A 72,089-nucleotide genomic window follows, 5' to 3' on the forward strand; every position below is an offset into this window, starting at 1 on the left:
AGGTGCAAAAGATCCAGTTAGAGCCTTTGACAAAGTAATTTCTGATGTTATCAACGTTGCGCGGATGCTGGGTAAGCTGTAGGCAGCTCGAAAGCACATTTTCTCCTCTGCAAGAGAGAAACTGAAGAAACTGAGGGAGAAAGATGACTTGGAGTAACAGGACATTAGGGAGATGCAACGGTGTGAAGACGTGCTTAGACAGCTCGAATTCCACAAAGCAGAGGGGGCTAGAATTTACTCATCCGCCAGATGGATTGCACAAGGAGATGCTCCCTCCGCATTCTTCTTCAGGACAATAAGGTCAGATAAGGCTCGCGACAATATTTGTAGAGTCCGTGACTCTCTAGGCATCTAGATCACTGAGCAGGACAGCATCAGCCAACACTTTACCTCGTCTCTAGAGGCAATTCTGGGAGCCAAGGAAGAGCAATCAGATGCAAAGATGGAGGCCCGGCAGCTCCTACTGGAGTGTGTGGACAAAAGAATAGGGGAAAGTGATCTATCTACGCTGTGCAAGCCTTTCACCCTCGAGGAAGCAGATGCAATGATTCTGCACATGAAGAGAAACAAATCCCCAGATCCTAATGGACTAACAGTCGAATTTTATCAGGTGTTATGGGGCACTCTTAGAGATGACTTTGTGAGGATGGCTAACGAGATATAAGTTAGGGAATCCCTCTCTCCAAACGTCAATAAGGGACTCATCAGACTCATTCCCAAGAGATTTCCAGCGGAAAGATTTGGTGACTGGAGGCCTCTGTCACTTCTAAATGTCTCCTGCAAAATCATTGCCAAAATGTTTGCTATAAGAATCACACATTTGATACCCGAAGTGGTCTCTAATCAACAATATGGTTTTGTCAAGGGAAGGCACATCCATGATAATGTACTGAATGTCATTGCTGCTCTGGAACACGCTTGGACACAGAAAGAAGAGATTATTCTGCTTAACATCGATTTCGATAAAGCATATGACCGGGTGGAATGGGGCTACATCTCGGCAGTCATGCAGACAATGGGATTTGGAGACAAGTTTCTCGCGCTAGTAAAGGCACTTCTAGCCAATGCTTCAGCCTCCATCTGCATCAATAGAACTGAGGTAGGGTCGTTTGAGCTCAGGAGGTCTATCAGACAGGGATGCCCCTTGGCACCATTGCTGTTTGCTGTGATTACAAAACCGTTGCTCGCTTTGTTCCACAAGCTCATTGCAAGGGGTTCCCTAGATCCCATGAGACTTCCAGGATCCAACACTCCTCTCTTCGCTCAGCTGTTTGCTAACGACTCCAACACGATCTGCAAGGCTGACCCTGACCAACTGAACTTAGTCCTAGGTCTGTTAGGTCTGTTTGAAATGCATTGCTCTGCCTCAGGCTCAAGAATCCAATGGGACAAATCCCAAGCTCTGTTTGTCTCAAGGAGTGACCCAACTGAATGGATACAGGCCTGAAATGGATCCCTAGGAGATAGGTTATTCGACATCTGGGAGTCCCTATAGGGGCTAGAATCGCAATCATACAACGATTCTTGTGGTGGTGGCCCAAATTTAAGGCCAAAATAGACGCATGGGCAAAGGTCCCACTAAGTCTGTTGGGCAGATGCACGATGGTCAAGCATATTCTGGCACCTGCCTCATTCTACATTCTTTCTATTTGTGCATTCTATAAAAGCCACATCCTCCTAATCGAAAAAAGCTTGAGAGCCTTCATATGGAAGAGAACCAAATGGAAATGGATCTCCTAGTCAATTCTGTGCGCGCCAAAAAGATTTGGTGGCTATGTTGTCATCTTTGCCTCGGAGTCACCCAGCCAAGTGGGAAGGTTCAAAATTTCAATCCATATAGGGCAGTCATGGTAAAGGAACTTGTCCATGCTAAAGGTGGGGCTCCATGGCATGACCAAAATAGATGTTCTCAAAAATAAAAATGAGCTCACCACGAGCTCATCATGGTGGCTGCCTCAAAAATCCACCGGAACAAGAAGAAGCCCTTTCCCATGAATGAGTTTGTGAAGCTATTGGTAGGCAGATGCATTCTATGCCATAAATTGTGTGAGTTCATCCATTGATGCGACTTGACCTATCATCCATCTACATCTCACACATTGAGAAGGAGTACTTCCTACTGTCTCAAACCAATCTTTATCTCATCTTTATGCTTAGTTTCTTTCACTCATCAAGATATTTTTCCACACAAAATCTTTTGAGATTCCTCATCGGGGAGTGGGGAGAAGCCACCAAGCATCTTTTCTGTGAGGATATCAGCATATGACAAGGCACCTTTGCTCTTGGTATCATCCTCATCGGAAGATTCCATTGTAGTTCACTCTACCTCCTTGGAGGTGCTCCCATCCTCCCCTGTCTCTCCACTCATAGTCTTTTGAATGTGGTTAATAAGACATACAAACCATGGATGATTTTTTAGTGCTAGTTTCGTTAAGAAGCAAAACTTTTATATTGGTGTCGAAAGTTTGTATGTCCTAATAAAAATAAATGTTTGGAACATTAGCCATGATTTGAAACTTTTATATAAAAAAATATGAAGTTTCGCCAAGATTTGCATCTTCTACTTCAAAATTGAAAAGAAAATATATAAAAGCATACTATGTTATATTAATATTGTGAAACTTGAAAAATTACCTCAATAAACTTTCGCCCAGATTTTATATTAAGATATTAGTATAGCTTCGATAAAAACATCCCTAATACAGACTCTAAGTGGGGTCGGTTTGCACTCCCCCTGCTCTCCCCTCCATACATCGGCTACACCATAAGCATGCACAAGTGCTCACTCCTAGCATCTATAGCAGCAAGAGTTAATATGAGTGTTTCTTTAAAGAACATAATGTTTAATGTATGAAGAATTTAATAAATGTCTAAGTAGTTGTACTAAAGGAATCATCATTTCATAACGTAGAGTTCTTCAAAATAGTTAATAAGAGTGTTTCTTTAAAGAACATAACATTTAGTGTATAAAGAATTTAATACATGTCCAAGTAGTTGTACTAAAGAAATTATAAATTCAGAATGTAGAGTGAGATTTTGGTGCATTTCATGCCCGTCCACCTGCAAATTAACAGACAAGGTTTCTGCCAATGAAAATTCAACCACATCTGGATACCCACAACAATTCTTAGACTAAAAATTCTACTTGAGCTAGGGTTCTCAATCTCAAAAATGCTAGCATGTACCGGGCACCATAGCAGATGAAAGTGATGCTTGTCCCTAGACTATTCCCTTTCCCTCTCTCCATCCCTACTCCTCCCTCTCTCCCTAGGTCCTTCCTAACCTGTGTGTGTTGCTTGTTTTGATGTGCTAAGTTTGTTGCATTCATTCTTCTCTTCTTGCTACATTAAAGTCCCAAACAAGGATATAAGACTGCTTATTCGAACTCTCTTTTCTTCCATCTTGCACGCTCTTACCCACAACAAAGGCTGGTCAACGAAGCCATTTTGTGGTGGTAGCATGTACCAACTATGGCAAAAGGAGGAGGAGGAGAAGGAGGAGCTAAAGCAATGGGTGGTCAGCATGAGGGATGTGGAAATGAGGAGAATCACTTTCCAGGATGTGAATCCACCTGCATATGTTGATAGGCAGCAAGCTGTCCATGCACCAAATGTGCAAGAAATGGTACCACCAAGTACTCCCACAGGTATACAATCAAGGGTGATGATGGATCATCTATTGGTGGAAATGATGAGCCAAATGTGGCTGATATGCAAATGGGACAGCAAGCTGAAATGCCCTTGAGAAGATCATCTAGAGTGTCTAGACTGCCTGATAAGTTTGTTCCAGGGGTAGACTATGTGATGCTTACTGATTGCGGGGAGCCTTCTTGCTACAGAGAGGCTATGATGCATGAGGATCAACGCAAGTGGGAGTATGCTATGCAATCAGAGATGAGTTCACTTATGAAGAATAAGACTTGGGACTTGGTTTCTTTGCCATATGGAAAGAAAGCATTGCCATGTAAATGGGTCTACAAGATGAAGGTCACAGGTGATGATGTGCCTAGGTACAAGGCCCGTTTGGTTGCTAAAGGGTTCAAGCAAGAGAAGGGTGTGGACTTTGATGAGATATTCTCTCCGGTTGTGAAGATGACCACACTTAGATGCATGCTTGGACTAGTGGCAGCAGAGGATATGGAGCTTATGCAGATGGATGTCAAGACAGCTTTCTTGCATGGGGATTTGCATGAGGAAATTTACATGGTGCAGCCGAAAGGCTTTGAAGAAAAGGGCAAAGAGCATTTAGTTTGCAAGCTGAAGAAGAGTCTCTATGGTCTTAAGCAAGCGCCTAGAGAATGGTATCAGAAGTTTGATGCTTTCATTCAGTCCCAGGGTTTTAGAAGGAGTGAAATTGATCACTGCCTCTACACTAAAATGGCTAAGGATAGTAGCCTGATAATCCTGGCACTATATGTGGATGATATGCTATTGGCTAGCAAGAATACTTATGAGCTAGATGCATTAAAGGCCAAGTTGCATGAGGCCTTTGATATGAAGGATTTGGGATTTGCAGGTCATATTCTTGGTATGTGCATCACGCGTGATCGGAGTAGGAAACTCCTTTGGCTTTCACAAAAAGAGTATGTTACAAAAGTATTGCAGCGTTTCAATATGGAGGGGGGGAAGGCAGTGAGTACTCCATTGCCTCCATATGTGAAACTGAGTCATACAGATAGTCCCAAATCAGATGAGGAGAGGGCCATGATGGCCAAGGTTCCTTATGCATCAGCGGTTGGGAGTCTTATGTATGCTATGATAGCTACTAGACCAGACATTGCATTTGCAGTGGGAGTTGTTAGCCGCTATATGGCTAATCCAGGAAAGAGGCATTGGGAGGCAGTTAAGTGCATCATGAGGTACATGAAGGGTACCAAGGAGATGTGCATCTGCTTTGGTAAAGGAGACATGCGTGTACTTGGGTACACAGATTCAGACTATGCAGGGCATGTGGATAGTAGGAGATCCACTTCTGGTTATGTGTTCACCTTTGCAGGTGGTGCAGTGTCGTGGATGTCTCGCGCACAGAAGTGCGTTGCTTTGTCTACCACAGAGGCTGAGTATGTTGCAGCCACAGAGGGTTGCAAGGAGGCTATATGGTTTGATCGGGGCTAGTGGGAGATTTGGGGATTCATACAGGTGTACCGACATTGCATAGTGATTCCATGAGTGCTATTCAGCTAGCACGGAATCCGGTCTTTCATGCAAAGACCAAACACATTGAGGTCAGGTACCATTTCATCAGGGAGGTACTTGAGGACAAGCGCATAGAGCTTGTCAAGGTTCATACAGATGATAACCCTGCAGATATGCTGACGAAGAGTCTACCTAGTCAGCGGTTTGAGTATTGTCGTGTATTGATGGGCATTGGATAGTATGCTCACTGGTTGTTCTCCCTTAAAGGCACATTGTCCTTTAAGTGGGAGGTTGTGGGGGTTAAAGTTCATTGTGCCTTTACCCCGGTTATGTATAATACTCAAACACATATATAAATGAATGAAAAAGAAGATTAGGGTGGTTCTGCACCCACCAAAACTTGTGTGGCTCTCTGTTTCTCTCTCTCTCCTTCTTCCATTCTTACTTCCGTTGAGAGCACTCTCAGCATGTTGTCATCGCACAATAAATCTAATGATGCTAGTACTACCAGTGTCGTAAAGGAGTCTGCAATGAGATGGTGGCTGGTAAAAATTTTGTTGTGAGAATCAAGGCTATCCCACTCACATTTCTACAAAAAGATGACAAGCATGTGGGCTATTCCCCGTCATTGTGACCTATTGCAACCAGTTTTGTAATCTCCCCACCAGTGCACATCGCATCATGCCCCAAAAGTAGTTTTGTGATGATTGTCTACATCCAATCGTGCATTGATCCTACAAAGTTCAAGGGGAAGACATTACCGCTACACAAGTAATTTGTATCTAGATGATGTGGTTATGATAGGATCCCAGTTAGCATCATCAAGCTCAAACAAGATTGATTTATAGAGTTTGACATGAAGGATCTAGACTTAAGCATCAAATTTGTCTTGGTATTGAGTTTGGAGAGACTTAGAAAGTTACTTTCTTGAGCAAACAAAATTATGTAGATTGTCTCCTAAAGAACTTTCATATGACAAACTACAAGATTGTAGCCACCCCCATGGAGTAGCATTGGAAACTTATAAAGATTCATACATAAGTTTCATAGCATTGTTCTTGGTAAATCCAGAATAGTCTCATTAGAATATAGCCAAGAGAGTCTTAAGGTACATTAGAGGTACAAGACTGTTTGAAATATAATACAGAAGAAGTCATCCAAGGTCGCATTCAGATATTGCGATAGTGACTATGTAGGAGATCATGAAGTCAAGAGACAGACTACACAAGGATATGCATTTTTTCTAAGCTATGTCAAACAAATATCCAAAGTTATTTCTTTATCCTCAACAAGAATGGAATATAGAGCACTCACAATAGGTGCATGTGAGTCTATATGGCCTAGAAGACTATTTTTAGAAACAAATTACTCTGATGAGACAAAGCCAACAACAATATACTATGATAATCAATCGGCTCTACTTTTACGCCTTAGCCAAGAATGTAGTATATTCTCAGGGGGGTCACTATGTATAAACCCTCTATATCACGTGCGTTCAAGGCCTATATTTAAAATCCCTTAACTGTAAATTTTTTCATTAATAAAATGTACCCCTTTTCTATACAAATCTGTAAATTTTTTCCAAAACTATTTTATATAGTCCCTTATGTATATTTATTTCTGTAAATTTTAGAAATAAAAAATATCCTTCTGTTGAACTCACGTGATAGGGTTACATATGATGAGTGACGCCCCCGAGAGTATATTGCTCAAGAAAAAGCACAAATTGATCTCAAAGAGCACTTCATCAATGAAAGAGTGTTACTTGGTGACACCACACTATAATGTTGTGACAAAGAGAATGTTGCAAATCTCTTTACCAAACCACTTGGAGAAGAGATTTTTGAGAAACACCAATAAGCTCTTGGCTTGACTCACAGAAAGGACATTTCCATTAAAGGGGTGTGATGGAATGTAGTGTAATTCACTATGCTTGTCATTTCACTAACTTGAGGCAATCCTTAGGGGGTTTACCTCATAGAATGTTTGTGCAACACGTGCATTCAAAAAGAATGGTTTCTAAACTCAATTTTAGTGAAAATTTTAACAAGATTACAATAACTAGGTCAATTTTTAACTCAACTTTAGAAAAACATATGTCAGCTCATAAGTAACGAGGGGCGATTTTATTGGGGGGGGGGGGGATTTCAGCTAAATGAATTTCAAAATACCCCTTGAATGCATCTGATGCATAGGATTTCTTAGTAGTGCACCCCTCAAGAGGGAATCCATATTATCAAAATATTTTGGGAATGCTCACATGTTTCAAGATGCTCGTAGATAATTCATCATGACAACTAGTATGGTGGTCCACATCCTCCATCATAGTGGCTCCTCCAATAAGCTAGACCAAGTCCTCTAGTGGATGCTTAAATACCTCAATCGAGGTATTGGCTTGTGAAGTGCGCTAGTTCACATAGGTATTTTATAATATCTCAACCAAAGTTTGTTCCCATCCATTTATGTTTTTCCATGTAGGATGCCTTAATACGTCCTCAATTAAGGTAAATAATTACCCTTTTGGATGCATGAAGCCATGTTATATATTGCCACATGGTCTATCATAATAGAAATCATACATTGATTTAGGTATGGTCACATTGCCACATGCCTTACCCGATCAAGGTGTTAGTTTCATGTATATTGCCACATGGGCATTTTAAGCCTAGAGGATGTGCCATGTGTCACTTTAGTAATTGATTGAAATACCCTTGAGGTGGCTGCCCATTGCCCATTGCCCATTATTCCGCTTCCTTGTATTTCAAGTGTCCGATTTTACTCAAGGCCAACCAAAAGTGGGCACCCATGGGCACCTAATTTATCTTGCAATCACCCACATCAAGGATCTTAGCCATAATTCTTAGATACAACTCTTTCATCAAGGATTTCAACCATAAATCTTAGGTACAACTCTGCCAGCTCATCCAACCCAAATTACATGCCTTCATGAACCCAACAACCTTAATGTTTCAAACATTAAATTGGTTTGGCAAATGTTGTCTCCCAATGATTAGAGCTAAAATGATGGTTATAATCAGCCTGGTGGGTGTCCTTAACTAGTCCAAAGCTTGGCCTAAACCAAGCCAATGGCTAAGAACTAGCATGATGGTTGTAACCAACCTACTGGTTATCCTAAACTAGCCCAATGGTTGGCCTAAAGTAGCCCAGTGGTCAGATGGACAATAAGCTAGCTTGCCATTCCAACCATCGGGCTTGTCACTTGTAAAAGAATAGAATTGGAGGTCTGCGACTATGTACTAACCGTACATTGTATCAAGCTTGTGAATGATGCACTCGTTGTACACTTCTTATGTCCCATCCATAACCTACAAACATCATTCTGGAGAAACTCTGATGTTATTGTGCTAATTTTCCAAAACAGTGTCACTATAGCGATGATTTTACACATCAAGTTGTATCACTTCTACTAACACTCAATTATCGTTTGGATATTGTACATCTATTTCCCCTTCTTTCAACCTCTTCCTTTTACCTTGCCTAGGCTTTTCAACCTCTTCCTTGTACCTTGACTGGGTTTTGGACCTTTTCTATCTTGCAGTCTCTGTCTACTTCTCTTGTAACTCTCATGGATATAAAGGAAATTGAACCAATAATATAGACCAGCTAGTTTGTGAAGAGAGCAAACATGGAAAGATGAAGACTCACCTAGAGAAATGATCAAAGCATCCTTCATGGCTATGCCAAATCTAAATGGGAACTGCACACTGAGGGGGAAAAGCAATGCCAAGTCAAAAGTGCATGAAGAGTGGAAAGGAAATCTGAACAGGAAAACAACAAGAGCACAAAGTCTAGCAAAACGAGGGCAAAAAGGACTTTTGAAGAGGGAATAGGAAAGTAGAACCAAATCAAAGTGCATGCTAATCTAGTGGAATGTTGAGAAAAAAGACTTTTGAAAAAGAAGCAATATGGTTATAATGTATTTAGGATTGAAGTCGTGAAATTTTGAAAGCCAATGTGGGAGATGTGAAGTTTTGGATAAACCTATCGACCGTGGTTCGGCTCCACTAACCATACACATCACCAAAATAGTATTCCCAATGACCCTTGAGCAATTGCCCTGAGGCCTAAAATGCTTAAAAAAACAAAAGGTACAATGGCACACTAGCAGGTTTGCTGCTATGGATACATCTGTGGCATGTTCTATGGACCACATTGCAATGAAATGACACCTAATTTTGGATTTATAGAGATAGTATTGCATATGTTTTACTTGACTATTATCCATTACATCCATTATCCATTACAAATAGCATTGTATATGTATTGATTGACTGTTATCTATTACATCCATTCTAGGGTGAAGTAAGCTAGGATATCACCAAAAATCAATGTCTTAAGACCACCACACCATAAATGTAAGCTAGGATATCACCAAAAATCAATGTCTTAAGACCACCACACCATAAATGTAGAGTCCATTTCTTCAAATCTTCTAATTGCCCACAAATCTAGAAAAGGCCATGAAGCGTGCCCTTGTATGTGCACTTGTAATTCTAGTGCAACATTGTGCACAACGTAAACCATATCAAATGTTGTCGATTGGATGTCTCTTGTAGTTGTGATAAAGCTCTAGTAATGATTTTTTGATTGAGAACTTGCTTGCATGCACATGTAGAACAAGTTTTTGATAGTTTTGAAGAAATTCATATATCCTATATATAGAGAACACATACTTCACATGCAAAATAGCATTTGTCATGGTTTAATTATCGCATTCAAGAAGGCAATTCTGGAATGTTTTACACTCATTTTAAAGTTTGGGATGTGTAGATTAGTTTAAATACCAATCTTGTTAAAGTTCATTGAGCAACGTATAAATTGTGGATCGAGCAAGTTACCCATATGTAATATATTCTTTGAACCTAATGAAAATAGTTTACACCTAGTTATGCTTTGATTATGCAACTACTTTCCACCTCCACATATCCATATTTAATAGTTGTGCGTGTGTGCGTGCTTGCGTGCGTGCGTGCATGTGTGTGCGTGTGTATGTGTGTGTGTGTGTGTGTGTGTGAGAGAGAGAGAGAGAGAGAGAGAGAGAGAGAGAGAGAGAGAGAGATTAATCTCCACATATAAATATCGACATTGATATGAATCTTTTGGAGAATCAATGAGCTATGTGTCACTAATTCTTTATAATATAGGTTTTATTTAGCTGATCTAAATGCCAGCACATTGGATGGCATTATGAGTGACATGAAGGGCTCATACGACAAGCTTGATCGTTTGATCTTGAGAAGAACTTATGACATGATTCTCAGACCATTCTCATCATATGTGCCAGAAATACCAAAAGGCAAAGGTATGATCCTTTAATCTACAATATAAAAGTTGAAGACCACATATGATTACCTCCTCAACCTTTGGATTGATGCGTTGATGTGGAAATAAAGCATTTGAAAAAGGCCAATCCCTTGGAGATAACTTGGTTCCAAACGCGTTTTTTTGGCATTGATCTATGCTCCGTGATGTATGAAGTTGGGGCTACCTTGTTTTGATAGAGGGAGGGCTAACGAAACTCAGGATGTATGCAGTTGGGCTAGAGGAGCGAACGAAGGAGGTAGTTCAAATCATTGATGGCATGCCAAATTCTCACGTACGTTATGTCATTTTGCATGGACTCGGAGGAGTTGGCAAGACCACGCTGCTGGAAGCTGTACATGCAGATCTGTTGAGTTCACCACACCACTATGCGCACTGCTTTGTTGGGATGGCAAAAAAGGACACGGAGATTCAAAGTTTGCAGGCGCAAATTTACGAGTGTCTAACTGGGAAGACAATCAAAATTCCCGATTTTCGTGTAGGACGACAAAAGCTTGCGGTAAAAATGGAAAAACGGAAAAAGCGTTCCGAGATTTGGGCTCCAAACTTGATGCTCCTGGTAAAAAAGGAGAAACGACAAAAGCGTTGAAGTCCAAAATTGATATTGAGGATCTGAACTTCGAAGATCCTGGCAGGATGGCTGCTCCACCACTGTTGCTCTCCATCGATAATGTCTGGAACACCAAGGATCTAGAAGACTATTCGTGTTTGCCCAAGGGAAGTGTATTCTTGATCACCTCAAGAGATGCAAATAGTGGTCATGCCTTGAAAAGAAAAGGCGTAAATAACGAATCCATCAAGCGCTACCACGTGAAAGTTCTCTCTCCTGAGAAATCCAAGCAGTTACTTGTTGACAAGATTGCCCATGGTCTTGACGCTGATATGGTCGACAAGGTGGCTAAGGCCTGTGCGGGGCTCCCCTTGGCTTTGAGGCTAGCAGGCGAATTCATACGTAATGCTATAGAAGATGAGACGCTTAGCGTAAAAGACGCCTGCAATACTGTCATCGATTCTATGAAGAAGATGCGTGCGTTGGACGGTAACAGTGAGAACGAGCTTGTCCAAAGTTTGGGCTTTAGTATTGACCCGCTGGACGATCACCTCCGGCGAGCATTCTTTGATATTGTGACTTTTTTCAACTCGTCGGAGGACTTTCTGTGGACGGAAGTCGATGAGATTTATGATCATTCTGCTCTGTTGCTTGAGCGGCGTTCTCTCGTAGAGCGCAGTGAAGATAGTTCTTCCTCCGAACGAGTTCGCGTTCATGACCTCCTCGTAAGTTTGGGCCGACAGCGCATGCCAGAGGACACCAGAGTCACAAGCTGGGAACAACTCCGACCCCTTCTCGGTGATAAAAAGGTAAAGCATTTGCAGCACAGCATCCTCGCCTCACTCTCACCCCTAGTTGTCTTCTGAAGCTCAGCAAGGTCTTGCATTGCCCATCATCGCTGAATTCTAACGATCTTTATAATCTTTCAGAAGCTCGGCAAGATTGAGGGGTTGGATCTCAGGAAAGAAAGCAACGAGTTAATTCGTAGAGAGCTTTCCTCCGAAGCATTTGGACAAATGAAGAGTCTGCGGTTGCTGTTCCTGCCTAGACAGTCCCAAGATGACATGCTAGTCGACGAGGATTATAACTGCAACATAGCACAAGAAGCACCCCTGCGGATACTGTCAGCTTACCGTTTTAAGACACAGTGCCAACTTGACAGCAGAGCTCAGCTAGTCTTCTTGCAACTGGACTCACCCCTAATGGACCTCACAAACGTATTGGTAATCTCTCTTCTGAATTAAATTGTGGTGCGTGGTTGAATTCCAAGCAAATTCATGTTTCTATTCTGTAACTTCATGCATTTCTGCAGGGAACCAACAAATTCAAATCCTTAAAGATCCTCAAGTTATCCAAATGCGAGATCTCCGAAAAAGCAATCCAACAAATATGCCATATTGAATCCCTTAAGAGTCTCGTATTGATGAGGTGTACCTCTTTCGTCACGCTTCCCCGAGACGTCATGAACTTGAAAGGACTAGAAAACTTAGATATGTTGGGTTGTGAGAGCTTGAAAACCCTTCCGGAAGAGATCACGTTCATGACGGCTCTGAAAAAGCTAATGCTAAAGGATTGTCGGGGCTTGGATTCACTTCCCATGGGGATTGGCAACTTGAAAGCACTAGAAAATTTGGATCTCTCAGGCTGTGAGAACTTGAAGGTTCTTCCAGACGAGATTAGGTCCATGGCAGCTCTAAAAGTGTTACGCATGAAGAATTGTCGAGGCTTGAAATCATTGCCGATGGGGATCGCTAACTTGAAAAAAGTAGAAATTTTGGATGTGTCCAATTGTGAGAACTTGAAGACCCTTCCAGAGGAGATGGGGTCCCTAACAGCTCTAAAGGAGCTAAGGATAGAGAATTGTAAGGGTTTGGATTCACTACCTACGTCGATCGGCAACTTGCGAGGGTTGGAGAAGTTAGATCTGAGCGGCTTAGAGAACTTGAAGGCCCTTCCGGAGGGGATGGGGTCGCTGACAGCTCTGAAGATTCTATTGATGGACAATTGTCGGGGCTTGGATTCAGTGCCTACGTGGATCGGCAACTTGCAAGGGCTGGAGACGTTAGATCTGACGGGCTTAGAGAACTTGAAGGCCCTTCCGGAGGGGATGGGGTCGCTGACAGCTCTGAAGAACCTATCGATGGAGAATTGTCGGGGCTTGGATTCAGTGCCTACGTGGATCGGCAACTTGCAAGGGCTGGAGTTGTTAGATATGAGGGGCTTAGAGAACTTGAAGACCCTTCCGGAGGGGATGGGGTCGCTGACAGCTCTGAAGAACCTATGGATGGAGAATTGTCGGGGCTTGGATTCAGTGCCTACGTGGATCGGCAACTTGCAAGGGCTGGAGACGTTAAATCTGAGGGGCTTAGAGAACTTGAAGGCCCTTCCGGAGGGGATGGGGTCGCTGACAGCTCTGAAGAACCTATGGATGGATAATTGTCGGGGCTTGGATTCAGTGCCTACGTGGATCGGCAACTTGCAAGGGCTGGAGACGTTAGATCTGAGGGGCTTAGAGAACTTGAAGGCCCTTCCGGAGGGGATGGGGTCCTTGACAGCTCTGAAGGACCTATGGATGAAGAATTGTCGGGGCTTGGATTCAGTGCCTACGTGGATCGGCAACTTGCAAGGGCTGGAGAAGTTAGAGCTGAGCGGCCTAGAGAACTTGAAGGCCCTTCCGGAGGGGATGGGGTCGCTGACAGCTCTGAAGAACCTATGGATGGAGAATTGTCGGGGCTTGGATTCAGTGCCTACGTGGATCGGCAACTTGCAAGGGCTGGAGTTGTTAGATCTGAGGGGCTTAGAGAACTTGAAGACCCTTCCGGAGGGGATGGGGTCGCTGACAGCTCTGAAGAACCTATGGATGGAGAATTGTCGTGGCTTGGATTCAGTGCCTACGTGGATCGGCAACTTGCAAGGGCTGGAGACGTTAAATCTGAGGGGCTTAGAGAACTTGAAGGCCCTTCCGGAGGGGATGGGGTCGCTGACAGCTCTGAAGAACCTATGGATGGATAATTGTCGGGGCTTGGATTCAGTGCCTACGTGGATCGGCAACTTGCAAGGGCTGGAGACGTTAGATCTGAGGGGCTTAGAGAACTTGAAGGCCCTTCCGGAGGGGATGGGGTCCTTGACAGCTCTGAAGGACCTATGGATGAAGAATTGTCGGGGCTTGGATTCAGTGCCTACGTGGATCGGCAACTTGCAAGGGCTGGAGAAGTTAGAGCTGAGCGGCTTAGAGAACTTGAAGGCCCTTCCGGAGGGGATGGGGTCACTGACAGCTCTGAAGAACCTATGGATGGAGAATTGTCGGGGCTTGGATTCAGTGCCTACGTGGATCGGCAACTTGCAAGGGCTGGAGTTGTTAGATCTGAGGGGCTTAGAGAACTTGAAGACCCTTCCGGAGGGGATGGGGTCGCTGACAGCTCTGAAGAACCTATGGATGGAGAATTGTCGTGGCTTGGATTCAGTGCCTACGTGGATCGGCAACTTGCAAGGGCTGGAGACGTTAAATCTGAGGGGCTTAGAGAACTTGAAGGCCCTTCCGGAGGGGATGGGGTCGCTGACAGCTCTGAAGAACCTATGGATGGATAATTGTCGGGGCTTGGATTCAGTGCCTACGTGGATCGGCAACTTGCAAGGGCTGGAGACGTTAGATCTGAGGGGCTTAGAGAACTTGAAGGCCCTTCCGGAGGGGATGGGGTCCTTGACAGCTCTGAAGGACCTATGGATGAAGAATTGTCGGGGCTTGGATTCAGTGCCTACGTGGATCGGCAACTTGCAAGGGCTGGAGAAGTTAGAGCTGAGCGGCTTAGAGAACTTGAAGGCCCTTCCGGAGGGGATGGGGTCGCTGACAGCTCTGAAGAACCTATGGATGGAGAATTGTCGGGGCTTGGATTCAGTGCCTACGTGGATCGGCAACTTGCAAGGGCTGGAGTTGTTAGATCTGAGGGGCTTAGAGAACTTGAAGACCCTTCCGGAGGGGATGGGGTCGCTGACAGCTCTGAAGAACCTATGGATGGAGAATTGTCGTGGCTTGGATTCAGTGCCTACGTGGATCGACAACTTGCAAGGGCTGGAGACGTTAAATCTGAGGGGCTTAGAGAACTTGAAGGCCCTTCCGGAGGGGATGGGGTCGCTGACAGCTCTGAAGAACCTATGGATGGATAATTGTCGGGGCTTGGATTCAGTGCCTACGTGGATCGGCAACTTGCAAGGGCTGGAGACGTTAGATCTGAGGGGCTTAGAGAACTTGAAGGCCCTTCCGGAGGGGATGGGGTCCTTGACAGCTCTGAAGGACCTATGGATGAAGAATTGTCGGGGCTTGGATTCAGTGCCTACGTGGATCGGCAACTTGCAAGGGCTGGAGAAGTTAGAGCTGAGCGGCTTAGAGAACTTGAAGGCCCTTCCGGAGGGGATGGGGTCCCTCACAGCTCTGAAGGACCTATGGATGGAGAATTGTCGGGGCTTGGATTCAGTGCCTACGTGGATCGGCAACTTGCAAGGGCTGGAGTTGTTAGATCTGAGGGGCTTAGAGAACTTGAAGACCCTTCCGGAGGGGATGGGGTCGCTGACAGCTCTGAAGAACCTATGGATGGAGAATTGTCGGGGCTTGGATTCAGTGCCTACGTGGATCGGCAACTTGCAAGGGCTGGAGACATTAGATCTGAGGGGCTTAGAGAACTTGAAGGCCCTTCCGGAGGGGATGGGGTCGCTGACAGCTCTGAAGAACCTATCGATGGAGAATTGTCGGGGCTTGGATTCAGTGCCTACGTGGATCGGCAACTTGCAAGGGCTGGAGTTGTTAGATCTGAGGGGCTTAGAGAACTTGAAGACCCTTCCGGAGGGGATGGGGTCGCTGACAGCTCTGAAGAACCTATGGATGGATAATTGTCGGGGCTTGGATTCAGTGCCTACGTGGATCGGCAACTTGCAAGGGCTGGAGACGTTAGATCTGAGGGGCTTAGAGAACTTGAAGGCCCTTCCGGAGGGGATGGGGTCCTTGACAGCTCTGAAGGACCTATGGATGAAGAATTGTCGGGGCTTGGATTCAGTGCCTACGTGGATCGGCAACTTGCAAGGGCTGGAGAAGTTAGAGCTGAGGGGCTTAGAGAACTTGAAGGCCCTTCCGGAGGGGATGGGGTCGCTGACAGCTCTGAAGAACCTATGGATGGAGAATTGTCGGGGCTTGGATTCAGTGCCTACGTGGATCGGCAACTTGCAAGGGCTGGAGTTGTTAGATCTGAGGGGCTTAGAGAACTTGAAGACCCTTCCGGAGGGGATGGGGTCGCTGACAGCTCTGAAGAACCTATGGATGGAGAATTGTCGGGGCTTGGATTCAGTGCCTACGTGGATCGGCAACTTGCAAGGGCTGGAGACGTTAAATCTGAGGGGCTTAGAGAACTTGAAGGCCCTTCCGGAGGGGATGGGGTCGCTGACAGCTCTGAAGAACCTATGGATGGATAATTGTCGGGGCTTGGATTCAGTGCCTACGTGGATCGGCAACTTGCAAGGGCTGGAGACGTTAGATCTGAGGGGCTTAGAGAACTTGAAGGCCCTTCCGGAGGGGATGGGGTCCTTGACAGCTCTGAAGGACCTATGGATGAAGAATTGTCGGGGCTTGGATTCAGTGCCTACGTGGATCGGCAACTTGCAAGGGCTGGAGAAGTTAGAGCTGAGGGGCTTAGAGAACTTGAAGGCCCTTCCGGAGGGGATGGGGTCGCTGACAGCTCTGAAGAACCTATGGATGGAGAATTGTCGGGGCTTGGATTCAGTGCCTACGTGGATCGGCAACTTGCAAGGGCTGGAGTTGTTAGATCTGAGGGGCTTAGAGAACTTGAAGACCCTTCCGGAGGGGATGGGGTCGCTGACAGCTCTGAAGAACCTATGGATGGAGAATTGTCGGGGCTTGGATTCAGTGCCTACGTGGATCGGCAACTTGCAAGGGCTGGAGACGTTAAATCTGAGGGGCTTAGAGAACTTGAAGGCCCTTCCGGAGGGGATGGGGTCGCTGACAGCTCTGAAGAACCTATGGATGGATAATTGTCGGGGCTTGGATTCAGTGCCTACGTGGATCGGCAACTTGCAAGGGCTGGAGACGTTAGATCTGAGGGGCTTAGAGAACTTGAAGGCCCTTCCGGAGGGGATGGGGTCCTTGACAGCTCTGAAGGACCTATGGATGAAGAATTGTCGGGGCTTGGATTCAGTGCCTACGTGGATCGGCAACTTGCAAGGGCTGGAGAAGTTAGAGCTGAGCGGCTTAGAGAACTTGAAGGCCCTTCCGGAGGGGATGGGGTCGCTGACAGCTCTGAAGAACCTATGGATGGAGAATTGTCGGGGCTTGGATTCAGTGCCTACGTGGATCGGCAACTTGCAAGGGCTGGAGACGTTAGATCTGAGCGGCCTAGAGAACTTGAAGGCCCTTCCGGAGGGGATTGGCTCCCTGACAGCTCTGAAGGAACTAGTCCTGCCTTCCCGAGTTGATATTGGTACCGGAGTTGGGCATTTGCAAGCGAACGGATTAAAAATCTTGAGGCGTTGAGTACATTTCTCAATCTGGTGAATCCAGCGCTCATGTCTCCGTTCCTTCAGATCGTAAACAGGTAATCTTGCTCCCAATTCTGTGTTTTCCCGCATGATCCTTGTGTTTTTATGGCCATTGCAAATTCTGTCTTGGAGCGCTTCTTGCGTGTAGTTGATTTGCGTGCTTTCGTAATGTTTCGCAGTCGCTGAGTGCCATCGCTCTGTTTGTTCATGGGCATTTTCAGCTGAGTGTCCGAGAAACTTGAGTGCCATCGCTCTGTTCTGGGTGCTGCATTCTACTGACGAAGTTGTGGAAGAGAAAGTCGGGTCTTTGAATGCAGCTTTCATTACGTTTGCTCACAGTTGCCTGTCTGCCCTTTCTTTGCTCCCTTGTCCCGGAAGACCTGGCGTCATTGTGTTTATCACTTCGATGCAGCTCGATTTTCATGTTCCAAAGCAGAGGAGATAAGTCAGACCATAGCCACAAAGAGGAGTCAGAACTGGAGGCGGTCCTCATCTAAATAAAGAGGTTCCCCCCACTGCACGTGAGACATAAGAGCCTTATTGGCTTCATTTCTGCAATGGTACGAAGTTTTTCATCGTTTCTGACCTCGTTCTCCAGCAGAGAAAGGATTTCGCTAAACATTTCCAGTGATTCCGAGCAAGGGAAAGCTCCACCAGCTTTTACTCGTACAGACTTCGATAAGCATGAATGTTGCAGGAATCCCTGGCGTGGAAGTAGATAAGAAGACTTTGACGAAACTGTCGAACAAAGCATGTCACCTGACGCATTGGCCCGGCGTACTATATCAATCATCAAATTATTAGATGATTTCATGGTATCCCGTTCCGTCTTTTTGATTTTAACAACTGAGGAAAGCAGCAGCGACGACGAATCTCCTTGCTTTAATTTGGACGTAAGTGATTATACTTTTCTTCTGCTTGTAGTGATGCTCACAGAACCTTATTTAATAAGGGGAAAATCAGAAGTTACTTGGTTGGCTTAAACAGCCTTTTGATTCTCTGGGTTCGCCCCCATTTTCTTTTATGAAGACACAGCAAGGTACTTAGGAAGCTCCTTGATGACAAGGCCGAGATATTTGCGATCATGAACTTTTCATGTACATGGATCTTCAATTACACACCCTGAAACACCAAGACCAGGCAAGCTGAAAGCTGTGAATCGTGATCGTTTTTGGCACTACCGTCTCCTCTTTTTTGCACTGTAGGAATTCGCTAGTCAATTTCTTGACCACAGCATTGTCCTTTCCAGACTTTCAGCAAAGTGCTAAAGCTTTTGAAAAGTTGAAGTCGATCTCCAAGATTCTGCACAGCACACGAACTGCCATTGAACAAGCATGGGTAATATTGTACTCAGAACAGTTAGCAAATTGAGTTTTTGCAAGATTTTTATTGGGCTGAATGATTTAAGTTGGCAACTGATGTTTTCATCACCATATCTACAACCTTTATCCTGAGAGAGAGAGACAACTACATTGCAAGTGATAAAGAGAGAGATCTTGGACGTCCAAAGGCACGAAAGAGAGATGTTTTTAAAGTTGTTTGTATTCTGTCTTCAGAAGTCAAAAGATGAATATCCTTTAACTGTCAACTTGAGGAGACTTTTCCAGCTGCAGTGGAACAAAGCAATTTTGAGCGACAGCTTTTTTGCAGACTTGGAGAATTCCAGTAACCTTACTGATAAGGTAATAGATATGCTAAGATTTACTTGTGCATCTTTAAGTGTATCTTTGAAACCTTGCTGATGAGGGATGCCCTCATGCCATCATAGATTCTTTATAAGTGCCAAGATTTACTTGTGTCTCAATGAGCCCTCGAGCGAAATCAGATGTTCATGACCAGAAAATGGTCATGACTTAAGAACCTTGCAATTCTGTAACCAGTCCGTAATAGTTAGTACATCCCGTCTACATCTATGCTTGAGTATCTTTGAAGAGGAGTTCTGAAATTGGCAAAACTTTTGTTGTGTTAAACAAGTTAATGCTGATTGCAGTTGAAAGAAGCTTTCTCTTTGCATGTTTTTACATGTTGCCTGGTTTTCCATAGATCCTCCTGAGAACTCAGATGAGAGACTGATGTTCGGCAATTTGAGATGTGTGATATTCTCAGATGTGTGGAGCTATTTTTAGAGTAAAACCTGTCTACCCCTGCTTGCACTTCGAACACGTCTTGAAAGATATGCTCAATTTTGCAGGTGGGGAGTTTCAAAGCCCCAAAGTGGGAAGCTTCAAGCCCATTTTCTTTTTAGTTCTTAGGTTTTTCTATTTTGGAGGTAATCCACTCTTAGGTACCTGTTTAGTTCTTAGGTTTTCCTATTTTTGGAGGTCATCCACTCTTAGGTACCTGTTTAGTTTTGGCTTTTCCCCATTTTCTTATTTAATTTATTTTTTAAATTTAAAATAAAAACTAGTAAAAAAAAAGAAGAGATCGGGTAGGTGGGGTTGTGTGTGTGGTTAGTTGATGTTTAACCTAATTTAATTCTCTCTCTCTTGCATTTCTTTTTCTTGTTTTCTGATTTGTTTGTTCCTTTCTGCTATAGAAGTTTTTGTTGTTTGGGTTGGGATTTCAAGCTTGATGATGGGAGAGGGGCTCATTATCTTTATATATTCAAGGGCCTTATATACACATATTTGAATATGGGATAAGCCACATCTAATACCACATGTGACTTGCGCACACCAAGGAGGCTTTTTAGCCCTCCAAATGCACATTTTTATTCCAAGGTACCACGAGGGTGGTGGTGGTTGAACCATACCAAGGCCTCAAAGGCCCAACATCCCAACCCCCCCCCAAATGGGCCAAACACCATAGTGAGAATAGGTAGGCCAAATATCATTGATCACCCACACAGGGCAAGACCAGCCACAAATTCTGACCCACACCTTTTAGACAAACAGATGTCAAGCACCAGCACAGGGCACGGTCGACTAATCAAATGCCAGACAATTCACAAGATGCTGATGCAGGCCGTCAACTCTTGCGCTAGCCGCCAGAGAATCAACACTTTGAAGATACTACCGTCAAACGTGAATAGGGACTGCAGTTAGAGCACTTGAGTGCGCAGGTACCCTGCCTAGTACACACATAGCGCAGCTGACTACTGCTTACACTTGCAGACAGACAGAGTGCGCACGAGGGTAGTCACTTCCCGCATACACGCAGAGGTGCATTTATTGAACAAGTCAGGTACAACTATCCGCCGCGCGAACATGCAGTTCAAATAGTTCATCACGTCCACAGAGCAGCGCAGGTGCCATGTGTTACTGCCACAGTCTGCAGGCCATCTGCCTGCTCTGATACCATGTTGGAAAACGTGGGATAGTAGAGCCACATGTTGTCATCCTTTACAAGGTGATATAGTAGCCAACCTAAAAATTAAAATAAAAGATACATGGACAAAGCCAACCTCCATGACTAAGAAAACATAGAAAATGAAATTTTTAGATTCCTTTTCAAAATATATATTTTCTCATGTAATGCATCAAATTATTTCAAGGTGATTTAGTGATATGAAATCAAATATTTCATTGACATAGTCAACCTAAAAGGTGGCAGGGGTCCCACTTCCCGCCCATAGCCATGCAGAGCCTCTTTCACATCCAACAAAAGTCCGGTGGGATGATGGGAGAGGGGCTCATTATCTTTATATATTCAAGGACCTTAGATATACATATTTGTATATGGGATAAGCCACATCTAATACCACGTGTGACTTGTGCGCACCAAGGAGGCTTTTTAGCCCTCCAAATGCACATTTTTACTCCAAGGAACTACGAGGGTGGTTGGACCATACCAAGGCCCCAAAGGCCCAACATTCCAACAATTTCATTATTGATGGAGATATTGTCTTGTATTTCTTATGCTATTTGTATAGCGTCTTGATCCTTTCATGTGTGTTGTTATTATCTATTGTGCTGTGTTTAATGCATTACATGGTTAGATTTCCTTGTTATTTTATGTAGATATTGCTTTATATTTCTATGCTGTTTTATATCGTGCTTTTAGTGCTCGATTGTTTCTAGAATGTATTTTGCTACAATGGCAGGCTTTTCAAACATAAACTATTGTGATGTAGACACAGAGATCCGAACCACCAGTTCAGAGATTGTTGCTTAACCATCTCTTGTGATTCAAGAATTGCATTTAAGATATATGGGTTGGACATGGAATGATAAGGTAGTGGGAGGAATGGTCCCTCTATCTGCCTTTATCCATGTACCTTCTCCCTTTATATGTGTCTCCTTGGTGCCTTTGGCCTTTTCTATATGTACGACTGTCACTGGTGATGTCATTAGTTTCTGCAAAGAAATTGTCTTCTAACGTTTCTAAGCAATGTGGACATTGTAGCACCAAGCGGTTCGAAAACTCTATCAGAACCATTATGAAGCTGATCGATCTTTAGATCTGTTCATCCAATGCTTCTTTAATCGCATGATTGAGTTGACAGGTGAATTTGTTTCTGTTGTGGTCAATGCTATACGTGTTATATCGAACCGGTAAAGTATTATGTGCAAGAAAGTACAATTATTTTTTTTCAAGAATTTTTGAAGACCTTGGTTTGTTATTTGATTTCCTGATCAATGAATGTCTTCTAATATATGCCCTCTATGACCATCCAAAAATTGAGCAGCGAACATAGCCGTATGGTACTCATTGTCGCTGTCACGATTTAAGTATCTACTAATGGAATCATTCAACACGGGATTGTAGAATATGAATTGTAACAGGACAGCACTGCTCTTTCAGGGTCTGAAAAGGAAGGCGGATGAGCAGGCTTTTGGAGATTCCTAGGGGTTTTCATAGGATCCCATATCCCGTCAATATTGTTTGGAAGCACGTGGAGGCCAGTGGCCATGAAAGTATTAGCCTACTCCTTTCTTTCTCTCTTTTTGTCTTTTAAAGTCTAACAACTGAGGAAACCAGCAGTGATGAGGACTTTGCTTGCTTCAATTTTACAGTGATTTTTGACTCCTAAGTGATTCTTGTTTTGCTTCACATTTTACATTTGAAGGCTTCACTTGGTTTCTCAACCAGAACTGGAATGCGCATTTTGCATTCCGCCGCCAAAAGTTGTACCTGACCGTCGAAGGTGCCACAAATTTGGTGAGGGTTTATATGTTTTATATGCTTCTTCGCCATCTTTTTTCTTTACTGAGCCTTATTGTGTGAGAACGGGAAAGTTAGAAGTTTCTTGAGTAGATTAAACTGACTTCGGATCCTTGGGGTTTTTGCCTGCAGGAATTCATAGAGACTAATCAGACACAGCTACTTTTCCCTTTGATGAAGACACAACACGGTACTTAGGAAGTACCTTGACGACAAGCCCAATGTATCTGCTCTTTTCCACACCATAGGAATTCACAAGTCAATTTTTGACCACAACATTGTCCTTTCCAGACTTTTAGCCAAGTGCTACAGCTTTCAAAATGTTTAAACCGATTTCCAAGATTCTACACTGCACACCAGGAAGTTGTGGAAAATGGGCTTGTGGTCAAACGTCAAATGCTATTAAACATACAAAGGTATTAATGGAATCAAAACAACTAGCAAATTTTGAGTTTTTGCAATGAAGATGCTTTTTATTGAGCTAAACAATTTACTTAGGCAACTGGTGTTTTTATCACCATATTTAGAACCTTGGGCTTTGAAACCTCGCAATGTCTTTTCAGGAATCAGAAGATGAATATTTTATAGCTGTCAATTTGAGGAGATTTTACTAGCTGCAGTTGAATAAATCAGTTTTGAGCGGCAGCTTGTTTGCAGACACGTTGGTCTGCTGGAGAATTGCAGTAACCTTGCTGATAAGGTATGCTCTCAACTAAGATGTACTTGTGCATCTCTAATGCTTGAGTGTATCATTGAAGAGGAGTATTAAAATTGGTAAACGTGCTAAATATCTGATTTAGTGCTATGTTCTCAATATATCTCTTGTTGTAGGCAAGCTCAGGTGTGTCTCAGCTTCATCTCCTCTTTTTTGCATTGTAGGAATTTGCTAGTCAGCTTTTTGGTCATAGCATTGTCCATTTCAGACTTCTAGCAAAGTGCTACAGCTTTTGGAAGATTGACGCCAATCAGAAATATTCTGCAAAGCAGAGTATGAAGTTGATGGAAGATGAGTTTGTCCTCAAGCTCCAAATGGCCATAAAGCAAGCAAGGGTAACATTAGCATTAAAAGATGGTAAAGTGAGTGTTTGCAATGAGAAACTTTTAGAAATTATTAAAGCAAGTAGCAAACCTTAGGATGTTTTAGAGTTCTACGTATTCTGTCTTTCAGAAATCACGAGATGGGATTCAATTTGTCAACCACAGGAGGCTTTACCAGCTGTGTTCAGACAAAGCAGTTTTGAGTGACAGCTTGTTTGAAGACTTGCTGGGTTTGTTGGAGAATTTTGATGATCTTGATAATGAGGTATGCCCTCCCTCGTACATGTGCCAAAATTAACTTATGCAGTTCAAAATATAGGTTTGCTTACAGCTATGATGATTCCTTGCATCTGGGTAGGACAAACATAGCCAAAGACGCAATGCAAAGAATGCTAATTGAGGCTGCCATGCAGGGTACATGGAAAAACCTTTGCGCCTCCCCCTGCCCCCTCTTTGTCTTTCAGGAATTACGAGATGGCATTCTATTTGTCAACCACAGGAGGCTTTACCAGCTGCCTTCAGACAAAGCAGTTTTGAGTGACAGCTTGTTTGAAGACCTGCTGGGTTTGCTGGAGAATTTTGATGATCTTGATAATGAGGTATGCCGTCGTACATGTGCCAAAATTAACTTGTGCAGTTCAAAATACAACTACCACTTTTGAATCCTTGAGGAAGCACATAGGTTTGCTGACAGCTATGATGGTTCCTTGCATTTGGGAAGGACAAACATAGCCAAAGATGCAATGCAAAGAAGGCTAATTGAGGCTGCCATGCAGGGTACATGGAAAAACCTTTGGATGCACTCCTCCCCCCCCCCCCCCCCCCTCCCCTCCTCTCCCACACCCACACCCACACCCACACCCACCCACCCACCCACCCACACACACCCACCCACACCCACACCCACACCCACACACCACACCCACCCACCCGCACATGAAAAAACTTCTGTTCTCATGGCAAAAGTACATCATACATAGCATGAAAAATAAGATACCGTGAGTGGATCAACAAAAGACGAGCCAATAAAACACCAAGGTTGAGGTTGAAAATGCCACCTCAAACTTGTGGTGGATTCCAAGAAAAAAGGAAAGACACTCCACTCCCTGAGGAAGATATTCCTCCTGCCAGAGGCCGCATAGGATGTTGCTTGGTGTTCATAGATCTTTCTCCGAACTCAAATGAGAGGCTGCTGTGACATCTTTGATATCAAAGCACATCAATGTGATGAAACAGCTGAAGTGTTTTGCGTTCAAATTTACAGTGCAGGTAATGTCAGATAAGCAAGTTTTTTTATGTTCTATTGTTAAGCTTGCAGTGTAACCTTATAGATACTTGAAAACATGACATTTGGCATTTTCAGACGTGTGATACTCTCATATCTGCAGAGCTTATTTTATTGGGAAATCTGTCAACAACTAGGGTTCTACCCCCTGGTTGTCCTTTTAACACATTTCAGAAGATATGCGTGCTTCTGCAAGTATCCCCAAGTGCTTCCAAATATCCTCAGGTACTCCCAAGTCCTTGCAAAAGAAGGCTAGTTGAAGCTGCCATGTAGGGTACATGAAAAAAGCTTTGTTTTTTTTTTCATGCATAGCATGAAAATCGAAACACCCTAAGTGGTCAATAACCTGACTCATTAAGAAGAGCTAGTAAAACACTAAATTTGAGGCAAAAAATGCCAGTTCAAACCTATGATGGACTGTGTGAAAAAGGGAAAACCACTGCAATCCGTGAGGAAGATAGTCCACCTGATAGAGGCCGCCTGAGAAGACTCTCGGGGACTGTCCAACGAATCAAAGTGAGAAGAGTTTTAAAAAGATGGTCCTTGGCTGGAGTCATTGAAAGAAATTCACACGAGAAGATAACAAGGCTGACGAGATGATGCGTAAAATACTTATAGGGTTAGAAGACTCCCGGGGACTGTCCAACGAGTCAATGTGAGAAGAGTTTAAAAAAACAGTCCTTGGCTGGAGTCATTGAAAGAAATTCACACGACAAGATGATGATGCGTAAAATACTTACAGGGTTAGGTTCTTGTTTTATTTCATCAGTGATGTTGCTTGGTGTTCATAGATCTTTCTCAGAACTCAAATGAGAGACTGCTGTGACTTCTTTGATATCAACGCACATCAATGTGATGAAACAGCTGAAGTGTTTTGCGTTCAAATTTACAGTGAAAGGTAATGTCAGATAAGCAAGTTTTTTTACGTTCTATTGTTAAGCTTGCAGTGTAACCTTATAGATACTTGAAAACATGACATTTGGTATTTTCAGACATGTGATACTCTCATATCTGCAGAGCTTATTTTATTGGGATTTCTGTCAACAACTAGGGTTCTACCCCCTGCTCGTCCTTTGAACACGTTTCAGAAGATAGGCGTGCTTGCAAGTATCCCCAAGTGCCTCCAAATATTCTCAGGTACTCCTAAGTCCTTGCAAAAGAAGGCTATTTGAAGCTGCCATGTAGGGGACATGAAAAAAGCTTTGTTTTTTTTTTTCAATGAAAAACTTCTCTTGAGTATGAAAAAAGCAATACTCTGGCAGAAGTACCTCATTCATAGCATGAAAATTAAAACACCCTAAGTTGTGAATAACCTGACTCATTAAGAAGAGCTAGTAAAACACTAATTTGAGGCTAAAAATACCAGTTCAAACCTATGATGGCTTGTGTGTAAAAAGGAAAACCACTGCAATCCGTGAGGAAGATAGTCCACCTGATAGAGGCTGCCTGAGAAGACTCCCGGGGACTGTCCAACCAATCAAAGTGAGAAGAGTTTTAAAAAGACGGTCCTTGGCTGGAGTCATTGAAAGAAATTCACACGAGAAGATAACAAGGCTGAGGAGATGATGCGTAAAATACGTACAGGGTTAGAAGACTCCCGGGGATTGTACAACGAATCAAAGTGAGAAGAGTTCTAAAAAAACGGTCCTTGGCTGGAGTCATTGAAAGAAATTCACACGACAAGATGATGATGCGTAAAATACTTACAGGGTTAGGTTCTTGTTTTATTTCATCAGTGATGTTGCTTGGTGTTCATAGATCTTTCTCAGAACTCAAATGAGAGGCTGCTGTGACATGTCTGATAGCAAAGCACATCAATGTGATGAAACAGTTGAACTGTTTTGCGTTCAAATTACAGTGAAGGTAATGTCAGATAAGCAAGTTTTTTTACGTTCTATTGTTAAGCTTGCAGTGTTACCTTATAGATATTTGAAAACATGACATTTGGCATTTTTCAGATGTGTGATACTCTCATATCTGCAGAGCTTATTTTATTGGGAAATCTGTCAACAACTAGGGTTCTACCCCCTGCTCGTCCTTTGAACACGTTTCAGAGGATAGGCGTGCTTCTGCAAGTATCCCCAAGTGCCTCCAAATATTCTCAGGTACTTCCAAGTCCTTGCAAAAGAAGGCTAGTGAAGCTGCCATGTAGGGTACATGAAAAAAGCTTTGTTTTTTATTTTCAATGAAAAACTTTTATTGAATATGCAAAAAGCAATACTCTGGCAGAAGTACCTCATGCATAGCATGAAAATTAAAACACCCTAAGTGGTCAATAACCTGAGTCATTAAGAAGAGCTAGTAAAACACTTAATTTGAGGCTAAAAATGCCAGTTCAAACCTACGATGGACTGTGTGTAAAAAGGAAAACCACTGCAATCCGTGAGGAAGATAGTCCACCTGATAGAGGCCGCCTGAGAAGACTCCCGGGGACTTTCCAACCAATCAAAGTGAGAAGAGTTTTAAAAAGATGGTCCTTGGCTGGAGTCATTGAAAGAAATTCACACGAGAAGATAACAAGGCTGAGGAGATGATGCGTAAAATACTTACAGGGTTAGAAGACTCCCGGGGACTGTCCAACGAATCAAAGTGAGAAGAGTTCTAAAAAAACGGTCCTTGGCTGGAGTCATTGAAAGAAATTCACATGAGAAGATAACAAGGCTGAGGAGATGATGCGTAAAATACTTACAGGGTTAGGTTCTTGTTTTATTTCATCAGTGATGTTGCTTGGTGTTCATAGATCTTTCTCAGAACTCAAATGAGAGGCTACTGTGACATCTTTGATATCAAAGCACATCAATGTGATGAAACAGCTGAAGTGTTTTGTGTTCAAATTTACAGTGAAGGTAATGTCAGATAAGCAAGTTTTTTAACGTTCTATTGTTAAGCTTGCAGTGTAACCTCATAGATACTTGAAAACATGATATTTGGCATTTTCAGACGCGTGGTACCCTCATATCTGCAGAGCTTATTTTATTGGGAAATCTGTCAACAACTAGGGTTCTACCCCCTGCTCGTCCTTTGAACACGTTTCAGAAGATAGGCGTGCTTCTGCAAGTATCCCCAAGTGCTTCCGAATATCCTCAGGTACTCCCAAGTCCTTGCAAAAGAAGGTTAGTTGAAGCTGCCATGTAGGGTACACGTTACCTTCACTGTAAATTTGAACGCAAAACACTTCAGCTGTTTCATCACATTGATGTTCTTTGATATCAAAGATGTCACAGCAGCCTCTCATTTGAGTTCTGAGAAAGATCTATGAACACCAAGCAACATCACTGATGAAATAAAACAAGAACCTAACCCTGTAAGTATTTTACGCATCATCTCCTCAGCCTTGTTATCTTCTCATGTGAATTTCTTTCAATGACTCTAGCCAAGGACCGTTTTTTTAGAACTCTTCTCACATTGATTCGTTGGACAATCCCCGGGAGTCTTCTAACCCTGTAAGTATTTTATGCATCATCTCCTCAGCCTTGTTATCTTCTCGTGTGAATTTCTTTCAATGACTCCAGCCAAGGACCGTCTTTTTAAAACTCTTCTCACTTCGATTCGTTAGACAGTCCCACGGAGTCTTTTCAGGCGGCCTCTATCAGGTGGACTATCTTCCTCACGGATTGCAGTGGTTTTCCTTTTTTCACAGTCCATCATAGGTTTGAACTGGCATTTTTAGCCTCAAATTTAGTGTTTTACTAGCTCTTCTTAATGAGTCAGTTTGTTCACCACTTAGGGTGTTTTGATTTTCATGCTATGCATGAGGTACTTCTGCCAGAGTACTGCTTTTTTCATACTCAGTAGAAGTTTTTAATTGAAAAAAAAAAACAAAGCTTTTTTTGTCAGATAAGCAAGTTTTTTTACGTTCTATTGTTAAGCTTGCAGTGTAACCTCATAGATACTTGAAAACATGACATTTGGCATTTTCAGACGTGTGATGCTCTCATATTTGCAGAGCTTATTTTATTGGAAAATCTGTCAACAACTAGGGTTCTACTCCCTGAACACGTTTCAGAAGATAGGCGTGCTTCTGCAAGTATCCCCAAGTGCTTCCAAATATTCTCAGGTACTCCCAAGTCCTTGCAAAAGAAGGTTAGTTGAAGCTGCCATGTAGGGTACATGAAAAAAGCTTTGTTCAATGAAAAACTTCTACTGAGTATGAAAAAAGCAGTACTCTGCGGTTAGGGGGAAAAACCTCTTAAAGAGGGAAAAGTGCCCCTAACTAGCTTATTATATTACATTGGTCACTGCTGAATTATATCTATAATTCTAACACCCCCCTGCAGTGCCAATGTCATGTACAAGGCTGATCAATCACCAAACGGATATAAGTTCAGGGCACTGCGAAATGCCTCAAACTTTTCACGTGGTAGTGCTTTGGTGAAAATATCTGCAACGTTGTCATGTGTGGACACAAAGATCATACTGATCTCTCCTGCATGCAACTTCTCTCTGACGTAGTGATAGTGAACCTCAATGTGCTTCGTGCGAGCATGAAACACTGGATTCTTTGCCACTGCAATGGCACTCTGACTATCAGTGAGAATTGGAGAAGGACCCTCCAAAGACAGATGAAGATCAGCAAATAAACGTCTCAGCCAGACACATTCAACTGTTGCTGTGAAAGCTGCCCTGTACTCAGCTTCACATGATGAGGTAGCCACTGTAGATTGTTTCTTGCTCAGCCATGAAATGCAAGATTTACCCAAAAAGAAACAATTGCCACTAGTGGACTGCCTAGTGTCATAATCACCAGCCCAATCTGAATCACTGTAGGCATGCATTTGCAAGTCACCCCCCCTGGGAAATAGTAAGCCAAAAGACTTTGTGCCCTACAAATAACGGAAGATGCGCTTAACTGCCTGCCAATGCATAGTTTTTGGGCTGTGCATGTACCTGCTCACCTGAGATACTGCAAATTGAATATCAGGTCTAGTGTTGCAGAGATATATGAGGCATCCAACAGCTTGACTGTAAAGTGTGGCATCAACTGATTCTCCTGCATCATGCATTGTGAGTTTCAGCCCCGGCTCCATAGGAGTGGCTATGGGCTTACACTCTTGCATGTTAAATCTGTCCAAGAGTTTCTGTACATACTTGGACTGAGACATAACAGTGCCACGTCTCTCATGAGAGAACTGGATCCCCAAATAAAAGTGAAGCAGCCCCAAATCTGACATGTCAAAGTTGGTCTGCAAATCAGCTTTGAATTCTGCAATTTTTTCTTCATTGGACCCTGTGAGCAGTAAGTCATCGACATAAAGAAGGATGACTAATATTTCCCCCCCATCCATCTTGATGTAGAGGGTGCTCTCAGGAGGACTATTGTGCAGCCCCTTGCTGGTCAAAAAGGCATGTATCTTAGCATACCATGCACGAGGGGCCTGTTTCAGCCCATATAAAGCTTTATTGAGTTTGCATACTTGAAGTGCATTTGCTGTAATTTCAAAGCCCGGAGGTGGTTTGACATACACCTCTTCCAGCAAGTCCCCATTTAAGAAGGCTGTTTTTATGTCCAACTGATGAACATTCCACTCAAAATGTGCAGCCATTGCAATTACTGATCGGATGGTGGTCATCCGGGATGTAGGAGCGAATGTCTCCTCATAATCTATGCCCTTTTTCTGAGCATAGCCCTTAGCAACCAGCCTGGCTTTATATCTGTCAATGGAGCCATCTGGCTTCCGTTTGACTTTAAATACCCATCGTGTGCCAATGGCATGTTTACCCTGTGGCAAGTCCACAACATCCCAAGTCTGATTTTTAGCAATGGACTGCAACTCATCGTGCATGGCATTCATCCAATGCACATTACCTTTTGCCTCTTCAAATGTGGCAGGCTCCTCCTCATCAAGGAGAGTACCTGCATATGCTGATTCAACTGAATTAGCACCTTCCATGTGCCTTGCTGCACTGCGAGTCCTGCCAGGTAACGGAGCATCAAGTTTACTCTCCCTGAGAGTCTGTAACAGCCAGTTTGGGACTGTTTTTGCTGCATGTATGTCTGCAATTTCTTGCTGCACCACTTGTTCCACTGCCTGTGGAGGAGGCAAGACATCCTGTGGCAGAACTGAAGCATTTAAAGGTTGCTGTAAATTCTGATTTGGATCAGAAAAATCAGCAGAGGAACCCAAAGCAATGGGTAGCAACCCTTGAAAGACATCCTCTGAAGATGAAGGCATTTGAAATTCAGCCTGAGTGTGAGCTGAATTTTCAGAAAATATCACATCTCTACTTACAATGATTTTGCGTGTAGCAGGATTGTAGAGACGATACCCCTTGCTTTCTGCACTGTATCCAACAAATATGCATTTAATGGCTTTATCTGACAATTTGTGCCTAAATTCAACTGGCACATGTGCATAGGCAAGGCATCCAAAGACTCGGAAGTGATCCACTGAAGGCTTCCTGTCATTCCAGACCTCAAAAGGAGTTTTTGTTTTTAAAGCCTTAGTGGGAGCCCTGTTCAAAATGTAATTGGCACACATCAAACCCTCTAGCCAGAATTTATGAGGCATGTGTTTGCTTTTTAGCATACATCTGTCCATCTCCATGAGGGTTCTATTTTTCCTCTCAGCTTTGCCATTTTGCTGAGGGGTCAGCCTGACTGTGAGCTGATGCACAATACCCTTTTGCTTGAGAAAAGCATCAAATTCTGCGGATAGGTATTCCCCACCTCTATCCGTGCGTAATGTCTGTATCTTGAGTCCGGTTTCATTTTCAACCATGGCTGAAAAGTGTTTAAACACCGTGAACACTTCAGATTTCTTTTTCAGCCCATAAACCCAAGTAAAATTGGAGTAGTCATCAATAAATGTGACAAAGTAGAGATGACCACCCAATGACGGAGTCCTCATGGGACCACAGACATCACTGTGTATAAGCTGTAATTTGCGAACAGCTTTAACTGAACCATCCTTCTTGAAGGGGAATCTATGCATCTTACCTAAAATGCACCCTTCACAGGCATGTGGAGGAGGTATCTCAAGAGGTGGCAATGCATCAACCATTGAAAATTTCTGAAGTGTCATTAAGCTGTTGTAATGCATGTGGCCATATCTGGCATGCCATAATTCTGCATTTTGCATGGCAGCTGTAGGGGTAGAAACTGCCAGAGCATGGGCTGCACTTTTCTCAAAAATATCAAGCTGAAAAAGCCCACGCAGCAAAGTACCAGATAACCTTAAGGCATAGTTAGCTTCCCTGTCTCGGACAGCACATTTGTCATCCTCAAAGATGACCTGAAATCCCCCTCTGTTAAGAGTGGACACTGAAAGAAGATTTTTGGTTATGCCAGGCACATATAAGACATCTGAAAGTCTGAAAATTGAGCCATCAATTGCAGTGAGCTCAACCTCTCCTGTGCCACGTACTGAATATGAGGAGTTGTTGGCACAAGTGACTTTCTTACCAACAGGAGGTGGATGCAAGGAAGTAAAAAGACACTTCCTAGAAGTGATGTGCTTGGATGCACCGCTGTCAAAATACCATGTGTTCAGTGTTTCATTAACACTGAAAGCAGATGCATCTGTAGAAGAGTCAAAGCTGCAAGTCAAAAATGCATATGTATCATCACTGCAAGAGGCTGTACTGTCCCGAGCATCTGGAACAGCCAACCTTGAATCTGAAATGCAAGATAAAAAGGCATAATCTTGACCAACAAAGTTGGCTGTAGCATCCCCACTGTCAGATGCACAAGGGGCTGAATCTGAAACAGCCATTCCTGAGCTGTTTTTCTTTTCTTTTGCAATCCTTTTCCTGCATTCTGCTATGTGATGACCTGGCTTTTTGCAGTAGTGACAAAAACCCTTCTTTTTGGGCTTACTTGCATCACTTTTAGCGTTTTGTGAAGGCTGTCCTGACCCACTGGAAGGCTGATTTGCTGCTGTCTTTGCCTGTCCCTTTGTTTTTGATTTAAATTTTGAGAGCATGGCTTGTTCACCTGCACGTGAAGCCAAATTTTTCCTGGTCTGCTCTTCCTGAAGCAGAAGTCCTATCAACTCATGAAAAGTGAGAGGATTTGCACCCCCCCTCAATGATAAATTCAGCGAAGTGTGAAAGCTGAGATAAGACTCAGGAAGAGAATTCAGAGTGGTTGTAATCATCTCTGAATCAGGAATAATTTCATCTATGTTTAACAATTGCTCTCTGAGATCCTGTAGCTTTGTGAGGTGGACTGACATGGAGTCACCCTCCTCCATATGTGTATTGCTCAACTCTCTTTTTAAGAAAGATACCCTGGCATCATTCCGTGCTGCATACATGCTTTCCAAAATATCCCACGCTGCCCTGGAGGTCTTACACGACCGGATATGCGGAATGATTGATCTTTTCACTGAAAGAGAGATGCATGACAAGGCTAAGGCATCCCGTGAATCCCATCTCTTCTGCTCTGGAGTATTGACTGTAGCTGCACCAACAACTTGTCCTGCAGCTGCACCCTGTGCACGACCTCTTCCACCTCCTTGCTGAGGAGGGGTAGCAGGTGCAATATCTGCTGGTCGGATTTCATCCCCATTGACATAATCCCATAAATTGCGAGAAATCAGAATATTACGTACCATGAAACTCCAGAGGGAGTAGTTGGTACCATCCAACTTGTCTTCCTGTGAAAGACCACCGAACTGGAACTCATTCTGATTTTGATGGGCCATATCTGAGAAAGAGATTGAAGCAGATACAAAGCTGAATTCCCTTACAGGGAATAAAATGCACAACTCCCAAAAACACAGCCAAGCACGGGCTGTATATGCAACTTAGATTTCTGTACTTGAGCTGTCAGAAATCTGTCCAAGCATCAAACACTCTCCAAAATCTGCCAAAAGTGTTCCAAACACTCCAAGAAAGGCAGTATGTACTGAATACTCCAAAAAATGCTCTCTCAACACAAAAGCCCCAATTTGTGGCTAGAAATTGCAGCCAAAAAGGGGCAAAATTACTAAAAGCCCCAAATCTGCAATTTTTAAACAAAAGCCCCAAATTTCAGACTAGATCTGCAATTTTGCTCCAGATGTAGCTCCAAACTTGCACAATGATTGCAATGTCTGCAATATACAAAATGCCCCAAATGTACTCCAAGACAGCTGCACCAAACTATGGTTTTCTGCAAGATGAGCCTGCCCAAGAACACCTGTGGCTGAAGGCAACCGGTGTAGATCTGCAAGCACAGGTCTGAAAGTACAGAAGTGCACGCAAAACTAGGAAGGGTACAAGTGGTACGGTACAGTACGGACTGTACGGTACAGTTTGTACGGGCAGTACGGCAAGGTTGTCCAGGTGCTCCTGCGCAAGTACGGCGATGTACGGCGCTGTACGGTAGAAATGTACGGATTCCTGCGCAGGTACGGCGAGCAGATATTGTACGGCTGGTACGGCTAGCAGGTACAGTACGGCGAGCAGGTACTATACGGGACTGTACGGTAAACCGTACAGTCTGGCGACGATGTACGGAGGCAGAATGCTGTACGGAGGCAGAACACTGTACGGAGGCAGACGGCGACACGTACGGAGGCAGACGGTGAATTCCGTACAGTCGTACGGACTGTACGGACAAGTTGGAGCAGGGGGAGTACGTTGAGGGAGCAGGGAGCCAGAGGCTCTTGAACCCGCTCTGATACCAAATGAAGGAAAAGGGAGTGAGTGAGAGCAAGAGAGATTGAGAGAGCAGGAAGCTTGGAAGCTGAAGACGTAGTTGCAATAGAATAGAGTACGTGAGTTCAACTCAAAGTGAGAAAGATAAGGTTTTGTCCTAGTGACAAAACCTTAGTAGTCACTAACCATAGTTAGTGAACTAACTGCGGTTAGGGGGAAAAACCTCTTAAAGAGGGAAAAGTGCCCCTAACTAGCTTATTATATTACATTGGTCACTGCTGAATTATATCTATAATTCTAACAATAACCTGATTCATTAAGAAGAGCTAGTAAAACACTAAATTTGAGGCTAAAAATGCCAGTTCAAACCTATGATGGACTGTGTGAAAAAAGGAAAACCACTGCAATCCGTGAGGAAGCTAGTCCACCTGATAGAGGCCGCTTGAGAAGACTCCTTGGGACTGTCGAACGAATCGAAGTGAGAAGAGTTTTAAAAAGACGGTCCTTGGCTGGAGTCATTGAAAGAAATTCACACGAGAAGATAACAAGGCTGAGGAGATGATGCGTAAAATACTTACAGGGTTAGAAGACTCCCGGGGACTGTCCAACGAATCAAAGTGAGAAGAGTTTTAAAAAAACGGTCCTTGGCTGGAGTCATTGAAAGAAATTCACACGAGAAGATAACAACGCTGAGGAGATGATGCGTAAAATACTTACAGTGTTAGGTTCTTGTTTTATTTCATCAGTGATGGATGGTGATGATGTAGATATTGCCTTATATTTCTGTGCTATTTGTAAAGGTCCTTGATCCTGCTTTCATGTCAATTGTTTTTATTATGTATGGTGCTGTGTTTTATGCATTACAGGGTTAGATTCTTTTTTTATTTATCTAATCAGTGATGTATGGTGATCATCCATATAGTGCTTTATATTTCTGTGTGGTTTTATAGGTCCTTGATCTTGCTTTCATTGCACATTTGTTTTTAAAATGTATTTGGCTATAGTCCCTCTATCTGCCTTTTTTTTTTTTTTTTTGGCCGAAAAAACAGTGCTGATTATATTACTTCGAGAAACAAGATACAAGGGGTCAGTTTTGCAGCTGACAGGGCTGCGTTCACAAATCGGACGCAGCCCTAAGAGGAAACAAAAAGCTCTCTCTCACGGTGGGATCAGGTGGGTGTGAATAAACAGCCAGAGAGGCGGTGAGTAGCGCCACTGAAGACCCTGAGATGTATGCTCGAAGAAGAGGCCCTGCGTATCCCAATCTCAGAGGAAACGTCTCCGCTTCTCCTGGCCAGCCCGGGAGTCCCCCTGGATTTGGTCCCACTGGCCTCTGAGCGTGTGGATAATCTCGCACCAGATGTCGGCCATGACCTGGGCAGACGAAAGAGAGGTACCTCTGAGGATTTGCGCGCAGCGCGAGGTCCAAATGTGCCATCCGACGATGCTGCTAATAATCTCCCAGACTGGCTGCCTCACCTGAGATCCTGTGTCCACCTCTGCCAAATGCTGCGGGATGCCCTCAAGCGGCCCCCAAGTCCCCTGTGTGATAAGGAACATAGGGTCCTGCGGTCCTGCCACGAACAACTGGTAATAGCTAGGTGTGGTGCTGCACCAGCAGAACGCACCCCAAGTGATCAAACCTAACTCCGGTGTTGCACGAGTAAGGATCCCGAAGGCTCTCCTCCACACGTCCTGGGCGCGAGTGCAGCTCCAAAGGCAGTGCTTTGGTGACTCCTCGTCCTCATGACAAAACTGACAGAGTCCTTCCTGACCAATCTGCCGCAACCAGCTCCCCACTGGAAGACCCTTGTGGGCGAGTAGCCAAAGGAAGTAGGAAATCTTCCGCGGCCGCTAGCTCTCCCACAAGGCCTTCCAGAAGGCGTGCAGAAATAGCTTGGAAATACCCTGAGCATACCAACTGGGCCGCTGGGTGGGCAGTTTGCTCTGCATCCTCCCGAGAATGCTCCTACCCAGTTTCGTGCTGTAAGCGAAGAAAGGGGTCGGCCCCTGGTCTGCCACAACCTCTGGCCATCTCCACTCTCCTGGGTCCCAGTTAAGCTCTGAAAGGGCCCGCCCCTCCCAAAGCCAGAGGCGCCATAACTGCAGCTGATCCTGCTCTACACTAGGATCGATACGCCAAACCTTCCCCACAAGGCCTACGACACGAACCCTCTGCCACGAGAGAAGGGGATCGATGAGCGCACCCTCTCTCCTGAGTCGGCCGTCCCCCAAAACGGCGAACAAGGAAATAGAGGTGTCGTCCAGCCGACCTACAACAACCAGTGGGATGCCGTGAGGGGTGAACTGTCCAAGCCCTCTATCTGCCTTTATCCATGTATCTTCTCCCTTTTATGTGTCTCCTTGGTGTCTTTTGCCTTTGCTCTATGTACCGGTATCCCTGGTGATGTCATTAGTTTCTTTCAAAAAATTTGTCTTCTAATGCTTCTAAGCTGTGTTGACATTGTAGCACCAAGCCATTTTGAAAAACTGTATTAGAACCATTATGAAGCTGATGACAATGTACCATCATTGGATCTGTTCACCGAATGCTTCTGTAATCTCATGATCGAGTTGATAGGTGAATATGTTTTTGTTGTGCTATAACTGTGCTATCGAATCTGTAAAGCATTATGCGCAAGAAAGAATAACAAAGTACAATCATTGCCTTTCATGAATCATCTGCTTGGGATGAATATCTTAGTCTTTTTTTAAATTTTCTTATAGATGAATATTTTCTAATATTCTCTGTAGTTGGTGATCTTGTCCATGAGCATCCAAAAATTGAGCAGCTCACATAGCCAAATGGCACTCATTGTCATTGTCAGGATGTAAGTATCCACTGATGGAATCATTTAACGTGGGATTGTAGGGAATATGAGTGGTAACAATACAGCACTGCTCTTGCAGGGTCTGAAAAGGAGGCCGGCTGAGCAGGCTCTTGGATTCTTAGGGGTTTTCATGGGATACCATAGTTATTATCCCATCGATATTGTTTGGAAGTAAATGAAGGCCAATTGAAGGGCGAGAAGGGGGAAGAAGAGCAAGAGGGAGAGAGTGTGAGAGAGAGAAGACTCAAGTGTGCGGGTGTGAAGTGATGAGCCACACCACAAACTCATTAGTTTTATTAGGATTAGGTTTTACCCTATGACTGTCTTAAGACAGTCATAGGTGTCCTATCTTTAATAAAGGGGTGGCAATGTGCCTTTACCCCAGCAACCTCCCACCTAAAGGCCAATGTGCCTAAAGGGGAGAAAAGAATAAAAATTACAGCAATATACAGTTACTGTATACAAGACCATATAATAAGAGTGGTCTCATCCTAATCCCATGATGTGGCGGCAATGTGCAAACCGCTCTGTAGGCAAGCTCTTAGTGAGCAAATCTGCAGGATTATCATCAGTGTGCACTTTCACAAGCTCGAGTCGCTTGTCTTCCAGTACCTCCCTGATGAAATGATATTTCACTTCTATGTGCTTGGTCTTCTGATGAAAAACCGGATTCTTTGCCAACATGATAGCACTCTGACTATCACAATGCAAAACTGGCATATCTCCTGTAATGCCCAAATCTCCCACCAGCCGAGTAAGCCATATTGCTTCCTTGCAAGCCTCAGTGGCTGCAACATATTCAGCTTTAGTAGTTGACAGTGCAACGCATTTATGCAACCGAGACACCCATGATATAGCACCTCCTGCAAATGTGAAAATATAACCGGTAGTAGACTTCCGGTTATCTGCATTCCCTGCATAGTCTGAATCTGTAAAACCATGCACCAATGCATCTTGCCTACCATAGCATATGCACAAGTCTTTGGTACCCTTGAGATACCTCAAGACACCTTTCACTGCTTCCCAGTGCCGCTTGCCTGGATTTGCCATATACCTGCTGATGACTCCCACCGCAAAAGCAATATCCGGACGAGTGGCAACCATGGCATACATCAAAGAACCAACTGCAGATGCATACGGAACTTTGGCCATTTCAGCCTTATCATCATCTGATCTGGGGCTGTCCTTACTGCTGAGTTTTAAACGTGGAGGCATCGGGGTACTAATAGACTTCCCCCCCTCCATTTTAAACCGCTGCAGTACTTTGTCAATGTACTCCTTCTGTGACAGAAACAAAAGTCCCTTGGACCTGTCACGAGTAATCCGCATGCCAAGAATATGATTTGCATCACCCAAGTCTTTCATGTCAAAAGACTTATGCAGTTGTTTCTTCAAAGCACTAATCTCATGCTGAGATTTACTGGCAATAAGCATGTCATCCACATATAGAATGAGTAGCATCAAACTGCCATCCTTTGCCCGTTTGGTGTACAAGCAATGATCGGTCTCACACCTATGATACCCTTGGGACTGCATGAAGGCATCAAACTTCTTGTACCATTCTCTTGGCGCCTGCTTGAGTCCATACAAGCTCCTCTTGAGCTTACACACAAGCTGCTCTTTCCCTTTAGCAGCATATCCCTCTGGCTGACTCATATAGATCTCATCATGGAGATCTCCGTGAAGAAAAGCTGTCTTCACATCCATCTGACATAAATCCATGTCCTCATGAGCAACAAGAGCTAACACTGCTCTCAAAGTAGTCATCTTGACTACAGGGGAAAAGATCTCATCAAAGTCAATGCCCTTCTCCTGCTTAAATCCCTTGGCAACCAATCTGGCCTTATACCTCGGTAAAGCATTTGAATCCACTTTGACTTTGTAAACCCACTTGCATGGCAAAACCTTTCTGCCTGCAGGTAGCTGCACCAAGTCCCATGTATCATTTTGAAGTAGGGAGTCCATTTCTGACTGCATGGCTTTCTCCCACTTCTTTTTCTCTGTTCTTCCCATAGCTTCCTTGAAGCTGGAAGGCTCACCACAATCTGTCAGCATGATAAAATCAGCCACATTATTGGCTCCTGGAACAAACCTGGCAGGAGGCCGTTGTACACGGGTGCTCCTCCTAACAAAATGTTCCGGATTAGGCTGCTGTCCAGCCTGTTCGTCATGCATGACGGGTGGCTGTACTACCATATCTGGCTGTTCTACAGCCCCATCTGCTGGCATATCCAGTGGTGCATCATTGGCAAAATTATCTGGCTGATTTTCAGCCTGTATACCCTCTTGAACAGGGTTATCTGCAGCAGCCTGCTGCTGCATATAAATGGGCATTCTTTGCTGTCCAACATCATCATAAATAACCCTCCTGTATTCCACAGGTTGCACGGGTTCCTTGTGTACACTATCCTCTCTAAAGATGACATCATTGCTGCGTATAATCTTCCGTTTAACGGGATCCCATAACCTGTACCCCATTTCACCTTCGTCACCATAACCCATAAAGATGCATCTGATAGACTTTGGATCCAGTTTGGTGCGCAGTTCTTTGCGTACATGAGCAAAGCACTCGCAGCCAAATACACGTAAGTGCTTATATGAAGGTGGCTTGCCAGACCACACCTCCTCTGGCACTTTCAACTCCAAAGCCTTGTTTGGCGACCTGTTAATAATGTGAACTGCTGTTTGCACGGCTTCTGCCCAAAAGCCATGGGGTAATGCAGCATAAGACAACATACATCGAACCTTCTCCTGAATAGTTCGATTCATCCGCTCACTTGCACCATTTTGAGATGCATTATGAGGGGCTGTGAGTTCCTGTTTGATGCCCTTAGCTTCGCAAAACTGCACAAAAGCATGTGACACATACCCACCCCCATTATCGGATCTGAGGCATTTCAGCCTACGACCTGTCCGATTCTCAACCTGAGCGACAAACTTCTTAAAAGCATCTAAGGCATCGCCCTTATGCTTCAAGAAATAGACCCACACTTTGCGTGTGGCATCATCAATGAAAGTAATAAAATATTTTGCACCCCCTAGTGATAACTGTGGCATCTCACACAAATCAGTGTGCACTAGATCAAGCGGTGCTCTATTTTGGGGAGTTCTCCTCTTATGAGGAGTCACAGAATGCTTGCCAAATATGCAATGATCACAAGTAGGCAAATCTGAAAAAGAAAGAGACGGCAGATAACCCAAACGTGACAGTTCTTGCATTCCTTTAACAGACATGTGTCCCAACCGGCTATGCCACAATGAAACCTTTGGCAGCTCGGTTATGGCAACAACATGATTACCCATACTGGAAACATAAAGAGGGTACAAGGTATCACTCTTAAAACCCTCAGCCACTACAACCTGGCCATCAGTAATCACCCATTTGGAATCCCCAAATGTGGTGTGCTAACCACTGTCATCCAACAAGCCAGTGCTAATCAGACTTTTCTTGATTTGCGGCACATGGCGAACACCATCAAGCATAAATGACCGTCCATCAGGGAATACTATCTGTATACTGCCAATCCCTGCAATCTGACATGCATAGTTGTTCCCAAGATGAACAACTCCATGAGTACCTGTATAGGAAGTAAACCACTCCCTATGAGGAGTAACATGAAAAGAAGCACCTGAATCCAAGAGCCAGGTGTGCATGTCATGGCCATCAATAACCAAAGTATGTGCAATTACAGCAGAAGAGCATAAAACATCATGTATGTCACTGTCACTATCCTCTGTTGCAACATTCACTGCATCCAAGTCATCTGCCTTGGCCTTGCCTTTGCCTTTGCTTCCACTGCCTGCATCCTTTGTTTCAGCCTTCTTGGCTTTCTGATCCCGTATGAACTTGAAGCACTTAGACTTCACATGTCCCTTCTTGCCACAATAAAAGCATTCAATGTCCTTTTTGCCACGGGACTGACTGCGGGATTTGGACTTACTAGCAGATCTCCCCTTCTGCTGAGTCCTGCCTCTATCCTGTACCTGCAAGGCATTTGAAGACTTGCTGCTCGCATTATTCTTCCTGCTCATCTCCTCCATAAGGAGAGAGCTCTCTACATCAGCATACATCAGAGTGACATTCGAATTAGACAGGGTGGTCTTGAAAGTGTCCCAACTCTCAGGGAGGGTACACAACAAGAAAGTAGCCTTGAACTCCTCATCAAGGTTCAGTCCCTGTGCAATAAGCTGTGTAAAGATAGCATTGAACTCACTCAAGTGTGAGGTCATAAGTGTACCTTCCTTCATGCAAAGATCAACCAACTTCTTCAACCAATAAACCTTACTGGCTGAACTCTTTTGAGCATACAATTCTTCTAGTCTGTGCCATAGACCATAAGAGGTCTTTTCAGCCTGAACATTGACCACAAGGGTATCAGAAATAGTAAGCATGATAGCTGCCCTTGCGGACAAATCAAGCTCTTCCCAGTCATCAGCTGCCATGTCAGATGGCTTGACACCCTTCAGCCTTATGGGCTTAGAAATCTTCTTTAACAGAAGTACATTCAAGCACTGTTCTGCCCATAATGCATAATTGTGTGCTCCTTCCAGTTTCTTTATGTTCAGAATTGAAGATTCACTTCCCCCTGATGCCATATCAGATAAGGAAAGTATCTGACTCCCTGGAAGTAAAAAAAGACTAAATAAAAATTCTGATTTCTCAGAAAAAACCTGCTCTATCAAGAGCCAGGAGCACTCACAATAGTGCTGTTTTTTACTGTCAGGAAAATCTGCAGCAAAACAGTAAATGTCCCTGCAATCACTGTACCTTCTGACACACTGTACCGTGCTCAAATAGGCATAAACAGTAAATCCAGAATGCTGCAGCTGTTCCACAAGTGCTTTAACAGTGCATCATCAGCTGACAAAACACAAAACACTGCTGTAAACACTGCTGTACTGGCTGTACTGATCACTTCTCCCACCTCAGATGAGGTATTGCACTGAGTTAATATGCATAAACCACTTGGCATACACCAAAAAAAAATGACACTTCAGCCTGTCACAAAACCTGCAACAGAAAATGGGATAAATCCCAAGCAATCACCCTTCTGCCAAGGGGATAAAATGCATCTGAAGATCTCTGTCGGTAACCCAAGTGCTATCAAACAAAATCTGGGCAAAAGCCCCTTGATCTGACACCTGAACCAAGTGAAGAACACCTCAACACTGAGGTAGCATGCAATGTGAAAATCTCTCTGACAAAATCAACCAACAGTGTAATGCTTATACTGCCCTGTGTAGAAATGACATACACAGATCCCAACGTACAAACACTCAATGAGGAACCTTTTGAGCACTGTCAACGATGGACAGTTAGGGACCGAGGAAACTCGATGCGCCCTGGCCAAGCGTGGCTCAACTGAGGTTCTCTGAGTGTTGCACAAGAAATGTGACCTGCAAGAAAATGTCACCTCGACACTGCAAAAATCGAGACAAATGTGTGCTCTCTGGCACCACACTGCCTCAAGGCATACAAAGCATCAACTGCCGGGCAAAAGCCCTATGATCTGCTCACCCGGAAACTGAGATTCAAGCCCAGTAAAAGCATAAAAGTCCTCTGCAAAATCAAGGCATTTCCTTCACGAAAACAGATAACTGTGCAATCAACCACACACTGTGGTTCTCTTCTCCTCAAGCACGAGGTAAATGAAGGTACTTGCTGTACTTTCAAGAAAACACAGTTCTGTGAACTGAAAGATGATCCTGAATCAAGAGCAGAGAGCTCTTTCTCCTTCTATTTCTTCCCAAAAAAAAAAATTCTGCCTGCTGTACCTCCTGTACCTGCGCACGTGTGCAGAATCCCAGAAGAGAAAAAAAAAAAATTTCAACGGTCTCCCTGATGCAGCTCCCTGTACCTGCGTCGTGTAAATCCGTACGGATGTACGGCTCCTGTACTGCGTCCGTACGGCAGGTACGGATGTCCGTACCTGAGCGCGCACTGCGCGCTTTGACTCTCTGCGCGGCCTGGTGCTGTGCACTGGCTGCCCCTGCGCAGGCTAGCAGCTAGCAGCTGCTGCTGTAGCTCTAGCTGCGTGAGCAGCTGCGTTGCTCGTGCTGCTCCGCTTGCCGCCGCCCGTGCTCACGCTGCCCTGCTCGCCTCCGCGCTTGCCGCCGGTGCTGCCTGCAGACCTGCGACGCCCGTCCGTACGGATGTACGGACGACGTACGTCCGTACGGCGCTGTCACCTGCTGACCCGCACTGCCGCCTGCTGGCCCGTTGGCCCTTGCAGAGGCTAGGTAGAGGTCGAGGGGTGTGGGTAGGCAAGGGTAGAGGGAGAAGAGGCTCTGATACCAGTTGAAGGGCCAGAAGGGGGAAGAAGAGCAAGAGGGAGAGAGTGTGAGAGAGAGAAGATTCAAGTGTGCGGGTGTGAAGTGATGAGCCACACCACAAACTCATTAGTTTTATTAGGATTAGGTTTTACCCTATGACTGTCTTAAGACAGTCATAGGTGTCCTATCTTTAATAAAGGGGTGGCAATGTGCCTTTACCCCAACACCAATGACCATGAAAGTATTAGCCTTCTCCTTTCTTTCTCTCTTATGTTCTTTTAAATTCTAACACCTAAGGAAACCAGCAGTGACAAGGTCTTTGCTGTTAGAAAAGAGAGAGTGTGAGAGCAAGAGAGCTGAACGTAGTGCTTGCAATAGAAGAAGTGAGTAATACAAGAAGTGGGATAGGTTTTGTCTAAGTGACAACCTTATCCTTCACTAACCGTAGTCAGTGAACTAACTGTGGTTAGGGGGAAAAACCTCTAAATAAGGGAAAAGTGCCCCTAACCTACTTATTACATTACATTGGTCACTGCTGAATTATAATAATAATTCTAACACTCCCTGTAGTGCCAATGTCATGTACAAGGAAATGATCAATCACCAAAAGGAGATAAGTTCAAGGCACTGCGAAATGCCTCAAACTTTTCACGTGGAAGTGCTTTGGTGAAGATGTCTACAACATTGTCATGTGTTGACACATAGATCATACTGATCTCTCCTGCATGCAACTTCTCTCTGACATAGTGATAGTGAACCTCAATGTGCTTCGTGCGAGCTTGAAACACAGGATTCTTTGCCACTGCTATAGCACTCTGACTATCAGTGAGAATCGGAGAAGGATCCTCCAATGAAAGATGAAGATCAGCAAACAAACGACGCAGCCAAACACATTCAACTGTCGCTGTGAAAGCTGCCCTGTACAGTGTACTCAAGGATTCTTTGCCACTGCTATAGCACTCTGACTATCAATGAGAATCGGAGAAGGATCCTCCAATGAAAGATGAAGATCAGCAAACAAACGACGCAGCCAAACACATTCAACTGTCGCTGTGAAAGCTGCCCTGTACTCAGCTTCACATGAGGAGGTAGCCACTGTAGATTGTTTCTTATTCAACCAAGAAATGCAAGCATGTTCTAGAAAGAAACAATTCCCACTAGTGGACTGCCTAGTATCATAGTCTCGAGCCCAATCTGAGTCACTGTAAGCATGCATCTGCAAGTCATCCCCCCTGGGAAACATTAAGCCAAAAGACTTTGTACCTTGCAAGTAACGGAAGATGCGTTTTACAGCCTGCCAATGCATAATCTTTGGGCTGTGCATATACCTGCTCACCTGAGAAACTGAAAACTGAATATCAGGTCGTGTATTGCAGAGATAAATGAGGCATCCAACAGCCTGACTATAGAGTGTGACATCAATTGATTCACCCGCATCATGCATTGTAAGCTTCAGCCCCGGCTCCATGGGAGTGGACATAGGCTTGCAATCATGCATGTTGAATCTGTCCAAGAGCTTTTGAACATACTTGGACTGAGACATAACAATGCCACGTTTCTCTTGAATAAACTTGATCCCCAAAAAGAAATGTAACAAGCCCAAGTCTGACATATCAAATGTAGCTTTCAATTGGGCCTTGAAATCTGCAATTACTTCCTCATTTGATCCGGTGAGCAGCATGTCATCTACATAAAGAATGATGACCATAATATCTCCCCCATCCCTTCTTGATGTAGAGGGTGCTCTCAGTTGGACTATTGTGCAGCCCCTTGCTGGTCAGAAAGGCATCAATTTTGGCATACCATGCACGTGGGGCTTGTTTCAACCCATACAAAGCTTTATTCAGCTTGCATACCTGAAGTGCATTTCTTGAAATATCAACGCTCGGAGGTTGTTTGACATAAACCTCTTCCAACAAGTCTCCATTAAGGAAAGCTGTTTTAATGTCCAACTGATGAACATTCCATTCAAAATTTGCAGCCATGGCTATAACTGACCTGATGGTGGTCATTCTGGATGTAGGAGCAAAAGTCTCCTCATAATCTATGCCTTTTTTCTGAGCATATCCTTTTGCAACCAGCCTTGCCTTGTACCGATCAATGGACCCATCTGGCTTTCTTTTGACTTTGAAAACCCACCGTGTACCTATGGCATTTTTACCTGGTGGCAAATCCACAACATCCCAAGTCTGATTTTTATGAATGGACTGCAACTCATCGTGCATGGCATTCATCCAATGCACATTATCTTTTGCTTCTTCAAATGTCTCAGGCTCCTCCTCATCAAGAAGAGTACCTGCATAAGTTGATTCAACTGAATGAGCTCCCTCCATGTGCCTTACTGCACTATGAGTTCTGCCAGGCAATGGAGCTTCAAGCCTACTCTCCCTGAGAGTTTGAAGCAACCAATGCGGGACTGTTTTGGCTCCGTGTATCTCTTGAATTTCTTGCCTGACAACTTCATCCACACCCTGAGGTTGTACCAATTCAGCTGGGGGCTGAATCTGTACTTGTGGAGCTGGCGAAGGTTGCTGTAAATTCTGATTTTCAGCGGGGGAACCAAATGTTATAGGAAGCATCCCCTCAAACACATCATGTGAAGAGGCTGGAATCTGAAATTCAGCATTTGTATGTGCAGAATTTTCAGAGAATATGACATCTCTACTGACAAAAATCTTGTATGTAGCAGGATTGTAGAGACGATAGCCTTTGCTTTGTGAACTATAGCCCACAAAAATGCATTTTAGTGCCTTATCTGACAACTTGTGTCTGAACTCCACAGGCACGTGGGTATATGCAACACAACCAAAAACTCTGAAGTGGTCCACTGAAGGCTTTCTCCCATGCCATGCCTCATAGGGAGTGATTGTCTTCAAAGCCTTTGTAGGAGCCCGATTTAAAATATAGTTTGCACACATGAGGCCTTCCAGCCAAAACCTGTGAGGCAACTTCTTACTTGTGAGCATGCATCTATCCATTTCCATGGCGGTGCGATTCTTTCGCTCAGCTTTGCCATTCTGTTGAGATGTAAGCCTCACTGTAAGCTGATGCATAATGCCTTTTTCTTTCAAAAATGTCTCAAATTCATGAGACATGTACTCCCCCCCTCGATCTGTGCGAAGTGTCTGCACCTTGAGTCCTGTCTCATTTTTAACCATAGCCACAAAGTGTTTGAAATGCATAAGCACTTCTGATTTCGCCTTGAGACCATAGACCTAAGTATAGTTGGTAAAGTCATCTATGAATGTAACAAAATAGAGATAACCTCCAAAAGCATGTGTCCTCATGGGACCGCAGACATCACTGTGAATAAGCTGCAATTTTCTTGTAGCTTTCACTGCACCATGCTTCTTGAAGGGAAGCCTATGCATTTTGCCAAGAATGCAACCTTCACATGCATGAGGAGGAGGCGACTCCAAAGGAGGTAATGCATCAACCATATCATGCCTCTGAAGTGTCATTAAGTTGCCATAGCTCATGTGCCCATACCTGGCATGCCATAACTCCGCATTGTGCATCGCAGCAGTGGGAGTGCTAACTGATAATGCAAGATGGGATCTTTTTTCATATAAATCAAGCTGAAAAAGACCCCGATACAAAGTGCCAGACAACCTCAAAGCATATTCATTTTCTTTGTCTCTGACTGCACACTTGTCATCATAAAAAACAACTTGAAATCCTCCTCTATTGAGTGAGGACACTGAAAGCAAATTCTTCTTTATACCTGGCACATAGAGTACATCTGAAATTCTGAAATCCGTGCCATCAGTGGATGTGAGAATAATATTTCCCATTCCACACACTGAATAAGAAGAATTATTTGCACAAGTGACTTTCTTCTTGGTGGGTGAAGAATGCAGAGTTACAAACAGATTTTTCTTGGAAGTGATGTGCTTTGAAGCACCACTATCAAAATACCAAGTATGTAGTGTCTCATCAACACTGAAAGAGCATTCATCCTTTGAGGGATCATAACTGCAAGTTAAAAAAGCATATGGGTCATCATCATTAGTGGCTGTAGTATCTGAATTACCCACTAAAGAATCTAAAGTGCAAGTCAAAAAGGCATAGTGCTCTTCAACCAAGTTGGCTGCAACATCTCCTCCATCATGGCAATGTGGACTTGATGCATCTGATACAGCCATACCGGAATCCCTTTTCTTTTCTTTGGCTCTGCGCTTCTTGCACTCTCCAATATAATGACTTGTCTTCTTGCAATAATGACAGATGCCCTTCTTTTTCTGCTTGTTTGTATCACCCTGTGCCTTATAAGCAGGCTGTCCAGAATCAGCTTTATGCTGATGTGTGGGTTGATTAGCATGTGGCTTATGCTGCCCTTTAACCTTGGGCTTGAACTTGGAGAGCATAGCATGCTCACCAGCCCGGGTTGCCATATTTTTGCGTGTTTGTTCCTCCTGCAACAGAAGTCATACCAATTCGTGAAAGGAGAGAGGATTTATGCCCCCCTTCAATGACAAATGAGGCGAGGTGTGGAAACCGAGATAGGACTCAGGAAGAGAGTTCAGAGTGGTGGAGATCATCTCTGAATCCGGAATGACTTCCTCAATGTTAAGCAATTGTTCCCTGAGATCCTGAAGCTTTGTGAGGTGAGAATTCATGGAATCTCCCTCCTTCATATGTGTATGGGAAAGTTCTCTCTTCAGAAAGGAAACCCTGGCATCGTTCCTTGCTGCAAACATACTCTCAAGTATTACCCAAGCTGCCATATCTGTCTTGCATGACCGAATATGAGGTATAATGAGCCTCTTGACAGAAAGAGAAATTACTGAAAGAGCTTGTGCATCTCTAGAGTCCCATCTTTTCTGCTCTACTGCGGGAGCTCCTGGAGCGGTTGCTCCAATCAACTGTGCTGTATTTGTATCTCTACCCCTGCCTCCAGCTTATTTGTATCTCTACCCCTGCCTCCACGGCGATTGTACGGCAGATGTACGGACTACGGGAGCTTCGTGAGCTTGTACAGCTGTACATACCTGACAGCGTTGCAAGTGCGTACGGCACAAGGTGTACGGCACCTCGAGAACTGAAGCGTGGGCTGCTGTACGGAATCAGTCCGTACGACTCGTACGGACGGGAAAGTACGGACGGGAGCTTGCGGGAGTGGGGATCAGGGAGTGGGGAGCAGGGAGCTTGCGGGCTAGGAAGCAAAGAGTAGGATCTCGCTCTGATACCAAATGTTAGAAAAGAGAGTGTCAGAGCAAGAGAGCTGAACGTAGTGCTTGCAATAGAAGAAGTGAGTAATACAAGAAGTGGGATAGGTTTTGTCTCAGTGACAAAACCTTATCCTTCACTAACCGTAGTTAGTGAACTAACTGTGGTTAGGGGGAAAAACCTCTAAATAAGGTAAAAGTGCCCCTAACCTACTTATTACATTACATTGGTCACTGCTGAATTATAATAATAATTCTAACATCTGCTTGCTTCAAACTTGAAGTGATTTTTGACTCCTAAGTGATTCTGGTTTTATTTATGCTTGTGATAATGCTTCACATTTTACAGTTGAAGGTTTGACTTGGGAATTTCTCAACCAGAACCAGAATGCACAATTCGTATGCTGCTTGATGATGCCAAAGTTGGACCTGATAATTCAAGGTGCCACAAATTTTGTGAGGGTTTATGTGCTTGTTCCCAAAAAGTTCTTCCTAGTCCCTTCCAATGAATTGCAAAAAGCAGACGTCTGAGAGGGTAAAAAACAAAACTTGCTAAGGTTATGCACCATCTTTTTTCTTTATGGAACCTTATTTTATGAGAATGGGAGGATTAGAAGTCGCTTGAGTGGATTAAACTGACTTCCTATCCTTCGGGGTTTTCCCCTTCAGGAGTTCATGGAGGGTAATCAGGCAGCTACTTTTTCCTTCGATGAAGAGGCAGCAAGGTACTCAGGAAGTGCCTTGATGACAAGCCCAAGGTACCTGCCATCGTGAAACTTGTCATGTACATCGATATTAAATTAAGCACCCAGACCAGGCAAGCTGGAAGCTGTGATCTTGTGTGGCACCAGCATCTGCTCTTTTTTACACCGTAGGTATTTCCAAGTCAAATTTGGCCACAGCATTGTCCTTTCCAGACTTTTAGCTAAGCAGTACAGCTTTTGAAAGGCTGAAACCGATTTCCAAGATTCTGTACAGCACACGAGGAAGTTGTTGAAAAATGAGCTTGTGCTCAAACTTCGAATTCTGTTAAGCAAGCATGAACAATAATGTAATCAGAACAGCCTATAAATTTTGAGGAGTTGTAATTAAAATACTTTTTATTGAGCTAAATGATTTAAGTAGGCAGGTGGTCTTTACTATACATATTCCAAAACCTGCAATGTGCTTTTTCAGGAATCAGAAAATGAATATTTTACAATTGTCAACTTGAGGAGTCTTTACTAGCTGCAGTTGAACAAAGTAGTTTTGAGTGGAAGCTTATTTTTTGGACCTACTGGGTGTCTACGTAACCGTGCTGATAAGGTATGCCTCATAGATTCTCTTCAAGTGTTAAGATTTACTTGTGAGTCTCTAATGCTCGAATGTATCTTTGAAGATGATTGTTGAAATCGGCAGACGAACTACATATCTGGTTTAATGCTGTCTTCCTTTTGTTTTTCATAAAAGTTTCTGTTTACCTCTTTTTTCTTCTCTTTCATTTTCTCTTTTATTTTGTGTGTAGATTTTTGGTCTTTAGAACAACAAAAAATCTAAATTTGTATGATTGGACTTATTCTAGTCTTACAAAGGTATATACATATCTGGTTTAATGCTATGTTCTCAAAGTATCTCCTGTCGTATTTGGCTGTGTTAACATGTTGAATGCCGATTGTAGTTTAAAGAAGCTTTCTGATGTCTCTTTGCAACATGTTCTTACATGTTGCCTGGTGTTTTGTAGATCTTCATAAGAACTGAGATGAGAGACTGGTGTGACATCTTTGATATCAAAGCACACCAATGTGAAAAACAGCTCAAGTGGTTTGCCTTCAAATTGACAGTAAAGGTAATGTGAAGCCTTTTCTGCACGAGGAGTTTTTTAATGTCCTATGGTTTGGTTTACGTTGTAACCTTATAGATACTTGAAAAGATGACATTTGGCATTTTCAGATATGCGTGATAGTCTGATACATGTTAAGCTTTTTGTAGTGAGGCGAAGCTGTTAACAACTACAGTTCTACCTCCTGCTCGGACTCTGAACACTCTTTGGAGATAGGCTTGCTTCTGCAGGTACCCCCAAGTGCGTCAAAATATTTTTCAGGTACTCCCAAGTCTTTCCAAAATAGTTTTTTTGAAAAAAGGAAATATTTCTATTATGTATGCCTTGTGATTCCTTGCTTTTCTCCCCGGCATTTCCTTGCTTTTCTCCCCTGCACGAACCATAGACAAACAAAAGAGAGAGAGGCAACTGCTCATTGGAAACTACTTAGAAAGTTCCTTATTGACACTGCCAAGATTCTTGCTGTTGTGAAACTTGTCATGTACATGGATCCCAAGAAAGGGCAATCTCTGATGTCTGTCAGCATCATCTTCTCTTTTTTGCATTGAAGGTCTTAGCTTTGTCCATTCCAGACTTTAGCCAAGTGCTACAGCTTTTGGATGATTCAAGCTATTTTGCACACTATATGAAGTTGACGGACGATGATTTTGTCCTCAAGCTTTGAATGGCCATAAAGCAAGCATTGGATATAAATATGTGAGTGTTTGCAATGGGAAACTTTTAATCGAACCAATTATTAAAGCAAGCAACTCTGGCTTTCAATTTGACAATTTCTTGCAAACCTTCAGGTGTTTAGAGTTTTATGTATTCTGTCTTTCAGGAATTAAGAGAGGATATTCTATTTGTCAACCTCATGAGGATTTACTGGCTGCATTCAGACAAAGCAGTTTTGAGTGACAACTTGTCTGCAGACCTGCTGGGTTTGCCAGAGAATTTGAATGACCTTGATAATGAGCTATGCCCTCATACAGGTGCCAAGATTAATTTGTGCGTCTTATTGCTCTAGTATATCTTTAATTTAAGGGAAAGGATTGCTAAATATCTGATTTTTGGCTCTGTGAAAAAGTTTAGTGCTTATTGCAGATGAAGCAAGCTTTCTCTAAGCAATATGTTGTGTGGTGTTTGAAGTTAATAGATCCCTCAGAAGTCAGGTGAGGCTCGCATGTCCTCTTTGATATTAAGACACACGAAAGTTCCACTGAAGGCAATGCCATAGCCTTTTATGCAGCACGGTGAGTTTTTTTACGTTCTACGTTAAGTTTGTTGCAGTCTACTTTGTAACCTTATAAACATGACGTTTGACATTTTCAGATATGTGATACTCTCTCATGTGGACGTATTTTAGTGAAGCAAAGCTACCATAACTAAACTTCACTCTCACAGGGCTTCTGCGCCCCTATGCTGGCAATTTGAAAACTTCTTGGAAGACAGGATTAATTCTGCAGGTACTCGTAAGCAACCTGCTTCCAAACATCCCTCTGGGTCACACACACACACACACGCGCACTTTTTTTTGGTGAAATCCATTTCACGCACGCGTCCACGCGATGAATGGCATGCTGTGTATGGAGTATTCATCTCCTTAGTTCATTCACCTATGAGTGTTCTTGTGCCGCAGGTGGGCAATGGAGAACATTGTGAGCAACCTAGAGCGGAGAACACAGGTGGGCAACGGAGAACACATTGTAAACATCGTGAGAACGCAGAACATTGTGAGCAACCTAGAGCGGTCGTCACATCAACTTCTTAGGATAGAGTGGGAAAATCTCTCATTGGATTTTGTACTGGAATCTGGAGCAGGTGTCGGCAACTGCTCTGGCTGCTGTGATCTCTCTCTGTTGGGCTTCACTGATTGATTCTCGGATATCTGTTGGGCTTCACTGACTGATTCTCGGATATCTGTTGGGCTCAGATTTCCCAACAGAAGCTCAGGAAAAGGAGACAAAGCAAGGGGATATCTTTATGTCGTGGAATGGAATGATCTGCTGATGGCGCTCTAGGAACATTGGTTCGTCTTCTTAAGGAAACCATATTTCTCCAGGTTTTAAATACCAGATGCTTACTTCCAGAGGTGCTCTTGGGGATCACCCGAGTCTACTTGGAGGGCTGATGATCACCACCACATCATCCTTTCCGGGCTGGATGGAATTAAGAATGCTTCTCTAAACAAGAGAAATTAAGAATGCTTCTATCAACAAGAGGCACGAGGTGCCCCTCCCATTGCCCTAGATTGTTTTGGGTAAATGTCTTAGCGTGATCGAGTAAAAGTCAATCTTAGCAAAGTCCGGTTTAGACCCGGAAGGTCCTCGTTGCTATAGCTTGCCCCTAGTGCGGCAGTGCTAACAAATTTCTGATATAATTTGGGCATGCATTTTGTAACAAGGGTTGAATTTATCCAACAGCTTTACAATTTCGAATGGATTCACACCTTCATAGAAGGGTACACTCGGCTCCCCTTTCAATGCATGCAAACTTTCTAGCTGCCATTCGTCTATTTAAAAGTTGCAAATCAAATTAAGTAGAGTTAGGATCTAGAGATGTGAGCTTCTATTTCAAGGGATGATCAAATGGCAAACCCTCATAGTCGAAACATGGATGCAACGCAAGGAATTCCATACAAGATCCAGTAGGCAAGTGGGGATATTTGGCCATTATAAGAGGAACTACTCCCATTTTCAAAGAAATCATGTTTCCCATCAATTATGGGTGCTTTGATAGCTGGGCATGTCTCAGTAGTGAGTAGGGACCAAATCACCATAGGAGCAAAATATTAAGCCATAGAGTCTATCCCATTTAATAATGATTGGCACAAAGGATCTAACTTCTTAGCACATGGCCACTTAAGCAAATCAAATTAAGTAAAGTTAGGATCTAGAGATGTGAGCTTCTATTTCAAGGGATGATCAAAAGGCAAACCCTCATAGTCGAAACATGGATGCAACGCAAGGAATTCCATACAACATCCATTAGGCAAGTGGGGATACATTCAATGCCATTCTTCATGAAGTAGATTGGTGAGTGTAAGTAGTTGATTGGAGAAAGGATCAATCAAGTATGGCTAAGTTGTACCCATCAATTTCATCTAACTCAACAAATCCCACCATTTTCAAAAAATAATGGACTTTTCCCATGTCTTTTATGTTGAAACTTGATGTGAGGTAACCTTTGACTTATGAAATAAGATGCCTATTGGAGCCAATGATGATCAAGTCATCAACATAAAACACAACAAGAACAATATCATATGCTATCATTTTGATCTAAAGTGATGAATCTAAGTTTGATGGTCAAAATTACCTTGCAAGAAAATGATATTAAATTCTTGCATTTAAAGTAAGTGGTGTGTATTTCATCCATAAAGAGATTTTTGCAATTTGCCAAATTTCTTTTCCATATGGGCCTTTGACAACGTAAGCTTTTGGTTGTGTCATGTATACTTCTTCATCCAATTATACATTATGAAAGCATTCTTAACATCCATTTGATGGATGGGCCAATCATAGTGTGAAGCAAGGGAAATACTACTTTAATTCTGGTCATCTTTATAACCATTGCAAATTTTTCTTCATAATTGTGGCAACTAATATGGACCTGTATTTTTTCAAAATTGCTTCATTTGAGTTGAGCTTGACTTTTGTGAGGGACCGTTCGTAGCCATTGGGTTTCTTTTCAATTAATAGATATGTATGACATTATTTTGTTTTTGATGAGGGGATTGCACTACTCATCCATGTCACATTTCCATTATAGAAGTCGGATTGCTTCTTGAATGATGTTGGTCCTTCTATTTCCATAACTTTGGCCATGAATGCCCGTCTCTTTCACTATTTCTTTTCTCTTGATGATCTTCTCAATGTGCATTGGAAAATTCTATAATGTTTGTGATGATAGTTGTTGTAATATCCACAATTTCATACATTTCCTACTTACCGTTTCTATGTGTCATCATAGTGGATTAGAAACTTTTTGAAAATGTTGGTAAAGTAATATTTTGAACAACCGATATTGATAAAGATGGTACTGAAACAATTATGGGTTGATCAAAGTATCATCACTGATCATGTAGAAAGAATGAGCTTTCTTTTAGCTAGATCTCATAATCTATATGCTTTGAACTCATCACTATACCTATGAGGGAACATTTAATAGATATCCTATGGGGGAACATTAATAGATGTCTAGTTATTTTGTTGCAAAGTTCATCTGGATTGTGTACATATGCAAGCGATCCAAACACTCTTAGATGGTCAACTGGAGGCTTTACACATGTAAAAGCTTCTTTATGATTGACATTCCTCAAGGTTGTAATTCGACTTCAATTCATTAAATAAATTGTAGTTCCACATGCTTTTGCTCAATATGGATGGAGACTTCCTTTATCATCCATCATGCATTTATTTGATAATTCTATGACTTTATTCGTTCTTTTAGTAACTCCATTTTGTTGAGGAGTATATCTAAAAGTGAACTATCTTTTATTCCATGATATTTGCATAACTTGTTGAGCTCATTTGACTTATACTCTCCTCCATTCACACATCAAAGGACCTTTATGTAATTTCTAGTTTACTTTTCTCTTAAAACTTTCCACCTTGTGAATGCGTTGAGTGCACTTGATTTTTGCGTGAGAGAGTAGATCCATGTCTTTCTAGAGTATTCATCGATGAAAGTGAGGAATTGTAAAGCATCACTGAAGGATAAATTTGAGACATAATCCCAAATGTCAGAATGCATGAAATGAAAAAACATTGATGGTGTTTCTTTCCCATGTAGCATGATTTACATACATGTTTTTGAAACTACCTATAGAAGGCCTTTAATCATGTTTCTTTGCTTGAGTGAAACAAAGATTTTGAAATTGATATGATCAAACCTTTTGTGCTATAGTATGTTCAAATAAGAATCGATTTGGATAGAAGCTATCACGGCTCTTTGAGTAGGAATAGTAAAGAGAATTTCAACATTATTCTAAAATTTTCAAATTTTGTTTGGATTCTATAATTCTTAGATTGTACAAGAGAACATGTTAATTTACTAGTCCATGTCTCATTTATCTATTTAACTAGCTAGTAAGAGATTTTTGACGAAACAAAGAAAGAATCTTCTATGCTTTTTGAAACTTCTTCATCACTATGAAGAGAAAAATTATCAATTCCTTCAATCTTATGTGGGGTATCATCACCATGATTATATTTCCTTTTGCATTCTTATTTGGATGCATTTATCAAAACCATTCTTGCTCATGAGACATATGATTGCTTGCACCTCGAGTCAAACTACCAAATGCCCTCATTATTGTTGAAAATTGCATTTGAGTATTGAGAAATAAGAACTTGTTGTTGAACTTTGTTGTCTTAGGGTTGATGTTGGTTTTGGTTATTGGCAAAGTTACTTGACCATCTTTAAATTTGATTTCGATGATTGTGGTTTTAACACCATATTAGAGAATTTGGGAAAATCCTGATAATTTGGGAACTTTTGACGGGTTGTAATTATGTAACATTCAATGTTTTTCATTGATTTTTCCCATAGATTTGGTAGTCCATCCAAATCTCGCAAATGTGCATGGTTTGCATCAACATAAATAAAATGTCAAATGTTGAGGTTTCGACCAATGCATGGTATTTTTTGAGGGGTTATAATTACAATGCATTGAGTGCACTCCATTGACTTTCTCCCTGGATTTTGCCGTGTATATGAAACTCACAATTTGGAGTGTGCCTGTTTTGCATTAGCTGAGAAAAAAACATCATATGTTTGAGTTTAACAAAGCATTTTTTGCCTCTTCTCGAAAAAAGGTGGTGTTCAAAAACACCATTTTTAGTTTAGTTGGAGAAAAAGTAAGAATGCAACACTAGTCCTTGATATTTTGTCGAGTGTGCAGAACTTGCAACCACAAAGCAATGGTCTGCAAAAAAAAGATAAAGAAAAAAGATCAATGTCATACCTTCCAAATATTTGTCAGTATTCAATTAAATTATTGTTGTGCAAGGAAAAAAAAGTCATGCTTTTCAAGTACCTTCACTCCATTGTGGAGTCAGCATCAGAGTCGGAATCTATTCTATGAGACAAATTGGATAAAGCTCGCTTGCGTGCAATGGTTGGTATCTTCACCTTGATGGGGAGGTTGCTGCTCTTTGAGGAAACCTTCTTTGAGAGGTTACATTTTGGAACCCATGACCATACAATAGCATCAACAGATTCCCAACGTGGAGGATCACCTTTATTGCACATCCAAACCTTGTTCCAACAATCTGCATATACCTCCTCAATTTGTGCATTGTGTCTTTTGCATATAGGTGCCCAATATTGTATGAAAACCTTCTTGAAATTTTTAGATTTATTATCCTTCTGTACATCAGTTTGAGCAATGCCTAGCCAAATTGGGTAAATTTTTTCTGCTGGTCGGACCAAAAGAAAGTGTCCTTTTTGTACATCAACCATTGGATCAAATGATTGTTTTGGCTTTTTCCTTTGAGGTCCACAGTAATGATCATTCAACTCTTCAATTCCTTGAAACTCATCATTTTCATTATCAACTACTTGCACACAATCAATATGTTGCGTCTTTGGCCAAAATCTCTCGTACATGCCCTCTACACTATTGTTTGGTTTATCAAGCTCATCAATCATGCTCTTCCAGTACTTCACTACTGGCTTGTAAAACTTTGTGAAAGATGCTTCTGGACCTTGCAAGTGTGCCCATTTTTCCCAAAAGCGTACATACTCCTTGATACCAACTATCACATCTAAGTGGTCCTTCACATACTTGAACATGGTTACATAAGGTGGCTCTCCACTTGGTAGCATTGGATGACCATCCGGATGTCTCTTCCACAACTCAATGCCACCTTCACTTGGTTGCCAATCTAATGATCGTGGATGCACTTTATATTGCATGATAGGAACTTCATTTCGCATAAGAACCGAAATTGGAGAGGCTTTGAGTGTCCCACTAAAGAATCTTTCCCATCGCATAGGCATCCATCAACATAGCTCTTGAAATCAGGGACTTCCGTTACCAAAAATGGCATTGGAGAAGACTCCTCACATTGTCTAAAAGTATCCATGAGATGTGCAAATGTCAATGTTTGGCTAGTTCTTAACCTCTCTGAAAACCTGCTAAACATTGCATCAATATCCTCATGTGTATGCCCAACCATCAAGAATCCCAATTGAATTGACTTGAAAATCCCTCGAGCAACAAGTAATGATAGGTATGCAAACAAGTACCTATTCTTGTTTTCAGAACCACAATTATCCAACTGCAACAATAGGTGTTCGGGTAGTTTCTTATAAGGATTTTCTTGATGGGAACTTCCAAGTCCAAGGTCTTTGAATGTTCCACCCACTGCCCCAAGATGAAGTTGTTGCTTGCCATTAGAAACATAGTGAGAATCCAATGCTTCTCTTGAGGTTAGTGCATTTAGCAGAGCATTGTCAGACCTTGGCATCCCATCATGTACCAAATCTCCAAGTGCATGGTTATCAAATCTTTCAAGATTTCTCAAACACAAAGCCAATGAACCAATTGTGAAGTTAGGATCCGACGGCCACAAGGATAAAGAAAAATGACCATAACGTCCTTGACCATGTCCATGTGTGATCATGCCAGTCAAAGCCACTGGGAGCTGAAAGGATTTGTCTGTGTCCTTTGAACGATTGCGTAATCTAGGGATGGCTGTCTTCTTTTGGTCCATCTTATCATGGATAATGCACAAGTATGTCTGAGGATACATTTCAGAAAATCTGCGCCAAGTGTAGTACACATTTCTACAACTTTTTTGTTGTAACATGTGCTTTCTTCTATCTTCCATCAACTTATTACGTTCATTTTGGCATTTTGTCGCTGCAAGCTGAGCCTTGATTGCACTACATAAACCACACTTAGAGAATTCACTTGTTTTTGACAAAGTTACATGCTTGAATTCAGAGTTCCATATGCGGTTGAATGTGGAAGTTGACATCTCCTTACAACCCAAACTATGCTTTAATTGCATGTTAACTTCATAGAGAATATCAACCTGCTTGTATATATCCGGTATCACCAACTGTGTTTCCCTTGATCCATCCTGAAGTGTTCTACTTTTGTGTGGCATACGCTCAGAATTGTTATCCACAAAATCTTGGATTATGGCTCTACCCAGTTCTGTGTGGTCCCAACCTCTCCGCACGATTCCTTTATTACCATGTATGCACCTTCGTATACCAATTTCAAATTGCTCCCTGTATCGATAAAATGTTGTTTTTGGAATACCATGCATTTCATACCATGCTCTACAACAAACTTGAATACCATTCAATGAAAAGACATATTTGAACTGCCCATTGTCATCTTTTCGACAAGCAACCCCAAGAGTGTCATATACATAATTGGTGCGAGCCTCCAAACTTTGGCCCCAATACTCTATGCGTAATTTGGATATCATTTGACGATCGGCAAATTGACAACAATTTTGTTTACAACAATCAATCATAGATACTTTTATGATTGCATCCCTTGTGAGTCTAGATGATGCTAATGGCATGCCATGTTTTTTAGCTTTTCTCTTTATCATGCAGTAACGCCTCTTTTTTGTGGATTTTTCCATTGGGTCCTCATCTTCCATGTGCTTTTTCCCAGAACCACTTGAAGAATTCATGGTGTCATCGATTCTTAATGAAGTTCCATCTAAAAAGGTTATTTGTGCAATGGGCCATTTGATTAAGTGGATGGTATCGATGCCTGATACATCATTGTGATACTTTTCAATTCCCACACCTAGATTACCTTCACCAAGCATCTCAAAATTTATAGGTTCAAATGGGTAGACATATAAAACAACACCCTCTGCAATGCTCTTGGTTTTCTGCTCATCCCATATTAAGACTTTCTTGTCCTTCCATGATTCTCGAATGGAAAACTCATCATATTCACATAGAGGTTCAACGTCAATGGTATCTAATGTTATATCATTCATTGGTACAATAGCTTCATTGACATTGTCCACACAACTCATTGATCGTGCTTTCCAACGAACAACACTACCCAAAGCCTCATAGACTAAGAATGCATCCATTGTAGGAAATGGAAGAAGTGCACTTTCATCCATACAAATATCGATCGCCACCGATACATTGTTTTCTCCCAAGGGCACACCTTGGCACATGTCATCATGTGATGTAGAGAATATTGTCCCAATGGCAACAATCTTTCCACTGACAAGCAAGTTGACTTTAACCCCCACTTTCAATGTGGCATCTGCATAGTACATAGCATTTGTTATAGTTCAATATTGATATCTAATGGTGTGACTTAGGATGAAAATACTTTACAAGATTTCATTGCAAGACCAAATCTTCCTAAACCTTGGTGCTTTGAATTTTAGGCAGCAAAATTTGGCTACATGGCCAAATCTTCACAGACCATGAAGCTTTGAAAGGGAGATAGCAAGATTTGTCCACACAACCAAATCTCCCGAGATGCTGGTGCTTTCAAGAAGCCATAAAGATTTATGCACACATCCAAATCTACTTAGACCTTGGTTCTTTGAAAGAAGCCCACAAGATTTGGCCACATGGCCAAATCTCCTAAGACACTAGCGCTTTGAAAGAAGCAATAAGATTTGGCCACACGGCCAAATCTGCTCAAACCTTGGTGCTTTCAAAGAAGCTAGCAAGATTTGGATGCACAGCCAAATCCTTCGAGACCTCCGTGACTTCTTTCAAAGCACTAAGAAGATTTGGTTGTGGCGTTCTTTCAAACTTGGGGAGATTTGGTCGTGTGGCCAAATCTTGCAGGCTTCTTTCAAAGCACTAGGGTATGGAGAGTTTTGGCTGTGCAACCTCCTCTTGCATGCTTCTTTCAAATCACCAGGTTCTGGGAGATTTGGCCATGTGGCCAAATCTTTCAAAGCATTAGGGTTTGGGAAGATTTTGCCGTGCTGCCAAATGTTGCTAGCTTCTTTCAAATCACTAGGAAGATTTGGCCACATGGCCAAATCTTATTTGAAATCACTAGGAAGATTTGGCCACATGGACAAATCTTCAAACGTTAAATTTAAAAATTGAAGATCCAGATTTTAAAATTTAAAATTTAAAGTTTAAAATTCAAAATTCAAAATTTAAAATAAAAAATTCAAATTTCAAGTTTCAAGTTTCAAATTTTGAAATTCAAATGTAGAGATCCTACTTTCAAAAAAATCGTACATGCTTTTCATGCTTTTCATGATTCATGCTATTACACTTTAAAATCATACTATTACTTTAAAAGCAAACTAGAAAATCTAAAACTATTAAAAAACCAAAACTTTAAAAGGCAAAGCTAAACAAGCCTTTTAAACCAAGCATAAAAAGTAAACCTATGAGAAAGAATTGAATTCGTCTTCATGGGGAATCAAGTGCTAGGCTCACCTTGTTCTCTCCCTTCCTAGATCTCCCAATGTGTACCTAGGGTGGTTTGAGAGCTTTAGGACAACGTCTTAGATGGGGTAGTTCTTGGAAAACACTCCTCCACCCTTGCTTAGCTAATTGCAAGCAAAAAAGTTCAAAACTATGTCAAAATAAGAGGTCCCGGGAGGTTCCCCATCCGAGTTTTGTTCTAGCAATGTGTACTTAACTATGTAGGTTTTAAAATTCCATTACCAATTCAACTCTCCATAGATTCCACACACAATAGTTGGATTAGAAAGAGGTCTTTTTTTTTTTTTTTTTTTTTTTTTTGTGCTCTTCATGCTTTTGGGGGGATTGCTCCCTTCCCCCCAAACCATGCTTTTTTTGGGGGGATTGCTTCTTCCCCCCATTTTGGGAGATTTCCTCCTTTCCCTCCACCTTCATCGTCTCCTTCTTCCTCGTCGTCGTCGCTCCTCCTCCTCCTCCTCAGCTCCCTCTCTTCATCCCCGTCGTGGCGTCGTCGCTCCTCCTCCTCCTCCTCAGCTCCCTCTCTTCATCCTCGTCGTGGCTCCCTCTTCATCCCCGTCGTGGCTCCCTCTTCCTCCTTGTCGTCGGCTTCTGCTGCTCCACCGTAGCGCCTTCCCGCCCTCCTTCTTCCTCGTCGTCGTCGCTCGTCCTCCGCTCCCTCTCTTCATCCCCGTCGTGGCTACTGCTGGCTCCCTCTTCCTCCTCGTCCTCGGCTTCTGCTGCTCCACCGCAGCGCCTTCCCGCCCTCCTTCTTCCTCGTCGTCGTCGCTGCTTCGCCTTCCCTGTACCGTCCTCATCTCCTCCTTACTCGTCGTCAGCTCCCTCTTCCTCCTCGTCGTCGGCTCCCTCTTCCTCCCCGACGTGGCTTCTGCTGCTCCACTACAACGACTTCCCATCGCGGTTTCTGGTCCTCCTTCCTTCATCACTGCAACCCCTTCCCGTCGCGGCTTCTGCTCCTCCTTCCTTCCGTCGCGGTTTCAGCTCCTCCTTCCTTCATCGCCCTTGACGCCTTTTTTCTTCCTTCTTCCTCTTGGTGCTTGGTTTCTGCTTCTCCTACCATTAGAGCCCTCGTCCTCCTTCCTTCCTCGTTCCGTCCATCTTCTTCCTCATCGCCCACACCGGTAGAATTACTCCAGCAAGAAAGACAACTTCTACAATTGCTACAGCTACTCTCTCTTTAGCTCCTACGATGGCTACTCAATCATTCAAGTAAGAAAACGAAAGAAATCGAAAGTGTACCTAATTCTTGCATGTTCTCCATTTTCTCCATTTCGGAACACCACGATTTGAAAGAAAGAGTCTTGTAAAAGTAGGAATCTCGAAGTGTGATTTGAAAGTAGGGTCTTTAGTATATGATTTCACTTACATATCTTCAAATTTGAAATTTGAATTCTGTATCTAAGATTTTGAATTTTGAATTTTGAATTTTGAATTTTGAATTTTAAATTTTGAATTTTGAATCTAAGATTTTGAAATTTTCAGATTTGAAATTTGAATCTTAAGATTTGAATTTTAAATTTTAAATGGGGAGATTTGGCCATGCGGCCAAATCTTCTGGCTTCTTTCAAAACATACAACATTTGGCCGTACAGCCAAATCTCCCTAGATCTTAATGATTTCAAAGAAGCTATAAAGATTTGGCATCACAACTAAATCTTCCTAAACCTTGCTGCTTTGAAAAGATTTGGCCACACAACCAAATCTTCCTCGACACTCGTGATTAGAAAGAAAATAGCAAGATTTGGCCGCATGGCCAAATCTCCCTCGACCCTCGTGATTAGAAGAAGCTAGTAAGATTTGGCCACACAACCAAATCTTCCTCGACACTCGTGATTAGAAAGAAGATAGTAAGATTTGGCCGCATGGCCAAATCTCCCTCGACCCTCGTGATTAGAAGAAGCTAGTAAGATTTGGTTGCATGGCCAAATCTCCTTAGACCCAGGTGATTTAAAAGAAGCTAGAAAGATTTGGCATCACAACCAAATCTCCTCAAATCCTGTTGCTTTCAAAAGATTTGGCCGCATGGCCAAATCTCCCTAGACCCTTGTGATTAGAAAAAAGCTAGCAAGATTTGGCCGCACAGTCAAATTTCCCTAAACCCTCGTGACTTATAAAAAGCTAGAAAGATTTCGCATCGTAGCCAAATCTCCCCAAACCTTAGTGCTTTGAAAAGATTTGGCTGAATAGCCAAATCTTCTTAAACTTGGTGCTTTGAAAAGATTTCGTTGCACAGCCAAATCTCCCCAAACCTGGTGCTTTGAAAAGATTTGGCTGCATGGCCAAATCTCCCCAAACCTGGTGCTTTGAAAAGATTTGGCTACATGGCCAAATCTCCATAGACCCTTATGATTACAAAGAAGCTAGCATGATTTGACCACACACAAATCTCCCCAAACCCTGGTGCTTTGAAAAGATTTGGCAGTATGGCCAAATCTCCATAGACCCTCATGATTAGAAAGAAGCTAGCATGATTTGACCACACACAAATCTCCCCAAACCCTGGTGCTTTGAAAAGATTTGGCAGTATGGCCAAATCTCCATAGACCCTCGTGATTAGAAAGAAGCTAGCAAGATTTGGCCACACGGCCAAATCTCCCTAAACCTGGTGCTTTGAAAAGATTTGGCCGCACGGCCAAATCTCCATAGACCCTTGTGATTAGAAAGAAGCTACCAAGATTTGACTGCAGCCAAATCTCCCCAAACCCTCGTGCTTTGAAAAGATTTAGCCGCACGGCCAAATCTCCATAGACCCTCGTGATTAGAAAGAAGTTAGCAAGATTTGGCCGCACGGCCAAATCTCCCTAAACCCAAGTGATTTAAAAGAAGCTAGAAAGATTTGACTGATTTGAAAGAAGCTAGCAAGATTTGGTTGCACAGCCAAATCTCTCCAGACCCTAGTGCTTTGAAAGAAGCCCACAAGATCTGGCCACAAGGCCAAATCTCCCCAAACTTTGGTGCTTTGAAAGAAGCCCATATGATTTGGCTACACATCTAAACCTCCCCTTCCAGTGCTTTAAAAGAAGCCCATAAGATTTGGCCGCACGGCCAATTCTCCCTATTGTGGCCAAATCTCCCTAGAATCTAGTACTTTTTCAAATCTACTACTAGGTCTAGTGTCAATTCTAGATTCTATTTCAGATATGTTTATCGATAATGTGTTTTGTCTAACTTTAAAGATTATAAAGATGATACTTTGTATATTGCTTGGGTCTTTTACAGGAAAGACACAAATGTGAAGAAGGTTGAGAAAGTTGTAAGTGGATTTGCAGAGAAAAGCATACCTTGGTACTTTGACATATATAGTATTGAGGGAGCACAGTTGACACGAGTTCACTTATTTGTTTTGTTACCTAATAAAAGTGCATACACTTGTGTTGGATCGGTACATCAAATCACTGAAGATGTGGTTGGAAAAGAGGGAGATATTGGATTGTTGATCATTATAAATCAAAATAAGAAGTTTCTCTTGGATCCCTGTGATTATGAAGCATCTCGTATGAAGTCTGATGTAGATGACAACATGCACTCAAGAGGCTGGATAAGTGTTGAATCAATTGATGGAAATGAAATTCACACAGTGACAACAATCATTCAATCATATCGCAAAGTTTCAGCAACATTAAAGAAGCGTAAGAGTGGGGAAGATAGTGGGGAAGGAACAAAGAAAGGTAAATCGACTATGGTTCAAGCACCAGGTGGTAGCGGAGAAGGAGCAAAGAAAGGAAAGCTAACTATAGTTGATCTACCACAAGAAGGAACACCTCCAGAGGGTATGCTAGCAGTTGTGGAAAGAAGCAGTGGTAGTGAATTGGAGCCAAGTGGAAAGGTCATAGGAAAAAAAGGGCAAAAGAAACCATCAGGCTTGGTGGAATATGAAAAATACTACCCATTCGGGTTGCATGCAACATTTTCAATTCCAGTTGCAAGATGTCAAAAAGCTCCTCCAAGCTATGTATATAGAGGGTTGAACAAAGAGCATGTGGAGAAGCTTGCTGCAGACTTCGGTTATAACTCTAGGCCTCCTGCTACTGTAGCGGATTTAATGCCTTTCAATCCTGAAACAAAGCAGCCCCTAGAAAGGGTAGATAAAAAGGATTTAACCAAGTGCCACTACTGGATACTATCTGGACAACATTCAATATATGCTGCTAAAATATTCACATCTAATGATGATAACAGCACGGCCCAAAGAAAGAACTACTACCGCACCCGCCAGGCGAGGATTGTAGTGAATTGTCCCGCACGCTTTTGTGTGGAGATATCAAAGATGGCAAACCTGGAGTCTCAAAATATCTTGAGACAATCTCCATACATTGATATACTTAAGCAGGTGAGGGGACAATGGATTCTCTTTAACAGACCCAAGAAAGCACAACAAGGGCTTGCAAAAGGACATCCAGATCGTGAGAATTGGGATGTAAGTACAGATTTTAATTATGAATCATTTTTTACAAGTTGGTTTTCTTAATGATTGCATTCTAATGGATTCATATATTTTGCAGGCTTTCATTGACACTGGCAAGGTAACATTGGGCAATAGCTTTGCCACGAAGGATGTACATATGATAATCACAAGCGATGCCATTTATGATGGTTGGATCTCCATCCTTGAGGATTACATTGCAGGCAAATATTCACAAGATGGAAAATGCCGTAGGCAACCCACAGTCTCAATGTTTAGATGCTTGCGTGGATTGAGTGATGATCAAATTGGTCAAATTCAAAATGACATTAAGGAAGGTAGAGTAGTCATAGCTAAAACAAAGACTGATGCCATGATTCTTGATATTGAAGGACGAGCTATGCAAATCAAGAGAGATGCTGCACTACAAGAAGAACTTTATATGTTTATATCGGCAGAACGGCCTTCTTTAATGTTAAAAAATTGGGATGAGTGCAGATCACATTTTAAAATTACTCCAGAATTGTATCATCGGATTCGTGGTTGCTCTGACTCATGGTTAAAAGTGAAGCTTCAACAGGGCAAGGAAACTCCACCATTGCCTGATGCTGCAAAGGGGTATCTGAGGTGGATTATGGGACAAAGTGAAGGTGCAAGTCATGGACCGAATTCCACCCGGCCTTGGAGGTTCTACACAGTCGGTTCAAACATGGAGGGAATGGAATTTATACATAATGTGTACCAAGAGCCAATGGCAATAGGGGTTGCCTTTTTGGATGTAATGTATGGACCAAGCAGAAGTAGAAATTGGAATGAGGATCGCTTTGAGTGTTTGTTGAAAAGCTTGATGACAATCGCTTCTCCCCCAGTGCAATTCCTTCTTGTGGTGTTCTTGACCATGGATCATGTATCATGTTTGAAGAATGCATTAAATAAGGCATGCGGACAATATAAAATACACTTCGGTTGCCTTAATTTTGAAACTACAGATATATTTGTCACTGGATCTATGGATGGCTTAATTGCCTGTGTACTGGTAAGCAAGGAAAAGCATTTCAACGATATTGAGCACTATACCAATGCACAATGTAAGCCATCAATATATGTTGCAGATGAAAAATATGAAAAATCAAGTGGTGCAGAAGAATCAGGTGATGAGGATGATGATGACGAGGAGGATGATGATGAATTTGACATTGAATTATCCTTGAAAAGAAAACGTTCAAGTATCATGAAAGACATGATCATGGGTTTCTGTCGAGAAGATGAGTATGTATTGGACTTGTTCTCTGAGGGGCTTGCTGCAATAGAGTCTCTTTCTTGTAAGAGGCGTGTTGTTTCAGTTGTTGAGACTTATGAGGAGTTGGCAAAGGTTGAAAGTATATGTTGCACGTATGCTTACAGTAATCATGAAATTCGACAATGGGCTGGCTTGCAAGAACCAATATTGGCAATAGAGGGGGTATCAAAAGAAGATGATACAATTGAAGGTGGAGGGGATAAAGAAATTGATACCATACCAGGACAAAAAGAGCTTCAACCCTTCAATGAAGAGCAGCGTGAGCATTTACAAAAACACGCTTCAAAGTTTTGGGAAACAGAAGAGGAAGCAACAGGTCCTTGAAATTGTCCTTTTATATGGTGTTCGTGTTTTCCATATGTTATCTTGCTATATTCTCCATATGATGTATTAATTTTGTTCCAAAGATCTTTTAATATTACTTGGAAATTCATTCTATCTCATTGCCATAATTCAAACATTCATATGTATTCTTGAATATGTTTAATTTTCTATATTTCATGAAAAGATGTGTTTGCATGTTGTAATACCTTTAGAGTGTGATACACATCCAAATTTATTTATGAGTTCATAAATGTTAAAAAGTGTGTTGAGTCTTGATCGTGATGAATGAATTAGTGTAAATTATTGTTTCTATCCTTATTCACTTCATATGAATGCTCAAATATGTTTTGGCCGCTTGGCCAAATCTTTTCTTAGTGGGAACACTCGGGCAATGCTAGATAATGTTGGACTCCACTCTATCTATTATGCAAAGGTTTTTGGCATTGTAAGGATATGTAGTTTTGGGGATTAAAATAACTTGAAAGGGTATAGATTCAACAACTTTAGGGGGTATACTAAGCATATGAACATGAATGCTTTCTTTTTTTTAGTATTCCAATTTTGTTTTAAAAAAGAAAAACATGAATGCTTTCACACAAACAAATTGCATTGAGAGCACACAACCTAAAGTTTGACAATTTGGTTTTCCATCTCAATATTCAGTTTGTTTCTACTTATGAATTTCATTTCCTTGTTTATCAACAGATATTGGCCATCTCAATTTCACATCGCTAGAAGCATTGCCTGTACATGTGACACCTGATCCAATGATTCATTATGTGCCTAATATGAACATTAGCATGCAAGTTCCAAGCTCAACATGGTTGATTGAAAATGTTGAGGATGCAATGTCTGCAGTTAATGTTCCATTGACAAATGTGAATGCAAGCTTAGAAGGTAAAGGAGAAGATGCAATGTCATTGTATGAAGCCAAGGTGCAGGAAGAAATCTTAGAAGGTAAAGGAGAAGACATAATGTCACCCTCAGAAATAATGTCAAAAGAGGTGATAACAAAAATAAGACTAGCGGTGATAATAGATTTGAAAGGGTTATTGCTCGAGCGTTGTTTTTCGAAGTCAAATAAACATATGAGCTTGCACAATGGGAAGCATTGGCTTGTTCTCCGTCCTGGGTGTTTGGAGTTTCTACAATGGTTGCTCGATCACTACCATGTTGGCATTTGGTCCACTGCAGGAGAAAAGGGCATGGTGCAACACATGCTGGACACTTTGGAGCATCATGTTAACAGAAAGTTACATTTCTTCATGGTTTGGGGTGCGATGGCATGCCACAAGCATATAAAGATTAGAATCATTCGACCAGATAGGATGAATGTGGAAGCGGAGTTTAAACCATTGATGAGAGTGTGGTGTTGTTTTAAAGAGGAATGCAAACCAGCAAGAACAGTGTTCATTGATGTTTCGCCTTACACGGGTTGTGTTAATCCAGCAGAAAATTGCATTTTCCCTACAAAATTTGATATAGATTGTGGTGATTCTATTTTGCTTCATGAGTTATTACCGTACCTACAGATGCTAGATGATGCAGTAGATGTGCGCAGTGCCATCTCTTCTAACAGATTTGGTCAAGCTCCGATTGTCGACCCGAAGGGCATGATATGTTCTATTATTTTCAACCAGTGATCCTTGAATTCAAAGAAAAAAACAAAGAAGTTCTCGAAAGGATGAATGTCGAATCTCATATGTCTACTCGTAGTTCAAAAAAAGACACAGAGAAAGGTATTACTTCACCTATAACCAAAACTAGAGTGAGAGGGACTTGTCCTACTACAAGAAGTATGGTGCATGCTCAACATGTTACATTGAATGAAGAGGAAGAATGCATGCTAGGAAAAATTGCCAAAATGGGGCCATTGAAAGATAGTGAGGCAAAACGCTTTGCTATGGTTCTTGGATGCAAGGAAAGGGGAATCACTGCCGATGTTGCAAGGGCATTCTTAGCCAACTTGATTCAATTTTATTGCATAGACAACCATTAGGGAATGTGAGTGATCTTGTTAATTAGAGTTGTAGACACAAATGCTCAACTAAAACATTTGTACCTACATTCTGATTTATATTTGGACACTATTTGGTTAGATTCAACTAGCAAAACATTATGTTTCAATTTGTTTTGTGAAAGAATTAATAGACATTGAGTCAGTACCTTGTCCAAAAAATGCTATGTGCTTTGTGATGTGAGTTTGTATTCCTCCACTAAAAGAATGATTCTTTGATTTTAAACATATGATAGGTGTTGCAGATTGTCCTGAAAAGTTGAAGAGCTATCTTATTACAAATTTTGATCCTGCATCCAATGGCTTATGGAAACATAAATTGCCCATACCCATTGAGCACGTGTTCGAAATGGATGGCATCCATTATGAAGTAAAGAAATCAACAATACCTGGGGCAGGATATGGTCTTTTTGTACATACGAGCATCAAGAAAAAACAAGATTTGATGGTATATAATGGTCCAAAGTATGATTATGATACTTGGAGATCTCTCCTCAAGTTTTTCCCAAGGATGAAGACTTATGGAATGTTTGAAGATCCATTCATTGAGCCATTGACAGATGTGAAATGTATTGTGGGAGATGTATTGTATGGAAACATTGCTGGATATATAAATAGCTCAATGTATTATAAAGAAAGAACAAATGTTATATTTGTATACATCCCTAAACTACCACCTTGGGCTCAAAAGTCACAAGAAAATTTGAGTGCCCATGGCTACATTACTGTGCAAACCATAAAGGATATCTCCTTCGGAGATGAGCTACTTTGTGAGTATGAATACTAGTATGGAATTGTTAATGATTATGTTAAACGATGTGGTGCAAAATTGGCTATGTCAATGGTTTTGATTATAGCTCTATTGTGATGGAGAGTTTCATGAGCTCTATTGTGATGGAACGGTGTTTTTGAACACCACATTTATATGATGGATGTCAAAGCTCTACCATAATCCTATTGCATATGTCAATACTGCAATTTATCAACATAGAAACATATGCATTTGACATTAATTTGATACATCTTATATACCAAATAAAAATTAACAGTTGTTGCAAGTTTAATTTTGTTTTTGAAGACCACAGTTATATGATGGATGTCAAAGATCTATAACAATCCTATTGCATATATCAATACTGCAATTTAATTTACTCCAATGAATCTTCCTAACGCAACATCTATAAATTGGCTTTTGTTTGTGGTTTTGATGCATACAAAACAACAAACATCTTTCTTTCACTAGCAAATCAACAAATTTTTTGGCCATGGAGCCATGTTCACATCTATTAAGGCCTTTTGCCATAGCAACATACAGAAGATTTTTGCTTGGGTTTCTAGGAATTGGGAAAGTATTGTGCATGGTCCTCAATGGAGCTAATGTTTCAATAAAAAACATCAAATTTTACTTTTGAAGTGACTATATTTTATTTCGTGGGAATTAGGATTTTCCCAAATTCTCTAATATAGTGTTTTTTCTAATGTTCTTGCCAATGTGGACATTCTACCTTGGTATGATTACCAATGAAGGACCTTGATTTACCCTTGCCTTGGTATGATTTTTCCTTGGTATGATTACCATTACAGAAATAACATCCAATTTGTGAAGGACCTTGATTTTTGTTCTTACTATTCTTGCCCTTACCTTTACCTTGCCCAAGTTTCGGTGATCACGCCTCCTTGGTCTTTGAATCAGGTTCAACCTGATTAACCTTAGGCAGATTCTTTTAGGCATACTAGCAACCAGACTCATCTCGTCCATATTTGGAACAAGTCCCACAATATTTGGTTTTGCAATCGTCCTTTGTATGTCCCTTGTTGGAACATTTGTTGCACCATTTCTCTTCTTGACTTAGCTTTTCTCTAAATCCCATTTCTTTCAAAGCCTTCTTCAGTGTTGACTTAATTTTGTCAGGCTTAGTCAAAGCATCCTCATCATGACTCACGTCGGCCTTCTTTTTGGTCTTTTTCTTGGCTGGAGGAATTTTCTCCAATGCAACAACTTAGTTCAGTAATGCTTCATATGTTTTTATCAAATCGACTCTTTGTAGAGATCTGAGGTTGATCTGAGTGCAGCTCATGATTAACCATGATCGCAATGACTTATCCTCTAGAAGTGTGCTAAGATGGTTACTCAAAGTTGGTACTCCGAGTAAAAAGTTATGTATGGACTCATGCTGCTTCTGACTCAAGTCACTAAGCTTTGGTGTACATATTATTCATTAATTTCTTGTTTGAACATTTTTAGAAAAGCCTCGAACATTTGTTTCCAATCTTTGAAGTAATCAATTGGAAATTGGTTGAACCAACATTGGGCCATCTTGGTGACTATACATGGGAAATAGTTCATGTATTCCTCTTTGTCATAGGACCATTAATATTCAAACTTACATGAAACTCTGCAAATGACTATAAAGACCTTCATACTTAGTTCCTTTAAAATCTTGGAACTTGACCTTAATTAGTGTGGTTTGCTTTACTTCAATAGCATCCAACTTGGGTCCTTTAGGTACCTTGTTGTTATTGTCATCAGTCCTATGGAAACATTTGCTTGTGTGGATGTGCTCATGGTGGTGTCCCCCAATAGGTGGCAGCTTTGACACTTGAGCCTTCTAGCTATGAAAATATTTGGAAGTGCTAGCCTAGATCATTGATGATGTGTATGGCCACACCCCAATACTAATACAAGACTTGTTGCTTGATTTTTGGATGGTGGGATAGGATAGGGTGTTCAGATCTTGCTCTTGTGAGTGCACCTTGATTCTTGGTCAAAAGCTTGGTTGTGACTGTGTTTAGTCTCTTGCACTTCTACCTCTGACACATGTGTAGATCTCCATTGTCACTCTAGGCTTGAAGTATGCCTAGCTTCTAAACCAGTATTGTGTTGTGAACTTGAAGGATCGTGCTCATATTTGGTCTATGTCTGAATCTATTAGACTTCCTAGAATTGAGACTTTTTATAGATGATTGCTCGAAATCCTCTT

The 72,089-nt window shown here is 42.3% G+C and overlaps 2 protein-coding genes and 1 long non-coding RNA gene across 13 annotated transcripts in view; all 3 read left to right on the plus strand.

Annotated features, from left to right (window-relative positions):
* The window catches only part of LOC147887958 (uncharacterized), a 13,215-nt gene extending 2,148 nt beyond the window's left edge, over positions 1-11,067 (plus strand). The window contains exons 4-5 of the mRNA XM_087393260.1: positions 10,301-10,458; positions 10,691-11,067. Coding sequence (XP_087249386.1) covers positions 10,301-10,458; positions 10,691-11,067 — 535 coding nt within the window. The remainder of the gene's footprint in view (positions 1-10,300; positions 10,459-10,690) is intronic.
* Positions 11,068-26,350: 15,283 nt separating this feature from the next.
* On the plus strand, positions 26,351-28,791 carry LOC147887959 (uncharacterized). The gene is made up of 5 exons (XR_015543120.1): positions 26,351-26,857; positions 26,978-27,099; positions 27,360-27,840; positions 27,960-28,081; positions 28,588-28,791. It is a non-coding gene; the product is annotated as an uncharacterized LOC147887959 (long non-coding RNA).
* A 95-nt stretch (positions 28,792-28,886) lies between these two features.
* LOC147887960 (uncharacterized) lies at positions 28,887-52,879 on the plus strand. Of its 11 annotated transcripts, XR_015543117.1 has the most exons (10): positions 28,996-29,051; positions 50,025-50,153; positions 50,353-50,419; positions 50,569-50,673; positions 50,817-50,928; positions 51,218-51,363; positions 51,488-51,638; positions 51,796-51,899; positions 51,979-52,112; positions 52,286-52,879. XR_015543117.1 is itself a non-coding variant. In XM_087393550.1 (6 exons), exons 1-5 carry the CDS (start codon positions 28,896-28,898, stop codon positions 52,306-52,308), a joined length of 408 nt encoding a protein of 135 aa, XP_087249676.1. In that variant the 5' UTR covers positions 28,887-28,895; the 3' UTR covers positions 52,309-52,331; positions 52,468-52,879. The 11 variants fall into 11 exon arrangements, 3 of the variants coding, with proteins under 3 accessions (XP_087249676.1, XP_087249675.1, XP_087249677.1); XR_015543119.1 differs by lacking the exons at positions 50,025-50,153; positions 50,353-50,419; positions 50,569-50,673; positions 50,817-50,928; positions 51,218-51,363 and adding exons at positions 37,047-37,157; positions 37,331-37,407 and having other exon boundaries at positions 28,961-29,051; XR_015543112.1 differs by lacking the exons at positions 50,025-50,153; positions 50,353-50,419; positions 50,569-50,673; positions 50,817-50,928; positions 51,218-51,363 and having other exon boundaries at positions 28,887-29,051; positions 51,803-51,818; positions 52,051-52,112; positions 52,286-52,467; positions 52,580-52,879.
* Positions 52,880-72,089: the final 19,210 nt, after the last annotated feature.

The sequence above is a fragment of the Dipteris shenzhenensis genome, chromosome 22 (genome assembly GCF_047967505.1).
Source record: "Dipteris shenzhenensis isolate YYH24624 ecotype China chromosome 22, Dip_SZ_1.0, whole genome shotgun sequence".
Taxonomy (NCBI): Eukaryota; Viridiplantae; Streptophyta; class Polypodiopsida; order Gleicheniales; family Dipteridaceae; genus Dipteris; species Dipteris shenzhenensis.

Coding starts and splice junctions, on each gene's coding strand:
- LOC147887960 (XM_087393549.1), top strand. CDS start 28,896: ATGACATTTGGCATTTTCAGACGTGTGATGCTCTCATATTTGCAGAGC. Junction 29,052..51,487: donor GTGCTTCCAAATATTCTCAG/GTACTCCCAAGT, acceptor TCTGTCTTTCAG/GAATTAAGAGAGGATATTCT. Junction 52,113..52,285: donor AGACAGGATTAATTCTGCAG/GTACTCGTAAGC, acceptor CTTGTGCCGCAG/GTGGGCAATGGAGAACATTG.